General features: G+C 41.9%; 1 protein-coding gene across 2 annotated transcripts; it reads right to left on the reverse strand.

Moving 5' to 3' along the window:
- Nucleotides 1–7736: 7736 nt before the first annotated feature.
- Nucleotides 7737–60121, reverse strand: arap1 (ArfGAP with RhoGAP domain, ankyrin repeat and PH domain 1). Of its 2 annotated transcripts, XM_085795462.1 has the most exons (33): nt 59987–60121; nt 48219–49296; nt 42929–43098; nt 40995–41092; nt 40823–40905; nt 40285–40437; nt 39882–39951; nt 39528–39648; nt 39188–39372; nt 38830–38936; nt 37646–37845; nt 37282–37367; nt 36855–37037; nt 28878–29052; nt 27927–28061; nt 27597–27732; nt 20126–20228; nt 19222–19414; nt 18495–18540; nt 18174–18337; nt 16742–16954; nt 15858–15963; nt 15622–15769; nt 14861–14944; nt 14498–14575; nt 14289–14406; nt 13177–13290; nt 12933–13078; nt 12754–12836; nt 12121–12180; nt 9786–9849; nt 9260–9418; nt 7737–7800 (listed from the first exon to the last, which is right to left on the reverse strand). In XM_085795462.1, the coding sequence occupies exons 2-33, from the start codon at nt 49244–49246 to the stop codon at nt 7780–7782; spliced, it is 4830 nt and encodes a 1609-aa protein (XP_085651588.1). In that variant the 5' UTR covers nt 49247–49296; nt 59987–60121; the 3' UTR covers nt 7737–7779. The 2 variants fall into 2 exon arrangements, with proteins under 2 accessions (XP_085651588.1, XP_085651590.1); XM_085795464.1 differs by lacking the exons at nt 48219–49296; nt 59987–60121 and adding an exon at nt 46661–46929.
- Between the last annotated feature and the right edge of the window lie 827 nt (nt 60122–60948).

Raw genomic sequence — 60948 nt, forward strand, 5'->3', positions numbered from 1 at the left:
TTTGCCTCATGAAGAACATTGTTTTTTCAGCCTTCTTTGTGAGTAGACTATCTAAAGCCGCCTTGACCACCTCTATATCATTCCTCAGCTCTTCAGATGGAGATAAGTTGCATTTAGTCTGAAGCTCATGCAGTTCCAGCTCAAGTTTCCTTTGCTCAGTCCTATTGTTCTTTTTAAGCCTAGCAGTATAAGATATGATCAGTCCACGAACATAAGCTTTCATGGTGTCCCATAGAAGGCCTGGAGAGACATCGGGACTCTTGTTTTCTTTTAAAAAAAAGTCCAATTGCAATTTCAAGAATTTGTCAAAGTTAGGGTCGTGGTTCAAGAATGTGTTGTATCTCCATGGCCGTCTTTGATATATAGGATTTACATTATTTAAACTTATGTAAATGGGAGCGTGGTCTGATATGATTATGTCCCCAACAGAGCAGCTCTTAACGTTACTCAGAGAGATTTTAGGAGTGAGAAAGAAATCAATTCTGCTACTTGATTTATGTACGCCAGAATAATAAGTAAATGCTTTATCATTGGGATGCAAAACCCGCCAGGTGTCTACCAGATCCAGTTCACTGCAGGTATCCAATATAGCCTTAGCTCTACTAGACATTGGATTCTGTACAGAAGGCGATTTGTCACTCGCTGGGGAGAAGTAGCAGTTAAAATCTCCAGCTATGACAGAATTCTCCCCAATCCAATCAGCGAACATAGAAAACACTTGTGGGATGAAGTCGTTCGACTGTACCGGGGGAAAATAAATATTCAAAAATGAGATCAGTTGGCCATGGAGCTGCCCCTTTAACATAACATATCGACCAGACTTATCAGAGATGGTTTGGATGTCAGATATAGGTAGATGTTTATTTATTAAAATGGCAACACCTCTGCTCTTGCTGGTAAAAGATGAGCTATACACCTGCCCGACCCAGTCCCGTTTTAACTTCAAGTGCTCACTCGGGGTAAGGTGTGTTTCTTGCAGGAGGGCTATATGAACATGTTCCTTTTTCAGGAAACTTAATATCTTTTTACGCTTGATAGGATTATGTATGCCTCTCACATTCCAACTGCACATTTTAAGTGTGGGTTTATCACTGGCCATCTTGTAGATTAGAGACAATCCTGATGAGATATAAATGAAAATACCACAAACACCTAGGGTACCCTGAAAAAAGACTGAAAAACAAAACAGAAAAATAATGAAATAATGAAGAGATTGCTTTGCTAACATTTAAAACGTAACTATTTACAAAGAAAATAGAGCAGACAGACATTGGGGTCAGACTTTGGTCTGTTACACCCATTGAGGGTGTGAGCTAATCTCCCTACTCAAACTGAGGAAGATGCTGGACCGGGTTTTAAACTCTTTCCAAACCTAAAAATGTTTAAGCACCTCAACCCTTGGCCCGCAGCTCTAATCAAAACAAATTGTGAATTTTCTTTTTCTTTTTTCTCTTTTTTTTCCGCGGTTAGCGTGTGAGCAACGATCAATACATAGGCCGGAGTAAAACAACAAGGGGAGTCCCCTGACTATGTCACTATAACATCAAGGCTATTTAGCACACTTAGTGGTTCATAACATGTCAATCACCACCAAAAGGGATGAAAAACAAGTAGCATGTCTAACAAATGCCACACAGTCAACAAAGAAAAGAGGGAGAAACGGACATAGTCAAGTCAAGACCGGCGTTGGCAGAACAATTGAATTACATGCTCACCCGCTCCTCAGTCAAATCTGGAGTTCAGTTTAGTTCAGAACCACACCTGCATGTGACGGTGTAGAAAACAAACGCTCTCAGGCATCAGCGGAGGAAGATTCTCCGTGAGCTCCAGCCGACACCTCATCCAAAAAAGCAGCCACCTCTTGGGGATGTTTAAAGACCTTCTCTTGGCCGTTGTGTTTAATCCGGAGGACGGCTGGGTACAGCATGGCGAAGGCGATCCCTTTATCTTTTAGCCGTTGTTTGACCACGGAGAATTCCTGCCGCTTCTTTAGTACAGCTGCGGAGAAATCCTCGAATATCATGATCGGGGCGCCGTTGTACGTCAGGGTCTGTGCTTTCCTTGCCGCCTGCATGATCCGGACTTTGTCCTGGAAGTTGTGGAGCTTTATGATAACAGCCCGGGGCCGCTGGTTAGCTGTTGGGCGGCGGGTGAGAGCGCGATGGCAGCGGTCCAGTTTCACAGAACCCCCTTTGAAGCTTGTTGTCAGAAGCATCGGCAGCCAGGTTTTGAAGAAAGCAGGAGGGTCAGTGCCCTCGCTGCCTTCAGGAAGCCCGAGGATACGTATGTTGCACCGCCGGCTCCTGTTTTCTAAGTCGTCGATCTTTTCCATGGCCTCCTCCAGTTTGCTCTCGACGTCGGCGAGTTTTGAAATGTGAATGGCTGTGGCGTCCTCGGAGTTTGAAATGCGGTCTTCAGCCTCTGTGACCCGGGCATCCAGCGCGGTGATTTTGGACGAACATGCGTCGAGTTTTTTCAGAACCGGGTCGATCTTCTTGTCAAAGGAAGCCTCCACACCTTTGAGTACTTCAGCGGTGATTCTTTCCACCAAGTTGTCGGCGTCAACTTGACCCAGAAGCGGCCGCGTGTTGTCCGCCATATTAGCTTGGCTGCTAGATGGCGAATTCGGCAACTGAACTCCTTGTACGGGGGATTTCGCGAGCAGATCAAGTATATTTTGCCGGGAAGGCTTTCTCCTATTTCCAGGCATCGACGATTGCTTCACGATATCACCGCTTTCTGTCGAAAAATAGTCTGTAGGATGCCGAGCTGCGGGAGCACAAACAATGAGCTGCTTACTCCGCCATTTGCGTCACGTGACCCCCAAGATGAGTGTTTTAAACACATTAAGCAAGGAATTAAAAAAGGGACTATGATGCCATTCTGCCATGTTGGACTCTCCCATACAAATACTTTTGGTACAAATGGTCTGAACAATTTGATCAGATGTGGAAACATAGCATAGTGAGGTTATTTAACCATATTTATGCCTATATTTAGATAGAGCAGTAAAAGGGAGACAGGAGGCCAGGGAAAAGGAGATAATGACATGCTGCAGAGGAGCATGGGTTCGAGTCTGACCCACGGCCCTTTGCTGCAGTCATGGCTAGGTCCATATGGTACACGTTACCTGGGGAGCGCCCATGTTTCTACATCTTAAATGTCTCATTATCAAATATTGTGAAGGGACTTAGCCCTAAGTGTGAGCTACATGTGTGGTGGTGTTTCTAAGTCACAGGTTTATCCTCTGCATTGCTTAATTCAGGACTATGTGACTATACCATGTGAGCAAACAGTGACTCTCTGTCATTATGGACTCTCACTATGGACTTTCTATTGCTGGCTGGGTTGAGGCTGAACTTGTACATCAGCTGATGCAGAACAGCCTGCAGTGAACGCCAGTTTAAGAGCCACTCACTCACGCTGCTCTCTGAGTGGAAACAGAGAAAACAGCTAGGTTCACGCAGGTGGATGCGCAGATTTCAGTGGGAGGCCGGCGGCTGCTGTTGTCCCTCCTATTGTTTGCCTGCTCTAGGTCTCGGGGCACACTGTGCTCAAGTGGAAATGTGAAGGTAATTTTTTGGGGCGCTGGCAGGTGGGCTGGCAGGTCCTGGCAGTTGATGCGGCCTGCCACCCTCCAAGTCCAAGGCCCTGAAGCTCATTTACTCAAGTTTTGACTTTATCTCCGTCTTCCATGTGCGGCCCCCCTCTCTACACCACACTCATCTGTCTTCATCCCTCTCTGCTTTATGCAACTGCTGCTTTGACCTATATAGTAAAGGCCATTTTAGAGTGTGTGGCTATGTTTAAGCATCCTCCCGCATGTGCGTGTTCCACCCCGGTGGGTCTCCTGTGCGTGTGTGTGTGTGTGAACAGTATAGTGAAGGTCTCCTGTGTGCGAGTCCCTTGCGGGGCTCTCCGGTGTGTGTCTCGAGGTACAGAGTGACCCTGATGTGTCAGCTCTGCTTAGAAGAACGAACGTAGAGCTGGTGGACCACCGTGACTCACACACACACACACACACAGAGGAAACCTCCTCAGGGCTCTCCCTATGATCACTGTAACCCACCCACACACTCTTGACATTTTTCCTTGAAGCACGTCCTATAGGCTTCTGTAGTGCAGCGTGACATTGTCATGAAACCCGCCGGCCCTGCAAAACTTTCTGTCCTTATGTATTTGCAGTATATCTACATATGTATAATGAGTGTGTGTTTTTGTAGCCCAGGCTATCTTGTCTCAGTTACCCTGTGGGGGCAGATTAGACTTTGACTGTGTATGTGCTTGTATGTGTTTGGTGCTTTTATTGAAGTGAATGTACAAACAAGTGGATTTCCATGAGGTCAAGGCAGAGCTGTGGGGCATCAACCTTTTGGAAAACCGCATTTTTGAGATTTAAATGGAAACATGTGCACTATAATTATATGCATGTTCACAAAGACACAACACACGCACACAAGTGCGCACACACACACACACACACACACACACACACACACACACACACACACACACACACACACACACACAAGCTAAGTAGCTGAATGTGTTTATTAGAGTTTCAGAGATGCAAAATCAGTAAAATGCAGAGTAACAGATTTAGAAAAGAGACACACAGAGAGAATATACACCACATATATAAGTATTCACCACCTCCTTTACATTTTATTGTTTTAAAACACTGAAACACTGCGTAGCACTAAGGATGGTTTGACTGATTGAGCTGAAAAGAAATTAAACCTCAACAGGTTATTGCATTAGTTGAGCTATACCATTCAGAGGGGAGACACATTAAAATTAACGCTTAATTACCCCTAAAGATGCAGTGAGATCCATCCCATCACTAAAGAAATGAAGAGAAGATGGCATAGATGTGGGGATTCCACACATTGCATGATGGGAAAACAACTAAACAACTGCTGCACTGGCACCTCGTTCTGGTGCTGTTAAACCACCGTTTGACTCCAAAACATTTCCTAGAAATCACACGGGTGACCAAGAGTTAAAGTAAACCAAGATGGGGAGTTGAACTTTTTGATTATTCTATATTGAATTCTGTGATTGTCACAAGACACCATCTGCACATCAGAACGGACGCTGGTGGTGACAGCGCCACGTTACGTGACAGCTGACGGGGGTGAATACTTTTTTTTGTTGATTAATTTAAAGATATTCACATTTTCTGATGATCAATGTCACTGAAGTCTCACCAGTGTTATAAAACAACAAAACACAAAGCACACGGCAGGATTTGACTTTATGTAGGCACTATAATAACATCACTGGAGTGCTGAGGTCTGAGCTGGATGGCTTCTATTAACACACTCTCTCATACACACATACACTGTACTGTACTGTATATACACATTTTCACAGGTGCTGTGATTAAAAGGTGTTTTAATACTAACATTTAGCTGAACATCATGATGCCTCACTGGTAGAAGTTGAGCGAACACACTCTACAGCGCAGCATCCAGTGTCCTCTGCTGTCCCAATAAATAACAGTCTTTACAAGGAAAACCTACAGGTGGCACAGAGGATGGTCAAAGGCAACTGTTGACAGGTTAAATCCCTCAGGAAAAGTATATACAAATGTGGACGAAAGTACAAAGAATGATAGAAGATGATGTTGAACATAGTTCATTGGATGAACTACAAAAATATACCGCATAAAATATTCTATATTGTGCACGACGACCAATGCAAGTAATTAATCATCTAAACCTTCATAAATACTGCTGGTTAATAACAACAATGCCCAGGTACTGTGTTTTACCTCTAAGCGACGCTTTAGGACAGGCAGCAGTGCTGAGAACTGTGTGAGGACAGGAGGAAAAGAGCGAGAGACCATTGGGACAGATAACACTAATGATCAGGTTCAAGCAAAAAGAAGATCAGCTTTGAAATGCATCCTAGAAAAAGGAGCACTGAGTTTAACTGAATACAGAATAAAGGACGATAATAATAAATCAAGTATTTCTCTCATTTTATCTCATATTCCGACATGTTTTGCCCTCACCTGTGACTTTCTTTGTTTTTTCTCCAGCACTTGCCTCTCCTTCCATGATTTCATACCTGGTAAAACTTGTCCCACAAACACGTACGTATACTCACGCATAGTGCACATTGACATCACTGACACAAGCACATATACAGGTACACCACCGACCGAGGTTTTGCACAGCGCAGGCAAAAGTCCCTGTGGTGTAACAGACACTGGTCCATCACCTGTCATTTCTCAGGTTTCTCTCAGGCCCACTATTGGTCCCAGTGGAACAAACTCCAAGTGTGACCAATCAGAAATCAGGTCCCAGTCTCTTATGACATCGGCTTTGCTTACAATAGCAATTATTCAGTTCTGAACTGCAGGATTATCCCAAAAATGTGATGAGGAATAGAACGGAAAGAGAGCTTAAAACATCACAACATTAGACATCTGATTCAGCTACAACTGCACAAGTAAATGTATACTGTCTTTTAAAAACAAAGATTTTCTAAGCCTAGTGCCTAGAATAAACTGACTGTTTTTTTTGTTTTTTTTTTATAGCATGTCTGACATGCTTCTGTCCCATAATACAATTGAGCCAAATGCCACTGATAGGAAACAGTGCTAGACACAGACTTGCCCAACGTTGAGCTGGGAGTGATTCAGGAAATCTTCAGGGTGATTGGCGTCCTTCTCTGTGTCGTTGTGATGCCACAGCTCCCAGATGCTGCTGCTGTTCGTCAAGTCAGATTCTCTTGTGCAGGGAAACCAGTGTCGCTTAGAATTTACATGCGATCCTGTTGTCTGAATAGTTTTTGGTCCAGTTCATATTCAGTAGAGCAGATGGCAGTGTAAGGCCACGATCCAGATGGAGCACGAGTGTCCGTCACTCTGGTCGACACAGTCACAGAATGATGATGTAATTGGGACGTTCTACTGATGAGGTCAACCGTCCACTGTTTAAAAAAAAAAAATACAGTCAGGCGGTGATTTAAGACAGAGTTGTCAACTTCCTCTTCAGAAACATATTTTTAATCTATTGCCACAGACTGTAACTAACGTGCAGCTTTTATCCTTTAACCCCAAAATCAGTTTCACAGCATTTTCAAAGTCCCCTGAGACATCAAGCTTAAAAATTTCATCCTGTCTGCAACTGCCTCGCTACTATGGCAACCAGATATGAGGCTGCTGTCATGATGCAGACTCAATAAGCAGCGGTCAAGAGCAAGCAAACAGCAAATACAAACATGGACTAATGAACTCACAGCTCAGCTTAAATTTAGTAGTAAATAATGTTTTATCTTTCACTCAAACAATCCAGTTATTTAGTTTGAACTCTTATACTATATAATAGTCTTATTTGCTCTCTAATGTTTGGCACATTACTGATCAATCTTTCTATTTAAATCTTCCTTTAATTCATTAATGAGTTTGTAAATGATGGAAATTAGTGAAAAATGGAAATTTAAATCACAGAGGCAAAACAAACATTAAAAACTGTATTTTTTTTGTAAAATCCACATACTGTAACAAAACTTCATTCATTGACAAATAATCAAATATGACTAATAAGCTCTTGATCGACTAATTCAATCATAGTAATTAGCTACAGCCTGAGCTGTTTGTCCAAGTCATGAGCTACAATAGAGTTCACTGTGATTCACTGTACTGTAACATACTAAAATCCTATTAAGTGCTGTCATATGAAACTAATTCTATATAAAAAAAATTGTCCAGAATTTATGATTTATCTAAAGTTGTGTGAAAGTGTCTTACCTATCATACTGTGACCATTATCGAACATCCCTAAGGAGCTGTAAGATAAACCACAGAGACGTTACTCCACAGCTAGAGACTGACAGATGGGGAAATTGGGAGTTGAAGACAGAGAAATACAAGGAGGTGAAGACAGTGATGGACTGAAGTCAGAGGGAAAATGGAGAAGATGAGTGCGAGACTAAGAAAAAAAAGTGTAAATTCAGTGGTAGGAAAATCCAAATGTCATAGCAATATAATTGGATTCACTTGAAGAGTTTATGAGGAGGACCACCTTGTGTGAGCCGAGTGTTTTGCTCCAACACTTCTCACGGGGTATCTCCCTCCTCCACCCCAACATACACAAACATCCTGCCTAAATCCTGCGTCTGCTGCCGCCACGTCCCCAAAGCAATCACACCACCTCTCACACTTTCAACAAAAATGTATCTAGTCAATGCAGTGGATAGATGAAAATCAATAGAAGATTTCAGGAAGGCACAGCAAACCTGGAATCGTGTTATTGCCAATGGGAGCAACAGCAGACTGAGTATATTTTCTTTGTGCTGCTGCAGTCTGCAGAGACCTAATGAGAGGTATGTGATGGCTACGAACATCAGGAGGGCACAACTGCATCATCAGATTGCGGACATTTGGTCCCACAGCACTAAGAGCGAGCACGGAGGATTATTTTTGGATGGGTGCACTCAATGCCTCTATGAAAATAAGGGGAACAGATGGAGAGAGGGTGATACTGATGTTGTTGAACAGGTCTGGTCTAACGTCAGTGTGTTTCAAATATAGTCCAATGAACTAACAGTGATGATGTTTGTCAAATTCTTGCCAAGGCTACAACTCTGTGAGCTGATATGGCAACAGTCCTGTGAAACAGTGTAAACCATAGTCTGCCTGCAGGCCTGAGTTCACCTCAAATGTGTTATTCTTTGTTCCTGTTGTTCCCTTGGTGTTTTGAGCGTCAGCTTTGGTAAACAGAATAATGCTTGTTGAAATTCTGTTTTTGTTAGTTCTCAGTCCAAACCTCCTGCAATATGATGCTGCTGCTGTCTACTCCTCTTTACATCATCTGGATTCTTAAACATTTTTAGACCCCGACACAAATTAGTCATTTCGTGGGACCGTTTAAGAACCCAGATCTTGTCATGATGACTAAATCACAGAAGAATCATGAAACAGAGATTATCGTCCTGCACAGCCATGACCCCAAACCGCTGTCCTCTTTTTTGACACGATTGAATAACAAAAAGAAAACACCGTAGATGACGGATGTTGAGCTTCTCGTGCACCATCTTACGTCATACAGCTGTCTGAATAGAAATTCAATGTAAAATACATTATGCAACTTGTAAGAGATGAGTGCAAATTGTTCTGCTCTTTGGTGAGGACCAAGGTTTAGGGTCTGGACCTGTTCAGCATGAATGTCTCTGATTAGCCCCCAGCTCCAGAGTGAGCTGCCTGGTTTGTCCTAGATTAGTCCCAGTGATTGGTAGGTTGACTCACAGCAAGTGCGTCTTGGCTGAAAGCTGCTACGCTGTTCCGCATCTCATTCTCACTGCCACGCAGAGGTATCAGGGACACGTTACCGTGACGCGCATCCGGCACCGCACGGTTCACCCGTGACTGTTGGAGTCCGTCCTGAGGCCACACGTTGCCGTCGTACTTTAATGAGGAATGGACATGGCCCAGAGGGAAAAATGGAGAGACAGGGAGCCAGATGAGATTTTAAAGAACTGTCACAGACAAGAAGCATTTAACAAATATCAGCAGGTTTAGGAATACTCAGATTCTCCCTGGTGATAAATGATACAATGGCATTAAAACTGTCTGACTGGGGAAAACTATTGAGAGTGCTGTGTTATCACTCACTAGTACTGAATTGTTGTTATTGTGGTTTATACAAGTCTGACAGACTTTAGCCAAATTCATTAATTCAGAACCACTTCAGAGTTACAGCATGTTTATATATTATGTGTATTAAACCTCATCAACTCATTGTTTTTATGTGTGTGAGTGTGTGTGATCGCACCTGGATACTGAGAAAAGTAGCGTACCACTCCCTCATTTCTGACACAGTGTCACAGCAGAGATACCTGGAAATAAATAGAGGGTGATAAAGTAAGGGAGACAGTGTGATAAAAATCAGGAGTGTGTGTGCGTGTGTGTGTGTGGTGTCTTGAGGGAAAACAAGTTGGAGAGGCACAGATGTGCTGACAAAACAAAGGGAAATTTGGAAAAAGATTCACCACAATGACAAAGTCAAAGACATTTAATAAACCTTGGCATACTCTCTCCAGTGGCAGCGCCAGAACATAAACACTGGCTGTGATTTCAGATTTAACCACCCAGCAAAGAGAAACATTGATTAGGAGCTCCAGCATTCAACTTGTGTCGCTGACTGTGAAAAGTGTGTTTATGTCTCTGTAATGTCTCTGTGTGTGATGGTGCATATTTAATAGCACTCAGGTTCCTGTCGCATAGCCCCCTGAGTCATCAACCACACTGTGGTGCTGAATAAATAAGTTTTATTTATAATTGTTATCAGCACCGATTTAGACTGCAACGATTATTCAAGGGCTCTCTACTGAGACACAACAAAACACTAAAACAGACTCAAAAACAAAATAGCATACACTATCCAGTGTGCAACACACATATATTTAGCTACAGTTAGGAAAGTTGACACACACGCAGACACACACGCAGACACACACGCAGAGAGAGCTCCTCCCTCTCCCTAGTTCATCATTGTGCATCATTAGGGCTCAACAGAGCTCATTAGTGCTTGTTGGGATTTAAAAGAGGACAGTCACTCTGTTCTCGTTTGCATACCTCCAGCACATGCTCATCTCCTACAACTCATTTTAGCCTCAATGCCATTAACCGCTCCTTTAATCTGCACTATCATCTACAGAGGAGTAAATGCTAATCATTCATCATCGCAGGTTTCCATGAAGCTGAGTAACAGAGTTAAAATTTACATAATATTCTGAAAATTTATCAGTGTCCCTGTAAGATTAAGAACAGAGCCGGCAAGAGTGTGCTGATAAAACGGTGAAACAAAAAAGGGAAATTAATGAGTGTTTTGATGGAATAGAGGTAATAACAAGATAAAGCTATAAGCAACACTAAAGAGCAGGTGTGTGAGCAAGATCGGGAGGGAAGTTCAGCACTCAGCACCTCCTCGTACATTCATTTTTCTTATCTTTAACCACTCGCCCCCTCACTACGTTTTCTTTTACTGGCAGTAAATACAAAATATCTGACTTTGTACACAGTGTCTCACCTTTAGTGTGGCATTTTGTTTTTATACCCTCTTCTTCTTTCTCCACCTTCCTATTTTATCTGTCTTCCACACTCCCTCCCCTCCTCTCTGCTTCTCCCTCTCTCAGGTGTGTTTTTTGCTGTTCGGGACATGACAATGAAGCGTAACCAAGAGATGATGCTGCCTACAGCGTGACGAGAACTGCACTCCCATTACAATGGTGCTGTCTACTGCTGCTGACAGTGTAGAGCCCACCGTAACAAGAACACACTGTCACACGTGAAGCACGCACATACTAACCTGATGCATACACAGACACAGACACACACACACAGACACACACACACACACACACACACACACACACACACACACACACACACACACACACAGGGATGTATACGTGAACAGACCTGGATTAGAACAGAGGCAAGGCTACAGGAGTACTTGTGTGTTTCTCTCATGGGTGGAGCCGACCTTTCGTATGCCTCTCACGCAGGGATCTGACCTGTTTTCTTCTACCTACAGAGAAGCTGCCAGCTTCCTCTAACATTTGAAATGTTTACATGTGTATGAAAAATGTGATTATATGTCAGAACAACTGACTGAATGTGCATTGAAGGATGCACACTGTGTAGAGAGGCACATGAAAAAACTACAGCGGTGACAGTGTCGCACTGTGGCTCTAAAAGACATTTCAAAAGGGACTGAAATATTGGACAAATGCATATGAAGGACGAAAAGATAGATAAGGAGGAGGAGCTAATGGACAAACACACGCATACATAGAAGAAGTATGCCTTTGGGCTGTTTCTCAAAGTGAGCTGCAAATTAGTCCAAACTAATAAAGTTATGTGAAATGATTTCTAAGAAGTTAAACAACTTTGATTTGAATTTACATAATAATGAAGTTGAGAAAGCAGCCCATGGAACCAAAGTTGAGGTTTAGCGTGGAGAGATGAAAGAAGAAAAAAAGATTAGAATAAACCATGTATGCTTGTTAAAAATGACAAGATGAGCAGGACAAGCTGGAGCTGTGAGCGCTCTGGGCTGACAGCCATGTATTGTGTATAAAAGATAAACATGGACAGCTACTCACCACTGCTGCCTCTCTGGTCGCTCTTGTTTCTTACTCTCAAACACCACTGTCAGTCCCCAACTAGACACAGACAGAGAAGCAGATAGAACGATTAAATTAGTTAAGCAGCAGTACTGCACAATCATCGGCAATGGATGGTATAGTTAGGATACTTGGGCTCAGTCTGCCCCCTAGGGGTCACTGTCATTGACATTCAAAATTAAAGGGCCTAAGTTTAGTCATCAATGTTTCACAAAGGTGGCTCTGAACCTGTGTATACACATATACAGTATATGTATAATAGATGTATGTTATATGTATAATAGACATCATGTTTCTTAAAGTTTGTCCATACAGTATGTATATAGCTTGCCATTACAAGTGGTTTTAACCAGTACGCTCACAGACAGAATCAGCCACATTGTTTAAACATTAAGAAGCGCTCAGATCAGTGGATCAAGATTAGAAACTGATTATTCAAAATTTTCACTGACATTAAGAAGAAAGAAAGACTAATCGACAGATCATTGATGTTTTATTTTTTTCTTTCTTCTTCCTTCTGGTAAACTGTCAAGCTATCGCTAGTCAGATCAGCCACCTGTTGCTATGACACACAACTGTCATCATCAGGAGGAGTGCATGTACAGTACTCACCAAGTGGGAGCACGGAGCTTCTTCTTCACACCTAGGTAAACCTTTAGATTTTTCACTGGCCATTCACGCTCTGCACGGTTACTCTGACAGAGAGAGAGACATGGACAAAGTGATTATGTCTGTGACAGGCTACAAAACCAAAAACAGAGATTGTGCAAGAGTTTGTTTGTCTATCTTACTCTGACTTCCTTGTACATTCTCAGTGAGTTTGTGTTGAGGATGAAATATCTGTCATGGAAACTTCCAGTGGTCAGTCCCAAACCGAGGATGCTTCGCTCCTCTCTGAATTTCATCATCCCGTGTTTGGATGCATCCACTCTGCTGGCTGCAGGGCAGAGTGAGACACTGATGAGAATAAATTCACGTGCAACACTAACAACAACGGACATCAGGGAGGCACGCTCTGTTGGTTTGTGCGCTTACTCAGGTAGGTGATCATCGCATCCATGGCAAGATATTTCTTAATGAGTAGATGGGAATCAGTGCCAAAGGAGTGAAGGATGGGTAAGACTCGCTCCTGATAGTGCAGAGGACGTTCTGAAGGAGGCGCAGAGACACACAGTGGACACAATGACAGAATCAGAGGCAAGGTCACATCATATCCTTACATTATCTAGAAGACTTTCGTTTTTATTTATGATGAAGTTTCATTCTAACCCATAGTTTCATTTTTAATTCCGGCATCTACATCTGTCAGTAACATTCCTTCTTTATTCCTCTTCCCACCTTTCATTACTTTCCGAGAAATGACTGGAAATCGGCCAATTGAGTTGAGTGTCACTGGCATTTGACAAGCAGCGGGGAACCAGATGGCTCACATACCAGGCTCATAACAAACCACAACACACCGAGACCGAGTATCATTTAGCCTCTGGAGTTTATGTGTCACTTTGTGGCCACGGGTGAAATGGAGAGCACTTTAGAGTCTTTGTGTCATTGTTTGTGTTTTGCTGTGGGTCTTTTCATCTTTCATGTTAACCTGACAAAGCTTGTGTTCAGTCATACAGGTTGTTTCCAAACCAAAAGACTAAACTAAAGAAATGGTGATGGGGAGACACAACGAAACAATTAAAGGGACAACGAGGAGTTTCTATTTGGTTATAAAAAAGTCTTGCGTTAATGTGGATGAATCTACGCTACCCACACTTGTTAATGGGCCCATTTTGGATAAATATATCGTTTTGTCTCTATCGTTATTTTGTTATTATTAGTGGTGGCAGAAATGTTGGGCGAGCCAACCAGCGTTTCTTTACTTTCGGTTTCATGGCGAGTCATGAGAATAACGCCGCTGAATCGCCGTTTATGGTCAGAACTACGACGGTATGTGATCGTCTTTGAACCTCTGACTTTAATTCTTGATGAATGAAAACATGAGTCTGTCTTGCGCCGGTCAAAGAATTTCACGGTGCACGCGGAGGCTCATAAATGTAGTGTGAAAACGCTTCGCTTTTCCAAAACTCCTCGTTGTCCCTTTAAAATCTATTTACGGTAAAACTTATCAATTTTATCAGTTTTATTTACTCTCTCTGTCTCACCCATTTCCTCCTTGTCGCTGACCTCCCAGCAGCTCCAATACTCCTTGTCTTTGACTGTGATTTTGCGCCGGTCAAGAACTTCACACGTCAGCTCTGCTGCCGTCATAGAACCAGGAATCTGAGCCGATAAGAAACACAGTTACTACAGAGTTGTTCTTTACAGTTTCACTGTAAAGAAATATTATCTACTTTGATTAAGTCCAGCTCACCTTAACGTGTTGTTCTGCTGTTTCCTTCTTTTCCTCCAAGTACACAGTACAGATGAAATGCCCTCCGGGTTCAGTGCTCTGAAGTGACCAGTGAACACAACACACACATACACAACACACATGCACACATACACAAGAAGTCAGGCATCACTTTAACAGTTTTAGGACAACAAATACCAGGACAGATAGACACACAACTTCAGCACACATGAGACACACTGCAGTTGACAAATGACAAAGTGTACAGCAACTTAGTTTATTAAAATCTGCTGCATGCACGTGTACTGTATGTATGTGTGTGTGTGTGTGTGTGTGTGTGTGTGTGTGTGTGTGTGTGTGTGTGTGTGTGTGTGTGTGACTCACAGGAAACTTTGTGTTGAGTTTCTCTCGCACTTGGATGATAACAGTAATCTCTTCTAGCTGCTTCTTTAGCTGCTGCTCATCCACCTGCAAACAAGTATGCACATTTTCAATAATTACACAATGCAAACAATGAATCAGTCAACAGCCGCCATGACACTATAATTAAAGCATCATGCCAATCTTAAGATCTCAATCTGAAATCCCCACCGGCATTTCATATCTCTTTCTCAGGAAATTAGTGCCTCATGTTGAGCTAATGCCAGTTAAGATAAAATCGTTTGGAGGTTGTCCTCCATGAAGTACATATTGACAATGACTGCAGGGACTCTACTCTAAGCTCATGAGAGGAAATCCCATCACCACAAATTTCCTTCCTCTCTCCCTAACCTCCTCCTTATTTTCCCCATCTCTCTTTCCATTGAAATTTCCGGAAACAAACAAATAGTACTTTAAGAACATAATCTTATTAGCACACAATCTACGGCCTCGATCAGAGCATGACAATGATGTACATTTAAATGCTACTGGAAATATTAGGAGTGACTGGAATCTGTTCCTGAAAGTAGTATTTTTTGGAGCTCGATCTGGCAGCCAATATAAGATGCCATTTTATCTGACATCTCAACCTTTTAGAGCTGTGCTCTCAGCACTGTGTTCGCCATTTTCTGATGTCACCACTTAAGATAAGTGAATCATCTTACAGAACAAAATGCTGTGCACTCCCATTATCCCCCCTGTCTAGAGTGAGCAATGAGTGTGACCTCAAAGATGAGTGTGTAGTGCTCTATGAGGTCCTCCACAGCACGGCCAGCAGTGTAGTCCTTCCCATCAGTCTGGAACAGAGTGGGACCGAACACTATGGCCAGGTTATGGAGGTTCATCTGGTTCAGCTCAGAAAAACGCTGCACACTGAAACACATGCAGGAAAACACACATGGGTATGTGCATACAGGAGAAATACAGGAGGATTTCAGTGCTTGTCTGGGCTGTTTCTCACCAGTAGAGGTGGTTGATAAGAGCTTGTAGTGTAGCCTTGTTGACACGAGGCAGTCTGTCGAGTAGCTGCTGGTACTGGGAGATTTTCTTACTTTCATCCTGAATGGCTGTAGTGTGAGACAGACAGATGGAGGAAAGGGGGGAGATTTTGAATACATGGTAAATACAAAGAGAAAGAACATCAGAGTGGCAGGAAGTGCAGGAGAGAAAAATGTAAAGCACAGAATGAGAGTGTAAGGGACAGAAAAGAGAACATGATGGAGGAGAAGTTATCAGTAAAAAGAGACAGAGAAAGAAGAAAAAAAAAACAGACAGCGATAGAAAGTGAGTGTAAAGCTCCCGATACAATTTCACTGTGGTGCTCAGACATAGAGACACAATTTTGCCTGTAAAAAACAAGCTACCTGACATGCAGCTATAGCATCGCAGGCAAACTGAATGCATTCAAGGATTCAATCATATTTTTAGTGTAGTTTTCCAAACTTTCTTAAAGTGAAAAAAACACTCCACAGTTTCCCCATTTAACTGCCCTAAGTGGTTTTGAGATGTCAGTCCCTAAGACATCTTCTGCCAAACATTTAGAACAAATGTTTTAGGGACTGATAAACCAAGTTAAATCAAGTCCACAGTTTGTTTTGTGGATCCTACTGATAATCCAGGGCTATTTCTATTTTATTTACCTTAAACGTCTTGGTAGCAAGTACAGTACGTCCAAATGTCATAAAATAATAATCATTACTGTCTGCAACTATCTGCATAGCTAAACCCCACAAGATCTAAGTGGAAAAATGTTTTTTGTTTTTTTTTGTGGTTCAGGGGAAATCAGAGAGCTTTTAATTACTCTCATAGCAGAGCACAGTGACAGTGTAGTCTTGTGAGTGTTACCAGCTGTGCTAAGCCAGGTGCTGCCATCCTCTGATGTGAACAGTCCTTCTTCTAACTCCCTGAAGAAGCGCTTGAGTGTGTTGGAGACATCGTCCACCTGGTGTTCTCCCTCTTTCAGACGGAGACTGCGAGCATCACGACGAAATCTCTCGCAGAGTCCTGCCACACGCGAGTTCACACCGCTCTTCCGATAGATCCCCTCAGATGTTAAGCCTAGATAAAACCCACACAACATAATGTTACAATAACAGGAAACACACACACACACACACACACACACACACACACACACACACACAGGTACACACTGTGACTCTGTGAAAAGGACATACTGTAGCAACAAAAATGATTTTGTTCTAATACATTCAGTGTAGACTCCTAAATGTGAAATGAATTCGTAAGACATCAGCGTGTCCTAGGTGCAAACCACTGCTGAAATGACTCAGTGAAAGATAATTGACCAGTGGAGGGCTTCTGGTTATTAAAAAGTCCTTCGTGATGTTGGCAAATCAGCCGTGTTTGGTGGCAGTGACTCATAATTTAAAACCTGTTTGAACCAGATGTGTGTTATATGTGAGAGCTATGATCTGATTATAATGTAGTTTCATTATGACAGACTTTGGGGTTGAATGTGCTTTTCTGTGGCAAAAAAAAAACAATAAAAAGATTTTAAAAAACAAAACAAACAAACACATAATACACTCAACACAACATGAAGGATAATTATGCTAATAGTTGTTTAACAATGAACAACCGCTACCAGTAAATGGAGGCGAGAACAAGGACAGTTCTAGTTTCCCGGAAAGATGACCACAGAGATTAACATTCCTGACTGGGTAGTAGAGGATATCATCATAATGAAGACACCCACACACGGACACACACATACAGCTCTATACAGCCTTGTTCACACAAGAAGATACAATAAAGGGATGGAAATAAGAGCCGAGTGGAAAGGAGAGAGAGAAGGAGAAAGAAAAGGAACGATCAAAGAGAAGAGGATGGGGGCTGACAAAAAGGAGACAGAAAACTAGCCAGAGTGAAAATGGCAGGTCAGCTGGTGGACGGTGGGTGGAGGACAAGGAATGAAGAGTCATGGATTAAAAGGAGAATACAAAAACACCACGGAGGGGAGACATGGAGGTGGAACAGAGTTGTTTTGTTGACTTGGTCTCACTCAGAGCCAGAACTCCTGCTATTATAGTCACATGAGGACACACACACACACACACGGACACACACACACACGGACACACACACACACACACACACACACACAGAAAGTGCCAAGTGTCCACACACCGTGAAGAGAATAAAGGGCAGACGTAAATACAGCAGTGTAAGACTTTAAAGGTGCTTCTATGATTTAAGTATTATGATTATGCTGTGGCCCGCCGCATCACTCCTCTGTACACCTCTGCGTGGCGCTCACCGCACTGAGTGATGTAGCCGATGCAGCTGTGGACGATGACGGGTATGTCTGTCTCTGTGAGCTGCTGCTGGCTCAGTGTGTCTCCTCCGCTCCCTGCCGCCGTCTGGATCGCCGCGCACCACCCTGCAAAATCCAGCTTCCTCTCTCCCTCTATGTACAGAGTCCTGAGAAGACGGAGATAGAAGAGTTAAAGAGAGACAGTTAACAGTGAACAAGTGGAGAGGGGGACACCTGAGACAGTTTTACTGGAATTGATAAAAGTGTGTCTCCTTTTAACATTACAACTATAACTCGAAATGTAATGTAATTCTGTCCTCTCACCTGCCTCTCTCCACCAGAACCAGCACCTCATTGTCTTGTTGGATGGCTGTAAAACACACATACATTATAACATTAGCAAGCAAGCAAGCAAACTTTATTTATATAGCACATTTCATTCCATGTGGAAGTGCAATGTGCTTTACAGAGCATTCCACAGGGCAATTAAACCAACAAAAACAATAACAATACTAATAATAATGGGCCACCAAAAATTAAAAATTAATTAAAATAAAATAAAAACTGTAAAAAGCAATAAAAATCAATACATAATTAAGTAAATAAAAAGTAAAAAGTAAAAATAGTATAAAATAGAATAAAAACACAGTTAAAGCAATAAAAGCATAATACTAGACTACTGGAAGGCACAGCTAAAAAGGAATGTTTTCAGGGTTTTCTTAAAAGATATTAATGTTGGGGCGCATCTGATGTGCAAGGGGAGGCTGTTCCATAATCTTGGAGCACGATAACTAAAGGCAGCCTCACCAATTTTTGTGCTGACCCTGGGAACAGTCAGAAGGCCTGCTGCTGATGACCTAAGGGGTCTACCTGGCTCGTAATATAACATTAACATTATAACATTACTCCTGAGAGCCACGCTTTAAGTAAATGGCTGTTGTTCAAAATCACTGTATTCCTTATACAGGATGTGCACGGATAATAGGATATGTGCAGTTAAAAGTGCTGTTTGTGTTGTATTCATGCATTTGTGTTTCCATGTTTCACTCACAGAGTTCATTCAGTTTGCGGAGGTGGATCTCCTCCCCCTCGCTGTCCTCCAGGTAGGCGTGAAGTGTGGAGCCGACCAGAGCAAACCATCCAACCTTCGATGTTTGAAGGTTCAAGCCGTCTTTGCACTTGAGCCGCCCAATCCGTTCAAAACTGAGCCTCAGTAAAGGCTCTGCGGAGGCTGGGATCAAGCACTGCAAACACAAGGCTCACGTTGTAGCTTTGTAATACAGTACATGGCACATTTTTAATTATTTGCATTCTCTTTTAATGATGATTGAAGCACTTCCCTGTTTATTACAGAAACCCTCCTCAGTAACTAATACTAATTAAATCCTTAGAAGAAAGGTTCTGCACAAAGCTCATGTAAACACTTCACTGAGAGTAGAATTACTAGAAAGAGAGTGGTGTGATCAGTAACCGAAACAATCCTTATTTGGGTCACGTCATATTGTCTTTGTGGCTGGATTTCCAGGAGCCATGGATGTGCTGTTCCTCTACCATCTTGAACAAGGGGATGTCGTGAATGGTATCTTGTGCAAAACTCTGACACATCCAGTGTTTTTTTGTTGATAATAATACCAGAATTTTGAGAATGGCACACTTTGCTGCATCTATTTCAGCATTTAGCACAGACTGCATTTGACAGCAGAAGGTCAAACTCATTCTCGTTTCATTTACCATGATGCAACACAATTATCTGTAGTGAGTGCTGTCCTGATGGAAAATAACTGACACAGGAAACAGGTCAGCATTAGTTACTCCTGTTCTTACTACTACACAGCATTTCCCAGTTTAGCATAGCAGGAACTGCAAATCTTACATGTACAGTAAAAGTTCTCTCTATTTTCAACACAAAAATAAAGGATTATTTTATCAAGTCTTTCAAGAACCAGCATCTTTACCTTGGTGATAGACTTGACCCATTCTTTGTGGCTCTCTGGATCATCAGTGCCAAACAAATAGAGACGCTCTGACTCAGAGTAGAGTTCAAAGGTATTTTCATACCTATAGAAAGAAAGGTGAGGAGTGAAATAAGTCATTTTGTGATGTTCACACATGCATTTGGCATCTGAATAATAATGTGGATACTTAATTTTAGACATGTATAGGTTAGGTTAGTTTATTGGTCTCCACCAGGGAGAAATTTGTTGCGGAGACAGGGAACATGTTGCATACATAAAAAACACATACAGCACAAAAAGAACATCAAGTTAAAAGACTGGTGGAGTTAAAGAGACCACTGGACAATCCTGCACATGCAGCAAGCTGATTTGAACGTCATTCACATGCATCCACACCGCTACTCTAACTGTAATCATAAATATACATTCATATCAGCATCACATAACCTCAAGCATACATTAATCCATTCACTCACATATGTCCATAGTTTGACTCATAATACATTCATTTCCATATACACATATGTGCTGAGCCCCTGACCTTGTGGCCACCTAGTGGTGACTTTTGGTATTAGTCATTTCCTTAAGTTTCTTTTTTCCCTTCTCCATGTGCTACAGTCAAAAAGCTAGAAGCTAGCAGCTAGTAGCCTAGCAGCCTGCAGTGAGCAGTGTTTTCCTTTACGTTCAGCCTTGGAGTAGATTTGTCCGTAAGTATTGTTTGTAAAAAGTGATTCTGCACATGTTTACAGTGTCAGTATTTTATGTATATTTATGTATTGCATGTAAGTAAATTCTGTTCTGTACTGTTCAGATTTACAGAAACAGCATCAGTAAAAAACCACACAACTGAAGACGGTTTGGCTGAGTTTTTGTACGCTATCTGTCTAGCCTTGTACAGATACACAAGAGTGAGGACAGAACAGTAAATGGACATCCACACAGCGGGCTAAGACACAGGAATCAAACACTGAGCAGCTACGCCATGGAGCAACAAGATGAAGCTGATCAGACACAGCAACACTTGGAGGTCAGGTCAGAAGTCTCTGGCTCTAAGTTATCGACCAGATCAAGCAGGTCTTCGGCCAGCGCAGCGGCGACCAAGGCAAGGGCCAAAGCCGAAGCGGCTCGTGTACAGGTCTCATACGCCGAAAAGGAGGCTGCTATGATGAGGGAAAAAGCCAGAGTGGAAGCAGAGCAACAAAAAATGTTGGCTGAGGCAGCACAACGCAAAGCAGACTTAGAAGCCAGTCTGTATGTGCTGCAGACAGAGAAGAGTGCCACCGTAGCCTCAGCTGAAGCAGCGGTCTACGAAGCAGCAGCAGAGATCCAAGTCGATCCTCTTGAAGATCTAGCCCAGGTTGCTATTGAACGCACAAGTGAGTATGTTCAGGCTCACTCCATAACACCAAGCATTCAACGTGAGCCAGTCTTGCAGCAAACACCTGTCACACCCTACCATGTTGAACAAAAGGCAGATTACGCTGTTCCACCTGTTAAGTCAGAGAATCCTCTCTCCAAGATGAGAATCAAAGACGAAGCTGTCGATGACGAACATAGGAGACATTTTTCACAACAGTCGCCTCCCTCCAAGTCTCCTGCAGCTAGCCCACACAATCATCCAGGTGAAGCTCCACTGATGACAGATTTAGCCAAATACCTAGTCAGGAGAGAAATGGTGAGTTCTGGGCTGTTAAAGTTTGATGACCGTCCAGAAAACTACTGGGCTTGGAAATCTTCCTTCCAAGATGTTATGATAGGTCTTGACCTATCAGCTAGAGAAGAGCTTGACCTATTGATCAAGTGGCTTGGTCCACAGTCCGCTGTACAAGCAACGAGGATCAGATCTGCTCATGTCCACAATCCTGCAGAAGGTGTTCGGACGATTTGGCGGCGATTAGAGGACACGTATGGCTCTCCTGAGGTCATTGAGCATGCCCTTTTACAAAAACTGGAGAATTTTCCAAGAATCACTAACAAAGACAGCCAACACCTCAGAGAATTAGGAGACTTACTTGTAGAGGTAGAGTCAGCAAAGGCAGGTGGCCACTTACCTGGTTTAGCTTATCTTGACACTTCACGAGGAGTCAATCCTATCATAGAAAAGCTTCCATATGGCCTGCAAGAACGCTGGGTTGTGCAAGGCTCCAAATACAAAGAAGAATATGGTGTTTCCTTTCCACCCTTCGGTTTCTTTGTAGATTTCATCTGCAACCAAGCAAAGATCAGGAATGATCCAAGTTTCGCCTTTTCTACACCCAGTAGCTTCAGCTATTCTAAGACAGAGAAACCTGTGAGGTACAACAGCCAGAGAGCTGTCTCAGTGAGGAAAACTGAAGTGTCTTACCTTCCCTCAGCTTGCCAGGAAAACACATCTGGGAAAACAACAGATGAACCTCATGATCGGTGTCCATTACACAACAAGCCGCATCCTTTAGCAAAGTGTCGTGGATTTCGAGGCAAACATCTAGATGAAAGGAGAGCTTACCTTAAGGAAAACTCCATTTGTTTCCGGTGCTGCGCATCCACAAGACACATGGCTAAGGACTGCAAGATTGCTGTGAAGTGCAGGGAATGCAACAGTGACAGACACATTTCTGCATTGCACCCAGGTCCGGCTCCTTGGTCACAGGAGGCTCAAGAGAGGGAGCAAGAGCATGGCGGGGAGCGAGAAAATGATTCACTTCTTGAAGTCACGTCAAAGTGCACAGAGATCTGTGGCAATACTCCTGGTCCAAAATCATGTTCCAAAATCTGTTTAGTCCACGTGTATCCTGCTAATCATCCAGACAAGGCTCAGAGAATGTATGCAGTCTTGGATGACCAAAGTAATCGGTCGCTAGTCAAATCTGACTTCTTCAACCTCTTTGGTATCAATGGAGTTCCATCCTGCTACACCCTGAAGACCTGCTCAGGTATAATGGAGACAGCAGGGAGAAAGGCTAGCAATTTTGTTGTTGCATCACTTGATGGAAAAATCCAGGTAGCACTCCCTTCTCTCCTTGAGTGTAATATGATCCCGGACGATAGATCCGAAATTCCTACCCCTGACATTGCTCAGTACTTTCCACATCTTGCACCTGTTGCTGACAAAATCCCACCAGCCGATTCCAGTGCTCCCATTCTACTGTTGCTAGGACGGGATGTTCTGAGTGTTCATAAAGTGCGAGAGCAGTGCAATGGGCCACATGATACTCCATATGCACAGCGCCTGGATCTAGGGTGGGTGATTGTTGGCGAAGTGTGCTTGGGAGGAGCTCACAAGCAAACCAACGTGAACGTCTACAGAACAAATGTGTTACAGAATGGACGCACCTCATTTCTAGTGCCATGTACAGGATCGATCCGTGTGAAGGAGAAATACAGCAGTCCCACACAGCAACTTCATCTCAGCTCAGCTGAAGCAGATAAAGTTACCAAAACAGATAATCTGGGAGACACTGTTTTTCAAAAAAGTCCACATGATGATAAACCTGCACTATCAGTTGAAGATACAATCTTCCTTCAAATCATGGACAGAGAGGTCTACATCGATGAAGATAACCACTGGGTGGCACCACTGCCTTTCCGAACGCCACGGCGGTTTCTTCCTAAAAACAGAGGCCAAGCCCTGAAGCGTCTCACCACCCTGCGGCACACGTTTCAGAGGAAGACAGAAATGAGAGACCAGTTCATTGACTTCATGAAAAAAATGTTTGAAAACGATCAAGCAGAAGCAGCCCCACCTCTAACACCTGGCGAGGAGGCCTGGTATCTCCCCATTTTTGGAGTTTATCACCCCCAGAAACCGGGCAAGATTCGGGTTGTCTTCGACTCAAGTGCTCAATGTGAGGGGATTTCCCTGAACGATGCACTTCTGAGCGGACCAGATCTCAATAACATGCTGATTGGTGTTTTGCTGCGCTTTCGTCGGGAGCAGGTAGCTATCACCGTCGATGTTGAGCAAATGTTTTACTGTTTTCGGGTCAGGGAGGACCACAGAAATTATCTCAGGTTCCTTTGGTTCCAAGATAATGACATCAGTAAAGATGTTGCTGAGTTCCGCATGAAGGTGCACGTTTTTGGTAATAGCCCTTCACCAGCCGTAGCCATTTATGGGCTGAGACGAGCAGCTGAACTAGGCGAAGAGGAGCACGGCTCAGACGCGAAGCAGTTCATCTTTCGACATTTTTATGTGGACGACGGACTCGCTTCTGTGCCGAGTGAAGAGGAAGCCATCGACCTCTTGAAAAACACAAGAAGCATGATGGCGGAGTCAAATATCAGGCTTCATAAAATAGCCTCCAACCGTCCACAGGTCATGGATGCATTCCCATCAGAGGAGAGAGCCAATGACCTCAAGAACTTAGACCTGAGTGCTGATCCTCTGCCTCTTCAGAGAAGCCTTGGAGTAAGTTGGAACTTACAGACTGACAGCTTCATGTTTCAAGTGGCACCAGATGGCAAGCCCTTCACAAGGAGAGGAATTCTTTCTGTTGTCAACAGTCTGTACGATCCCCTTGGGTTTGTTGCCCCTGTGGTGATTCAGGGGAAATCATTATACAGGGAACTTACCTTGGAGCAGCAAGCATGGGACGAACCTCTACCGGCAGACAGGGAAGTGCAGTGGAGGAAGTGGACTGACTCACTCAGCGAACTTGAACATCTCCAGATACTCAGAAGCTATGTTCCAGTGTCATTGTCTTGCACGCAGAGGAGAGAGATATGTATCTTTTCAGATGCATCTACTATGGCTATAGCAGCGGTCGCATACCTCAGGGTCATAGACACTGATGGCCAGTGCCATGTCGGCTTCATCATGGGCAAGGCTAAGCTAGCACCATCTTCTGCTCATACAGTTCCACGCTTGGAACTATGTGCAGCCGTCTTAGCTGTCGAACTGGCTGAACTGATTACAGAGGAGAGCGACATGGATCTACACAAAGTCACATTCTACACGGATAGTAGAATCGTCCTAGGATACATTCACAACATCACTCGCCGATTCTATGTGTATGTGGCGAATAGAGTGACCAGGATAAGAAAGTCTTCAACACCAGACCAGTGGCATCATGTCAGTACTGATCAAAATCCAGCGGATCAAGGAACAAGGTGCATTCCGGCAGCTCACCTACAGCACAGCATTTGGCTCTCAGGCCCTGACTTTCTAAAACAGGCTGATTTGGAGGTGTGCGAGCCAACAGAATCCTTTGACCTCGTGGAGCCATCGTTGGATACAGAGATTCGCCCTCAGGTCATATCTCTTGTCACCAATGTTGCAGAACGGATGTTGGGGTCACATAGGTTTGAACGTTTCTCAAGTTGGAAATCCCTTCTAAGAGCAATGAAAATGCTCATCCACATTGCAAAGTCATTCTCTAAGACTTGTCACACAGGAAAGTGCGCAGGCTGGCACTGCTGCAACAGTCTGCACTCCACAGACCTCTCACAAGCAAAAACAGTGATCATTCAGTGTGTACAGCGCGAAGTCTATAAAGCAGAGTTTGAAAGTCTCTCAAAGGAGAAAGAGGTTCATTCACAAAGTCCTCTTAACAAACTAGACCCCTTTATTGACCAGGAGGGGTTGCTGAGAGTCGGGGGTCGTTTGCAGTCAGCTGATCTCTCAGAAGCAGAGAAACATCCCCTGATAATCCCAGCGGGTCACCATGCTGCTGTACTGCTAGTCAGGCATTACCATGACCAGGTAGCTCACCAAGGCCGTCAGTTCACCGAAGGGGCCCTACGCACGGCAGGACTGTGGATTGTTGGAGCTAAGAGGCTCATTGCCAGCGTGGTGCATAAGTGTGTCACCTGTAGGAAGCTGAGAGGGCGGCTGGAGGTACAAAAAATGGCTAGCTTGCCTGCAGACAGAGTCGTCGTAGACCCACCTTTTACACACGTTGGCCTGGATGTGTTTGGGCCGTGGAACATCACATTCCGTCGCACAAGAGGCCACAGTCCAGAAAGTAAAAGATGGGCCGTAATGTTTACTTGCCTGAGCACCAGAGCAGTGCATCTGGAAGTTGTGGAGTCAATGTCGACCTCCAGTTTTATCAATGCCTTGCGTCGGTTCTTGTCAATCAGAGGACCAGTGAAACACCTCCGGTCAGACCAAGGCACAAATTTCGTTGGGGCCTGCAAGGAGCTAAAGATTAATGTCAATGACCCAGAGGTCAAAGAGTACTTTCAGGATCAAGGCTGTACATGGACGTTCAACACACCGCATTCATCTCACATGGGCGGTGTGTGGGAACGTATGATTGGTGTTGTGCGACGCATACTTGATGGTCTGCTGTTGAAATCCTCAGCTACTCGCCTCACACATGAGGTGTTGACCACTCTAATGGCTGAAGTCATGGCTATAATGAATGCCAGACCATTGGTTCCTGTCTCGACCGACCCTGAAACGCCTGAAGTTCTCTCACCTGCAATGCTTCTGACCCAGAAGGCCAGTGTTGTGTCAGTGCCACCTGGAGACTTTGAACTCAAAGACCTCTATAAAAGTCAGTGGAGACAGGTTCAAGGTCTTGCAGATTGTTTCTGGAAAAAATGGAAGCAAGAGTACCTTGCAACATTGCAAACCAGAAGAAAATGGCAGGGCGAGAAGCGAAATGTACAGGAAGGCGATGTTGTCTTGCTTAAAGATGGTCAAGTCAAACGCAACGAGTGGCCCATTGGGCTTATAGTGAAAACTCTACCAAGTGCTGACAACCGAGTACGGAAAGTTGAAGTCAAGATCAGGAAGCAAGGAGTTGCTAAAACATATCTCAGGCCTGTTACGGAGGTGATTGTACTCCTACCTGAAAATGGACAGAAGAACTAATTTATAGTGGTATATTTGTAAATATACCAGGCGGGGAGTGTGCTGAGCCCCTGACCTTGTGGCCACCTAGTGGTGACTTTTGGTATTAGTCATTTCCTTAAGTTTCTTTTTTCCCTTCTCCATGTGCTACAGTCAAAAAGCTAGAAGCTAGCAGCTAGTAGCCTAGCAGCCTGCAGTGAGCAGTGTTTTCCTTTACGTTCAGCCTTGGAGTAGATTTGTCCGTAAGTATTGTTTGTAAAAAGTGATTCTGCACATGTTTACAGTGTCAGTATTTTATGTATATTTATGTATTGCATGTAAGTAAATTCTGTTCTGTACTGTTCAGATTTACAGAAACAGCATCAGTAAAAAACCACACAACTGAAGACGGTTTGGCTGAGTTTTTGTACGCTATCTGTCTAGCCTTGTACAGATACACAAGAGTGAGGACAGAACAACATAGCCTATGTTCGTATACATATACAGAAACATCGCAATCATTTCCTGCTGTTGAGAAGCTTGGTTGATACAGGCACAAAGGAATGTTTGTATCGATTGTGCCTGCACAAAGGAAGCCTATATCTCTTTCCAGAACTCAATGTATCAACTCATTTTGTCACTAGTAGATCCTGTATTTCAAACAGGCAGTTGGGGAAAGTGAGACTGCTGCTGTATGAGTGTGTTTATATTTACCCATGTCTTTCAGGTGCGTCAACAGCCAGACAGACAATCTCTGAAGCCTTCAGAGCTCCATTAGGATTTGCGTTCTTGTCACTTTCATAGTAGCTGAAAGTGCCATCATTCAGCATGCACCACCGACGACTGAATTCTACATGGAAAAACATAACAGGAAAGTTTAGGCAAGCATAATGTTACCATAATGAATTTCTTGCAGGATGTCATAAAGTTCTTCCTATAAAGCTGATGAGCCTTTTACTGTGTTGTTCTACATAACTTTGTTTAGAAAATGGCTGTGGGTCTATGTGGAAAGTGTTAGTGTTGCATCGTCTGTACTGTACGTACCCTCTTTGGCTTTGCGCTCTGTGATAGCACGAGCCATGGATGCAGTTTTGTAGAGGAAGCCATTGTGAGACACACTAGTTGGTGCTGAGTAAGGTACCGCATCCATGTCCCCGCCGATCTCTGATCGTGGCAACTCTGCAGGAAGAAAAACCACGGGAAACAATTATACAACCTACCATACAGGGTTTAATCGTCTGGGAGTCTGAAATAGTGCATCTGGTAAAGCTAGCACTCAAAACACTCCTGGGTATGGCAGGAATGTGTGTTGGTTAAGTAACATTTTGAAAAGTCATCATTACTCATAAACCTACGTGAATGGTACAAGAACAAAACATCAGAGAAAATTTAAGGAATGCTTTTTCAATTCTTCACACAATAATATCAACAGTATAAGACAACATACGGTAGAGACAATCAACTTCACAGTACATATAAAACAACTATCATAGTGCACGTAACAGTTCAACTAGTAGGGCTGGGACGATATGCTTTTCTCCCGATTTGATTCTTCTACGATTTTTTGGATGGCGATTCGATTTAAATTGCGATTCTACGATATTGCCGATTCTTTCGATTTACAGTCTGCATTTTTAACATTTATCTGCACACAAATACTGTAGGAGCCTATAAATTAACATACTCCATTATAAAGTGAAATTAAACCATTTTCAAAACCTGTACTCTCTGTATGTAAAAAAAGGCTAACAAATGCACATTGCACAATATAAAAAAAAAAATTAAAAAAAATCCCCCCCCCCCCCCACAAAAAAAAAAAAAAAAATAGATTTTTGAAGTTTCAACAAATAACTCACAATGTATGACTTATGGTATAAACTTGTTACTGTCACATGTCAGTGATGAACAATTTCATGAAAACCCAGCTCAACCTTCATGTAAGAGTAATTAAAAGGATCTTTTATGTGACTATGTGTGTGCACAGTTATACTGTACCTGTGTTGAGATTGTGGCTAATTAACTCAGCCTGTAAAGGTTGTGAGTGTGCGTTGGCCAGGGAGGCAGGGGTAGGCCAACTTGCCATACCAGTTGAACAATTCACATCTGCCCCGCAGAAGATCAAACTCAATGTCTCCAGCACATCACTGCACTGCACATTTATACACAGAGCCTAAGAGGGAGGAGAGAGGAAGACACAATCAATACATAAAGAAATGCATGAGTAAACGTCCACAAAAATAAGGAAATTAGTATGTGTTATGTGCGGTGGGAATACACATGCATCAGCAAAATAAAATAAGAACCAGATTATTACAACACATGCAAAACCACTGACAGTCTATTACGACATGAAATGAACTGGCCAAAACTTAACTGGTCTGGAAAAATTCAACAGATCAAAAAATGTTATGGACTTTTCAAGAAGTTTGCTTTTTTTGACATTTACTGTATAGTACTGTTGCAATACAATTAGGACCAGGATGAGGAAGTGAGATATGAAAGAAGTGACAGTAAACAGCAACAGAAAGAAGGAAAAAGAAAGAATCATTCAAGAGGAAATAGGACAGGAATCCAGTTACAGTGATACAGAGAAAGGAAGAGATTACAAATATGTGCCACAGTGACAGTGATACTGAACTGCAGGTGAACTGATAACCTTTGCACTGTGTCGTGGAGCAGCTGGTCAGGTTTTAATTATGTCATCATGTGATTCTGTCATCTCTGTTTCAAAGGAAACAGCTGAGGTCAAACTAAACTGTAACAATCCAGTGACGTGGTTGTGTGTGTTGGTGTGTCTGTGTTGACAGCTTAGGTGTCAGACGGTTATCAGTCCACCCACTGCTCTGTTCAGAGTTGCCAAATTGAGGACAGATTTGATGTCTGATGATGAACTGTCATGTCATTCAGGGACAATGACGTGTCAAATGTATCATTTTTGTTCTCTATTGCACTGCAGAGTCAATGTTTCTGTCACATCCCAGTGAACTTGTTACAGCAATTGAAGGTGTAACGTGAGCAAAAACAATGGTTATGATGAAAATGTACACAACTTTGGTGGGACAATATACAAAACAGAAAAACGATCAGAAAAGAAATCCGTCAGAACAACAATAAGAGATAAATCTTCACCACCCAACTGGATCCAACAGCATTTAGACAAAAATAGTTTTTTAACAATATGAAGACAAATAAAGATTTCATGAACCTGAAAACAGTCTCAAGGATTACATGTATTATTTTACACTATCTTACACGCTTTACAGTAAAGCAATAACTCCATGTACTGTAAACCTAAATTAAAACTAGAAAAACCCTTACACTTTGCATATACTGTAGGGAATATTCCAGACCCTCTGCTGTTGTTATTAGTTTTTATTTATTATTATTATTATTATTTTACTTATTTGCATGTATTTTTACCTCTCTTTTGCCCTTGTGATGGGGTTAGGGGCTGATGGGGTATGGTGGGGTGGGCGGGAGGGATTCGGGAGCTGTTGTGCACACTTTAAGTGTATGTTTTGTGTTGTGTGTATGTGATTGTACTGTATTGTCTGATTGTTTTGATGTATAAGACCCCCTGGAAGACAAGATGATGCATCTCAAGGGGTTATCCCTTAATAAATTTGAAATTTGAGATATTGCTGATTATCATTTTATTACCCAACACTGAAACATGCCTCATGACGGCAGGCAGCCATCATGGCCACCACTCCCCGTCAGGTGACATGATCAGATGATGTGAATAAGGACATCTATACTGTTCCATACCAGACGGTTGGTGTGTAGGGTATGCAACTATTTATATGATCTGGCTATGACTGAGTGAAACTTGGAACGGTTCACTTCACAGACCTGCTCCACCACCCTGAGCAGATCTGTTCCATGAGTCTAATAATCAGCATCATCTCCTACAGTACTAAACATGCTACACCAGTGCACACCGTATACTTCACCTTTTTGCAGGTGGGACATAATAACAATATACTATAATAATAATTTTAGTTAAATAGCACGTTTCAAAACAGAGGACTACATAAAGGCATACATTTCAGATGAGTATCAGATCCTCTCTAGCATTTGCTCGTTAACCGCAATACACACCCATCATGAACTCAAAAATACTCTAAAAAAGCATAAAACTTAAACAGTGATAAACATTACAAAATATTAAAAAGTTCAATAGAAGTTTTATAGCTGAAAGTCTTGTGAACAGTTTAAAGGTTGAATGAAATTTGTAGCTTTAAGTGTGCATGTATGAAATGGCTGAAGTTAGGAGAGCAGAAAGATTTCAGTGATTTGAAGATCATCTTCATTCATTTGAATGAGACCAGAAGGTAAGGTAAGATATTTTAAAAAGTATAAATATCAAAAAGTTGTATAAGTCCGATGAGCTTCAGAAAAAGCTAAGAGGTTTGATAGCTTTTGTAGCACAAAGCATGAAGGAGGAGTTAGAGTCTGCAAAAGAAGTTGGATTTATTTGAAAATGTTTTAGTTTGCCTTCAGCGTTGTGTGTGATGCCTTCAGCAATCACACTAAAACGAGGAGAAAGAGAGAGGGTGAGCAGGAGAGATGTTATGTCTGAGAAAAGGAGGATGCAGTGTTTTTACAGCTGAGGAACTAAAAACTCACATAACCACACACACAGAGAGAAACACACACAGAGAAACACACACACAGACACACACACACACACACACACACACACACACAGACGAGTCTGTCTTCTGTTAAAACCAATAAGCCCTTTTGGATCTGATTGAGAAATTCCACAGTGCTCCATCACACACACAGACAGAGCCCCGCCTCTATTTACACACCACTGACTCTCAACACACACATACTAACAAAACAAACCAATTAACAAAGATTTGAATTGCACAAGACACATTTGTAAACAAAGAAGACACCGAGACAAATTTCTCTGTTTCGCTCAATATGACTTTATGGTCAGCCACCTGGAGTGGGACACATCCACACACAGCACCATTAATGATGTCATATGGACCATGAAGTGCAACAAATATTTTATATTTCTCTGTACTAGAGCTGAAAATGTTGTCAGTTAAGATGTCATCAAAATGAATGAAGCTTGGCCTTTTTTCTTGCAATAAACCATACATCATACATCACTGACATCAAAACAGATGTACATCAGATAATGGAGATTGTTTATGGACACAGCTGAAAGGAAATCTGCTTTATCTTAAGAAGCCAGCTTTTGTTTTTGTTTTTCTCTCTATACTTGTTTTGTGTTGCATTATAGCATATCAAACTTAACAGAAAGCTTTGAAAACCTTTTAAGCTTGGTAGATGCAGTAAATGAGAGACATCTGTGACCCTGGTAGAAACAAGCCCAAGTAGAGTGAAAGGTAAAGACACAGAGGGTGAGAGAGTTCAAAAGAATTAATTCAGAGTCTGGAAATGAACAGTGTTAAAGATGTCCTTTGTTAACATTATTCTCTTCTTGTGGTGTATTGCATTTGTCAGAACCTAAACCTCATGTTTCCAAGCTGACCCAAGCCAACTGTCACTTAGATGGATTTTTCTTTTTCACACAATGAGAGCAAACTAACGTTTACTGAGATGTTTGCAATGATTTCAAGTCAGGAGGATATACTGTGGGCTTGAACTGAGGAAAACAACTTACACTGAAACACATTTTTTAACCATCACACAAAAACTGACCAGCATGTTGAGCTTCAGTGGCTGAGGCCACAAACCAAAGAAGTCAATATTTCAGTGCCTCTGTGTCCTACATTATCCACCATGTTACATGCCAAGCAATAACAGTGAATTTAGAAAAAAGCACAAAGCAGTGAGTTTACAATATCTTGCTGCCGATATGGATCAATGCAAAATTATGTAATGTGGTGACTGATGACTGCATATAGTATGTTTTTTTTTTTTGTTAAATAATAACAATATGAAGCTCTCTTGTCTCAGTGGATATACACGTGAGCGCTTATAATGTATGTAGGTCATTGTAGTGCAATGTATCAATGCACCAAAGTAGTGAACCAATCAGAACAATGTACAATGAGGAAATGGGTTGTTTGAGTGTTTCAGGACCTCACGCCCTCCAACATCTGCTGCCTATGAAACTGGGAGTAATGTAATAACAGAGAGAGGGAGAAAGAGTGAGGGAAGAGAAGGGAATTCAAGAATCTTACCCAATTTCCCCAGAGAGAGGGAAAAAGGGAAAGAGACAGAGACAGAAAGAGATTTTATCTGGGTGTGTCTAAAATCACAGGCCTGCATCTGGCCTCAGCAGCTCCATAGGACAGAATTGGAGGAAAAGAAAGAGATGAGGAAAAATAGGAGAAAGAAAAATATTGTGGTAGTGAGATGAAAGGATTTCGGCAAAGCACAATAATCAGAGACTGATTACACTTGGCTACAAACTCTCCATGATACATTCAGACCCCCTACAGACACACAGACCTGAACAACCAGTTCTGCTTTGTTCACTTTTGCATATAGTCAAAGTCTGGCCAAAACCTACACCCACATTTACATGTGCACATTCATATATATATAATCCAGATGGTTAAGAGCAGTTATCCACATATGTTCCATCATTACCTCACCAGGGTCAGTTTCCAGAGTGAGGGAGATGGAGAAGGCAGAGGTGAAAATCCAGACACATGAAGGAGGGGAAAGGAGCTGGAGCATAAATAGGACATGGAGGGAAAACAGAGAGACAGGCCAAAAAAATGGGGGTGAAAGACACTGGGAAATAAACAAGGGAGCAAACCCCACCTCAAGCAGATCTCCCTGAGCACGTGAATCCTACGATGTGAATGAGGAAATGAGAGGAAGAAAAACGAGACAGCAGGGAATGGGCAGAAAGAGGAGTGAGAGAGATGGATTTTTCCTATGGAAAACCACTTTCCAAAACCATAAAAGCATAAAAACAAGCCCATAAAAACAAGAGTTTTCTTTTTTTATTACTGCCTCTCAGCTATGTCACTTTGCTATAATAAGCACCATAACAAACTGATTGTCACCAGCAGTCAACACAGACACAACAAACTAGCAGACTGGTAGTAGTTAGTAAAAAAGGACTAAGGACACATGCTAAAATTAATTTCTTAATGTATATAAACACAAATGAATGGGTTTTCCTTTTCTTTCTTTTTTTTTTTTTTACGTCCTATAAAAATATAGCTCTTATTTTAACAAATGCAACAAATATGATGAGACATAAACTGTCCATAATTCACCCTTGGTGTTCATACTCTCAAACTTTTACCACTTCCCTGTTTTAAACAATTCAATAAATTTCTCTGTCAGACATATTTAATGCTCCACCCAGAATACTCTTGTTTCTTCACTTGCTCATATCAATCAACAAAACATGTCAAGCTTGTTGATACGCCTCCCAAAAGGCTGTGAAAGGACGGTTCAGGTATCAGTGTAATACGGTAAGACAGACACCGAAGAGGAAGACAGGCTCTTTATTCTCAACACATTAATGGCAAACATGCTGCGTGGTAAGAAAGGTAAGAAAACTAAGTTCAGTTTGCACATTTGTACTCATCAAAATGAAAATTCTTCATAGAAATACACACTGTACTCCTTAGTGAGAATATAAAACCCATTTAATGAATCAAAGCATCAATAGTTTCAAAAGAGAAAAGAGAGGCAAAGAGCAGAGGGAAACAAAGCAGGAGGGGATGGAGTGAGAGAGGGAGAGAGACAATGATGTCCATTGACAGAGGTGAGCCTACCGTCTACTGAGTGCACAGAGAACACATGGATGGACACACATACACACACACGCCTACACACGCACATTAATATGTATGTTAACGTATCTCAGCCCACACACTGCAGTGCAGCAGCCCTCATGGTCTCCACACAAAACTGTGCCAAACGAGCACATTTAGATATGGATTTGTTCAACTACACTGAGATCACAGACTGTCAGAGATCCAAAGTCCATTGACACACATTCCTGTGCTCACACTAAACATGCCCCATTTAACACACACTGACATCCACATTCTTTACAGAGCTAATCACCATGAACACACAATCGTACACACACTTTCAGTACCTGGTCCGATAGCTCAGCCCATACCAGACCTTACCTGATAGTTTTCAGTTCCTTTTAATCTGTATTCCTCCGTTTGAAAATCAGTTGATGTAGATAAACACACACTAACACACACACACACACACACATACAAACACACAAAAGTCGCAAGTGCAAAAAAAGTCCTAGTTTGTGATGCTGTGACAGAAAGTAAAGTGAGTAACAGTCACTTACAAATGAGAAAAAGCCAGAAGTGAAGAGATCAACTTTCTTCGGCAGTCCTAGCCAAACAATGTGGAGGACAGAAGGAGGAGGAGGAGGACAAGAGTAGGGGGAGGAGGAGAGGCGGAGTTACAGCACATTCCAGTTAAAGCAGTGAGTAATGATGTCACATTTAGAGAAAAAAAAAGGGAAAAACAAAGAAGAAAGGAAACAGAGAAGTAGGGATGAAAAGCTAGGACTTGATCAACAAACCTGAGTGTAGCTCAAAGACGCTCTCAGGCAATGTGTGAGTGTGAGTGTGAATGGAGAACAATAATGTGAGTGGCTGTTCACCCTGAATACTTGACACAACAGCATAAATGACACAAGTACATTTTATTTCTCAAGACACACCCAAGGGGAAAAAAGGAAGAACCCAGATGTGAAGAACCTCAAGTGTTTTTACGAAAGAAAGGAGAAAAATAGGTAGAGCAGCTATCAGATTATTGTCTTCAGTGAAATCCTTCATTCAAAAAACAGGCAAAGAGAAATTTAGAAAAGCCCAACAGATGGTATCTCCCAGAGTAGTAACGGGAAAAAGAGATAGCTATCACTGTGGGCTGAATGAAGAAGGGTTAAACAGTTTTAACCAAAACAAACAATAATTGTTGTGCATGTGTGTGTATGTTAGTGTGCCAAACACAGTGACTCACTTACACACACACACACACACACACACACACACATACACACACTTGAAGCGGGTAAAACAGAACCCACAGTCAGGTGCTAAATGTGACTCACTGACACACTCAGTGTGTCTGTGAACAGTCCGCATTGTTTGTGGTAAGTGGGTTAAGCGGCTAATGGGTGACCCAGCTCCGTCCGAAACACACAGACATAAGACATTTATCACACACGGTGGAGTAACTTTTTGGAGCACTTAGGTTTTGGCCGAGAATTCACAGACATTTGTTTGAAAACCTGCATTAATGATATTCTGTCTGTGTTTGGCTTACTTTGACTGTGAATGTCAGTTATTCAGCTTACTGCAGTTGGCAGGGATTTAGCCAGCTCTTGTAATCTAGAAACCTGCCTTTTTTGCTCATATACAGTATAATAGTGTTTTACACTAAGAAGCTAACTCTCTTTCTCTCAGAAGATTAAGAACAAGTTTTGTTCTGTCAGTCAATGAATCTACTAAGAGGTTACATGATTGATCACTGAAAGGACTAAAATACACAGAAGAATGTAAAGTGATGTTTATTCTTGGAATCTCATTCATAGTCTGGGGAGGGAGGGTGGTAGATTTACAGTGTGTAGTGTTTCCCAGACTGTGCACATCAAACCCAGTCAAAACGAAGCCTATGACCCTCTATGAGACATGCAGCTCTTAAGGGAGGCACTGTATTGTTAGGCAATAGGAAGCATCAATACTACATTAAGCAGCAATAAGTGTCACCAAGTTAATAAATGAAGTCAACATCATGGGTTAAAAAGACAATTTAGTCACAGTGGATTGCTTAACCAACCATCCCAACCGCCTCTAAATCCTCCCAGTGCACCAAAGCCTTTCTTTCCCAACATATGTTGACTAACTCTTAACTCTGACAGAGGACCCAATATAATCTTATTCAATCTCTGCAGCCACAGAAATTAGCGCGAGAAGCTTTAAATCTGAACAGAAGGATGAGACGGACCAAGACAAAAGAGCAGAACTGAGTTTTACTCACGTTGTTGAGCTCTCTCTGGTTCCCGTACAGAGGGTGGTACTTTCTGTATTTTCCCTGGCGGTACTTGTTGGTGATGAAGCGTCGCCTCTCTTCGCTGCAGCTAGAGGGCGTCAAGGCCTCACTCGGAGGAATGTTAGCCGCCCAGAAACTGTTTACCTTTTCGTTGCCTAGCAACAGGAACACCTGCATCACAGGTAGAGTAGAGTAGTAGGTTCATAAAATACACACCGTCAAGCTTATTAACTATAACAATACACTGTATGGTTATTTAGCTCATGCTCCTGTAGGACCACAAGTGTGATTGAATCATGTTATAATTTGTTGCTAATTTTTGTATTATCTTTTATTCCAAATTAAAAACTGCAACCATCAGGTCTCAAGAAATGTTTCATTATGTATTTATGTAATTTTTTGTGTGTACATGTACCTGTATAAGCTCCTCCGTCCAGACTTTCCTGTCCATCTTTAGACTCCGAACCTTTGAGATGCTAGGACCCAGTCCTCTGTGCTCTCCTGGAAACACACACACAAACTACGCATTACATCCTTACTGTGTAACACGACTGTGAAATTCTACAACAAGTTGGCTTCAGCTACTCTAATGAGAGTCAAATTATATTCGGCTTAGGTCTGAGATCCATACATCGCCATTGTCACTGCAACTCACAGAAGTGATAGTTAAAGAATAAGAATAAGCGAACTCATGCTGAACTCATGCTGATTGTAATGTAAACAATCTTTTATGCCAAAACATTTTTAAAGAACTTTTAAACGTAGATGCAGACACCAACCTGCACACCGCTTGCAGACCACCACGCACAAGTTGATGGCTGCCCATTCCGGCTTGGGAGCCCCGCAGTCGGCGCAGAAACTGTTGCTAGGCTCCGCCCAGATCCGGTCCGCCACCTCACTATTGGATAATGCCTCACCTATGGCGTTCCTCATGGCGTCCACCCACTGCTCCCTTAGCTGCTCTGACTCAGCTATAAAACTACGGACAGAGACAAACATGCGGCCCAGAGTTAACGCCGACATGACAGCGTCACAGCCAGATACCAAGTGACAGAGATGAGAAAGCTGGTGCTGGTCCTGTATGTGTGTGTGTGTGTGTGTGTGTGTGTGTGTGTGTGTTCTTCTGTTCATGAGCCCGCCGAGGACTCACTCCTCCTCTGCTCTTCTGTAGCTAAATATTCTTGAGTCAAGACTGGAAACTACACAATCATATACACACACGCAGACAGATTTGTGGCTTGACACAGACTCTCGTGTTTGAATCCTTCCTCTTCTCCTCAACATGTTGCTTCTCTATGTCCTTTAAATACACATACACACACTTTTCAAATGACTAGAGCCACAAAACTGACCACTTAGGATGCTTGCCAAAAACACTCCGTCTTCCTACAGAAAAGTTTCATGATGATTCACTGCGCACAAAAACTGCACATGCAAAGGGACACATATAGAGTCAATGCACACTTTGACCAACACAGACACTGACACACAGTCCGACTTTATACAAATACACAAGCCTTTTCAGTTTCCCCCATCCTGTCAAGCTGAGCCCTTGCACTGCAGGCTGTGCACTGTCAGCCAAAAGACCACACACACCACACCAACACATAGACTTCGTACACACATAGCCCTCACTCTTCTTCAAACACAAAAACACACACATACACACTTGTACAAAGGGCTTTTCACATTCTCAAAAGATGTCCAGCTGAGGACTCTGAGGATAGACGAACGGTGGGAGTTCTCAGTAAAACCACAAGATCTCATTTCCACCAAGTATCCTAGCAGCAAGACTAACTTCAACCCCAATTTGCAATGAGGATTGGTAATCTTTACACATAAATCCTTCTCAGAAAACAAAATGCTATGTCTGAGATGAGAAAATTAATAATAAGTATTTGTGTACACATGTTAATTTGAGTAAATGTGTGTATTTTTTTGCTTTTATGTGTAGATGCAGTACCTGAATATGCGGTAGGGTGTGGTGAGATCAAAGCTACGACGGTCTGTCTCTTTAATATTTCCTACATTCATCTCAATGGATGTGATACCAACTCCAATACGGAAGTCCTGCCGGAAACAACAAAAAAAAGAAGTTCATAATTTTTATAATATTTTTTCCAATTAAGGATCAACAGAAACATTTTAAAGAATAATATTCTTGTTTTTACACTATGAAAAAGGATAGTACTTTCATCATTAATCATTTTTTCGAGATTTTGTAATATTAAGGCAAACAGTACACAATAAACTATAACTGATTTGAAGTTATGTGACACAAGGCTTATTTCTACATACATCACGCACAAGAGAGTACTTACATCTACAGTTTTGTAGAGAAAGACCTTATCTGAGACGACGACAGTGTAAAGTTTGGAGCGTAACCCTTTGAGCTCCAGATAGCCCTGAAAGTCCGGGGTCGAGGGTGAACCGGGGTTCACAGTGCTGCGCCGTTGACGCCCCTTGGTGCAGTCCTGCAGTACAGTCACCCAGTCGTTCCTCTCAGCTGGACGGATTTATTAACAATATGTGATTTATAAAATATGAATGCACAAATGTATATGAACCTACACAGATGCATAATAAATGCATGCAAAAGACACGCACATGATACATTTCAATTTGAGCACACAGACAGATGACCAGAGGAAATGGACAGACCTTCATTTTCAGCCCTGAAGATAAATGTTCTGTTGTTTGTGGCAACATCAAACTTGAGCTCTCCGACACTGGAAACATTAGTGATGAAGGCTGTAGAGATGATTCCTTTGGAATAAACCTCCTGCAAAACAACACACACACACAGCAGCACCTGCTCGTTTAAACAGATGCATATCTGTCATACAACATGCAGACTGTGTGGTGTGTATGTGCATAGGACTGCATGTAGACAAAGTGTGTGTGTGTGTGTGTGTGAGGGTTCCTGTTTTGAGCGAGAAAGTATGTCTCAATGAATCTGTGTATGTAGAAATTACCTATGTAACGATGATTTATTCTGTATGTGTGTATTGTTACCTTATCGTTGTCAAAATATCTCAGGTAGTCAACATCCAGCTTCACCCATCGTCTCTGGTAATAAAGGGCCCTGTGTATGAAGACACAATGACATTAAAAAGTGCATTATCATTTTACCCATTTAGCACATAATCCTTATTTATGCCATGTCTTCATCTCATTGTAGAGCAATAAGTATTTGTTGCTTTTAAATGTGCTTTACAAATAATCTAACTATGCTTGTACTGGCATAGCAGCATTGCATAATTAACTAAGAAATACTTGGACGTTTGTCAGCAAATTCTTTTATCACAGTAAATTTTTTGCTTGGAGGTTCTTTGCTCTGTGAAAATTGTATTTAGCACTGGATCCCATTTTTAGAAGACCCTCAGTTTGTATATTTATGTGCTGCTGTTGTTCATACCCCTGAGGTGGATTCTTGTCCAGCCACCCCCTCTTGATGACTGCAGCGAGCTGAGAGCTGTCCTCTTTGGTGGCTGAAGCCAGTCTGCCAGTGTTTGGCAGGTAGACGCTGGCTTGCAAGTTACTGATGCCCACATCCTGCCAGGGGGGAGAACTATGGATGCACAGAAATAAGCACATGTAATCACACGGTAAAAATCGATTAACAGATGAAAAATGTATCATTGTTCTCAATGGATGAATGTAAGGAAATCCAATGTGGTTTAGTTTAGAAGTCAGTAAACTATTCTCAAGTACACAGATATCTTACAGCACTGATAAAAGAAATTCAGATTAACACATAACTTGCAATGAATTTAAAACTCAGTAAATACAATGGCTTGCGAGAAATCTAATTAAGCAATATGTATAATTACTGGTAATTACTCAAAAAGCAGCTAAATGCTGATTACCAAGCTCAGCGATGTACTGACAACAGAAGTCAAATCTGCTTCTGTGTTTGTGTAAACGCTTTGTTTATGTGTTCAGGCATGACTCACTCATCATCATCCAAAAGCTCATCATCACTGCACAAAGAACTGTAGCGCCCCTTTGGCTGGCCGGGAACCTGCAGGGTCATATCCTGTTGGAGGAGGAGATGTGGTTCACAATGCGCAGGGGGACACGAGAAGGAGTGTAAAAGAAGGCAACTGTTTTTACTCAATATATTACCCTGTCTGTTGTGTTCAAGCGATGAACACTGGGAGTAAACAAATCTGGATCTTCGTAATCATCAGAATTATCATCGGGTTCATCGGCTGAGCTGAGCTCTGAGGGAAGTAACACAGGATGAGAACACTGTTGGCTAGAAAAGTTCCCAGCACAGAAAGACTTCACTGAAGAGCATAGACAATGTGCTTGACTGGCAATGGCTTCAATTAACTATAACACATAATGCAAACACAGCACAGGAGTACAGGAAACATATTGCTTTTTGTGTAAGGGACTTAGTTTCCTTTTTTTATTTGGAACAACGGAAACAATACACAACAGAGTAAAGATTTGATTTGTGGGGTTTTATGGATGGCAGCGTGTATGCATGTACACGGATGACAGAATGTGACAGGATGTGTAACACTGAACAACTATCTTGCTTACTTCACATATAAGCCACAGATAAACTCAACACATTAGCATTGTCTCTCTCTGGGTTACTTGAGGGTATTTAGGGGAATGCAGTTGAAATACTTGGTCCAATTCTTGGACAAGAGGCCATAATCCCAGTTACTCCAGTTACCTGTGCCAGGTTTTAGCTGCGTTAATCTAGTGTGTTTGTGAGCAGAAACTAACAGGTCAGAGTGGGACAACCGAGAGTGTTACTGAAATACAAAGTGTACAAAGTATCTGTTTCCTCAGTGTGGTAAGTCTGAGTTCCTTCAGAACCAGTTTTTCAGGCTTGGCGCCTTCAGTAAATACATTCAGTAATATTAAGCCGTCATATGCCCTCTGGCATGTGGGAACTTTTCTTTTTTTTTTTCGGAGGGGGGGAGTTAACAGACACTATCTGTGTCTAACAGTTTAACAAATGCAATGGTCCATGATGGCATGAACAACAACAAGAAAGAATAAGTGTTTGAACTGAGGAAACTAAGGGCTCAGCTATGCACTATGCATCTTTTGGTCATTTAGTTTAACTTTGATTTCAGACTAAAGAGACAATACATCGATAAAACACACATTTTGGGATTTTCATCTTATAAATGAGATACAAGGTGGCTTTTTTAAATCATTTTGAACAGTTTTACTCAAGTACATGTGATAACTGGTCTATCAACTTGTGCAGCTCTGACTTTGACTCTGACTTTTGTCCTTTTGCCAACTAGTTATTACAAAAGCATTTTAAAGTAATTACCATGTGGCTAGTGGAAACAGGTTAGTACGTTTTAACTTGCGTTTAGACTTATCAAATCAAAGTAGTTGTTATATTGTACAAGATAAGAGTCATATATGTCACAGATTCTTTTCAAGCTTATTCAAACATGAAAACACAGGAGACTGTAAACACAAGGACATGGGTGGATGATGATAAAATCATTCAAAACACTAACATCAGTCAGAGCTAGGTTTTATGTTTTCACAAGGTGTTGTAAGCATAATTTTGGGAGTGAGCCAGCTTTTGGAGTAGTACATGTACACGCTTTCATCTGCTTGAAATTGAAGATAGCAAGACTTTTGATCTGGTTGGCAGACTGTAAGTCCATATAAACTGCTTTACAGAATTCAATTTCTGTGAAATGAAGCCTAATTTACTTGAATAAACCTGCATTTTCTGGTAATCTCCATTGGGAGATCAAAGTTAAGTTATTTATTGTGTTTATATTTTGGTTATCATAGTTTGACATTAAATAAGTAGATTTGGCTCTTTTTTTTGTGTGTCAGCAGAGATTTCCGCTACATCCCTTATGACTCTCGAGGGATTAGGGCTAAAGCTACTGGATGAATGGAACCCCCCCCAATTCATAGTTCCATGACCTGAAGTGTCTCAGATCCAGCTGCAGAACTTTGTTGTATGTTGTTGTCCATTTCTTCTCCACATTTTCTGTTTGCTACCACTGTACAATAAAATATTACAAAGAAAAAGTTTATATTCTGGTTATACTACTTACTGAACTCGCATGGAGGCTGAGAAACCCTCCTGGCAGGCAGAGGAGGCTGCGTGTCAGCGTGAGTCGACTGTTGCCCGTTCTCTTGACTATGGGGTATCCTGATCCGTGGTGGAACCTGTGGAGTTTGGTCCTGCTGCATCTCATCAGCTAACGTCTTGGTGGGAGAAGGGCTGCAGGGTGCAGAGGTACAAGACAGGTAAGCACAGGGTTGGCAATCGGGAGATGAGACCTCGGACATGTTAATCTGAGATCGGGTGAAAATCCCACGTAGCCGGGTGATTTTATTCATCCTCTGTTGAGAAAGTAGCTCTGCTCACATCCCCCCGGTCTTCTCTTTTCTCACTCCATAGTAAAGACTACAAAAATAACTTTGTTCATTCTGGCACCTTACTCCAAGCACCTACAAGAACAATATCCACTCGCAGGCAGAAGAAATAACTCTGATGTGAAGTGAGGAGTCCACACATTACTGTCTGCTGCTGGCATCCCTCTGCTCTCCTCCTGCCTGACCAGTTTTCTCTCCCTACTTTTGGTTTTAGCAGCAAGTCTGAACCTGCACTAACTTGAAGATACAGTCATGTAAACAGAGAATACCTCTGGACCCCCCCCCCCACACACACACACACACACAAAACACAGCATGTGACTATGTGTGCACTACAGATGTGTTATGACCATGTAAGTGTACATGCCAGTGTGTCAGCATTACATTTTCATCCTTTGAATATCACAATCTGTAGTCAATAATACCTCGCCCTAACAAACCGGCTTTTTTATGGGGTTGTTGTTTTCGAAAGCTGCAAGGCGAGCAAGGTGTTACTGCATGGTGAATACTAACAGTGGGATTTCAGCAGAAAGTCTCATCAATATTGTAATAATACCATTAATTCTGATATAAAACATCCGCAATAACTGTAGAACAAACATTTAATACAGTACTAGCATAGCGCAAAATGAATTTTGATGGTACCCAGAGTGACCCCTTCAGCCTGCAGCCTTACTAAATAAGTGTTGCCTAATAATAATAAAACATAATTTGGGAAATATTGGCAAGAGGTATCCATTATGACTTCCCTCTGACAGTTTTTGACAGGATTCACACACACAACTGTCAGATAATCCACAAATCGAGGTATGCAAAGCTTGTCATATCATACACAAGAAGACTTGAGACTGTTGTACATAAAATCCAAGGAGCTCTTATTTTTGGCCCAACTCCTTCTAACTGTATGCTGAACTACTATAATATTACCTGAAATACTGACAGTATGGTTTTGTTTCAGCCCAATGCAACACATACTGATTCAGCAAACATTACCTCAACTCAGTTCCACTCATTTAGTTCTCTGTCCATGCAAATAAAAAAGGCACCCTAAAAAAAGTGCATATAAGCATAGTGCTAAACAGCCTATAAACTGTACACTATTTTCTTGCTGACAGGAAAGCCAAAAATATGCCCACACGCCTGCTTCGATCTATCCAGAGTTGTGAAAGTTCCTCTTTATTCCTCCGTCATTTGTGAATTTTCATCTCCTTGCAGCCATTTAAAGGGATAGTTCAACATTTTGGCAAATTGGCCCATTGCCATAATCGCTATAGTCATAGCAGTAGGTTCGTTACCTTTAATTGTAGGTGTAAGCTATTTTCAGTATGGCGGAGCGCAGCAGCTGGCTGCTCAGAGCTACGCTATGGAGGCTAAGGGAATTTCTTGGTTTCCCTCATCAAACTCATCAAATACAAAATCCCAAAACTCCACAGCGCTTTTGTAGACAAGTTGTGACCTGCACAACCACCACGCTATGAGATAATGACGGAACGATACGAAACGGAGCCGTTTTAGAGGTAAATTCATACAAAACCGCTGATGTGCGTTGCGTTCAGGGACAGTTTTTCAGCAAGCAGTCTCCGTATTTACCCTGTATTTACCTCGAAAACGGCTCCGTTTCGTATCGTTCCGTCATTATCTCATAGCGTGGTGGTTGTGCAGCTCACAACTTGTCTACAAAAGCGCTGTGGAGTTTTGGGATGTTGAATTTGATGAGTTTAATGAGGGAAACCAAGAAATTCCCTTAGCCTCCATAGCGTAGCTCTGAGCAGCCAGCTGCTGCGCTCCGCCGTACTGAAAATAGCTTACACCTACAATTAAAGGTAATGAACCTACTGCTATGACTATAGCGATTATGGCAATGGGCCAATTTGCCAAAATGTTGAACTATCCCTTTAAGGACATGAAAAACAGCGGTGACACAAGATGGCAAAATAAAGTTTTTAGCTTAAGAATATGTCACATTGTGTACAAGCACATACTTAGTTTAACAATTCATAAATGACTGCCCGGTTCTTTTAGCTTGCAGCAGTAAAAGTGGGATGATGCTGGGACAAAAAGACGTGTCACAATAACAGAAAAGTACTTTCGGTTTAAGGTATTTTACTTTTTCACTTTGACAATCTACTCCGTTTCTTGTTGTAACAGACAGCAGGCCAGTCATCACTCCACTTATACATGTCAGGTGTTACAGTAGGCAGCATTCAACAAGCCAAAAAAACTTGCCAAACGGTCTCTGGGCTGCTTCTAACACAGAAATACTGCTCAGTTTGCTCTGCTGCTCTCTGGTCTAATTTAAGACGGGCCTACCAAGATGCTCATGTCATGTCCATTTCAAGACCACATCTACCTTAATTCATACACAATATTCACTTAAAATTAGCGGAACAGGGTCCACACCTGGTCTGTTAAATAATAAAAGCACAAAATGATATAGAAGACCCACAATGACGGGAAACTGACCTGATGACACAGTTCCTCCTTCACAGAGGAAGAGTGCTAGCGAGATGCTATATTTAGCTTGCTCTCTGTTACTTGTAACAGATGACAATATGCTGAAGAGACTATGACCATTCCTTCTCCCCCCCAAGGTTGCCTGTGTGCGAACTCAGAAATATGGGAAAATATTTTATATTTTAACTTGAATCACCTAAAAACAGATAGACCTGGGCCCTTTTAGCTACAATATGGTGTTAACAAATGGGGGATTTTTTTTGCTTGTTGCACTGCTTTCCTATCTGTTTTGTCTAAATTACAGGTAAAAAGTAGCAGTTTGACACACCAGAGCAGCACCTACCTAGTCCACACATAGTCTGTGTTCATGGTTAACATGTTTCCTAAACAAATACAGCCAGTATGTTACTGCAGATAGAGTATATTGGTGGGAAAGCTGAGAGCACCGTTTCTCTCCAAGAAAACACCTAATCTCCTTGACGCTTAAACACACTAGTTTTTTTTTCTTTTTTCTTTTTACAAAATCTAATTTAATAGGTATTATGTTCTTTATAGACTTATAGGTAGCACAACAATACCAATGTTCTCTAAATGTGTAGTGTCCTAAAACAGGGCAGAATATCTGATCTCATCAAGTCTCGTTAAAAAGTTTAAGTCTGGTAAAGATAAAACTAAACTACATTGTTTTTGTGAAGCACACTGAGTTTGTGCTTCTCACATGAAATGTACTATATAAATAAAATATAAAACTGTTGTTGTTTTATAGGTCTAACTAACAGCACCTAGCACTAACAGCACAACATAGCAGAAAACATGAAGACAGCAACACAGCAAAGCTTCCTTGTTTGAAACACTGACATGGAACAGAGTGAGGGGAGAGAGGACACCACATGCTAACAACAAGTAGAGACACAGCAGAGAGACATGCAGAGATATGATTATATCAATGTTACCCGTATGGACATGTTCAAATGGAGTCCTCTTCATTGATGAAACAACAATCTTAAAAACACTCACACATCGGAGGAAAGGGGGGGAGGAAAAAAAAAAAGAGTAGGAGGAAACAAGCAGCCAACTACTAGATGGGAGGAGGCAACGAGAGGTAACGAGAAGCAACAAAGCACACTCATAAGGAAACAAGAGAGCTATGAGAGAAAGTCAGTGTGTTGTTAGAAGGGGCAACAAAAAGCCAAGTTCCTGGTAACAAATCACTTGTGTCTTTATCTTTACGTCTCACTCTCTCTTCTTCTGTCACTCACAGGCGCTATAAGGGAAGGAGAAATTTAAAACTGCTCTATGTTGTTCTCCATTGTAACTTCCTCCCTCTCTCTATACAGCTAGCTTCCCTTCAAAACACAGGGAGCGTAGGCACATGTTTCTCAATAGCCGTACTCCACAGCCTGAGGCAAGGTTTAAGGTTATTTTCCTTAAACTGGTGATGAAAGACATAAAATTGACTACACTGAGAACTAAGCACATGTTAAAGGACTGCTCATGTCTCATCAGTGGGACTAGTGAAGGACAATAGTCTGCTGTTACAGGGTAAATGTGAAGCCTCTTAAATGTGAACAAATGACATTTGCAAGACATTTAAACCCTGAAAATAGGATGTTCAATTCAACATAGAGAATGATTGTCAAGAAAAGGTCTCAGGCACAGAACCTTTGATAAAAAAAAGCAGACACACGCATGCACAGACTCATGTGGTCAGATATAAACAACCACAACACGAATGCAGCTTGACAGAAAAGCGCGTTTCGCTCACAGATGAGAACTCAACAGGTCTTGTATATGTCTGTATCCGACAGGCCGATGAGCTTTATGTCCACTGTATGTTAATGCTCAGGCTTTTCAGTTTCAGGAGGCGCATCTAATTTTAATTTCAGGAAGTTTATACAGTCACCAATATGTTTTTTTGTGTGTGCCTACAGTGCTAATCTCTACTGTAGTTGAGAAAATGTATATTACCATTTTGTCCAACAGATGGTAGCACTGTCTTCCGAGAAAGACACTACAAAACATCTGCAGTGCTGACAGTTTGCAGTAAGGGTTGGTCTCTTTCTTAAACAGAAGACTAAAACACAGCAAAACAACAAACACTCAATTATTAAAGCAGAAGTAAGCGATCCGGTCGTTTTGGCTAACTTCCTGTCAGCGGATGGAGTTAGCAGTCCCCGCCCTCGTCCCTACGTCGCCACATTCACGCGCATCCCTTGGCTGCACACACAGAGAGGACCGCCCCTTCATGCCGTTCTCTCTCCTCATTGGATAAAGGTTGTAGGATACAAGGGAAGTTTTCTCCTCGGCTTACAGCAGAGCAGAGTGACTGACAGACCCGTGTTTCAGACCAAACACTCTATGTAAGTGATTGCTGTCGGAAGATATAACTATTTAAGACTTATATTAACACAAACATTCCGCTGACTTCTGCTTTAATCTCTTTTCTAAACAGAAGACTAAAATATAGCAAAACAACAAACACTCAATTATTAATTTAAAAAATTGTCTTACCAGTGGGCCCTCGGAGACTGTGCAGGAACACGCTGCGGGATTGGTGGAGCGCCTTTAGGTCCTCCTTTTGGTGGCAGAGGTGGAGCGTTTCTGTCGTCACTAAGGGAAGCTGGAGAGGAGACCGGGGACATTTTTCTTCCTTCGTCAGAAACCACATGTTGGGCAGACGGCAGGATGGCTAAAGTGTTTGGCCGAGTTGGTGCAGAGGTGCGGGTAGGGGTGCTGGTGGGGACCAAACTGTGGGGCTCACTCTGTACAGGGGGGGCTTTCATCTCACGCCTGTCTAGTCTAGGGGAGCCAGGGGTTCTAGGAGGAGGTGAGGGGCTCAGGGCGGAGGTGAAGGGCTGCGGAGGGCAGTTTGGTGTGCTTCGCGGGGGCACAGGGGGTAAAGAGGTTTCAGAAGTTTGAGGGACGTTGGGGGCAGGGGGACAATCCACCGGAGGACTCGAGCGAAACTTTGTCCTCTCTTTAGGCACAGGTTTCTCCCTCTCTCCATCTATACCTCCATCCCTGTGTCCGTCTTTCCTTTGTCTGGGTGCAGCTTGTCTTTTCTCAGGAACAGACTTCTCCCTCCCATTTTCCTCTTTCATCCTGGGTCCGTGTCTGTCCTTAGGGACTGGTTTCTCTCTCTCTCTGGGTGTGGGTCTTGGTGTTTCTCCATCTCTCGTTTCCCTTTGCACAAGGGCAGGTTTTTCTTGCACTGGGACGGGCACAGGTCTCTCTCTCAGCGGCACTTGAGTATGTCCTGTTTCCTGTGCAGAGTGAGCGTGTGTGTCCGACTGCGTGTCACGATTATTGTCACGATGTGTTTTGCTAAGGCTAGCCAAGATGCGTCTCTGGTGACCCGGCAGGCTGATGCCCATCCGCTCCAACTGATCTTGCGTGAGGTTGCGACATTGCCGTAACGTTGTCAGCCCGGCGCTCTGAAAAGCCTCTGAATACTGCTCCAGACGAAGTACACATAACCACTCCAACACATCTGGACAGGGCTCAGATTGAGACATGACTGATGTGTGGGATTGCGGCATGCATCCACATCCACAGACTTTAAAGCGACTCAGATCATGGCCCGCACAACCTGTAGAAGTGAAAAAATATTTCAGGTATTACAAAAGGCAGAACATTATTTCACAGAAATGAAAACAAGACAGAAAGCACAAGATCGAAATATAGATTATTCCCTTATTGCAAGCAACAGAATTTTTCTTTTGGTCCAAAAATGGATCATTATATGTCAAATTAGTGCGATTACAGACCAGATGATTAATAACACTTCAACACACAGTGGACTCTGGGGGTCGGCCAATTAATCAATGCAAAGTTTGGCTCTTAGAGATAATCAGCATGGGTCTGTAACTAAGCTCACAAGGCCAAATTTACAAAAAAAAAAAGTCTGCAGTCACCCACAGACAACCTCATTGGCTGCTACAGAAAGGCGTTAGCTCCCCCTTGTGTCAGTTTCACAAATGTACTATCAAGAGTACAGTGTGGTAGGAAATGTGACAATGTGTTGAATGTAACATTACTTCAAGGACTACTGTAAGATTTAAATTCCTAGCTTTCAAAGCTCAGTAAATGCAAGTGGTCACTATTTAGAACATATACAATTTAAATGACGATATGGTGATAAAGTACACCTATGGTTAGTTGTTGGGAATTAAAATAGCAGAAGGCCTCAACCTACTATACTTACGTAGTTTCAAGAAAACACTGTATTACATTTATGATTTGGAATGGTTGAAAGTCAGCGTGCAACAGTGAAGCCTCGTACTATTACTGAGCCTGTCTGTCTTTGATCATATGTTTTGTAACATAAACATATTTTATTCATCAGCAGTGTTCATATACTGTACATGATCAAACCTGTGCAGTTTCCCAGGACCAGAGAAACAATGATAAGTAGCCAAGGTAAGGTAAGGTAAACATATTTTAGTTAATAATTTAGAGATTACAACAGCATGCTAGTGTTATATAGCTGCCATCAATCACTGAAAAGCCCTTATTTGTCAACAATGGTCACACTCTTGAGAAATATGTGACAACACAGAAGCAGAAATACCTTTGCTTCCTAGAAGACAGACAAAAATTATGACTAGCAAGACTGCAATGGTATACATCCATGATAGGGGCATTTTTATAGACTACAAACAGAAGTGTCAACGTTGTTGTCAGGGTAGATGATTCTCACCTCAGCCAAAAGAGGAAGTTGATTTGATGCCTTGACGCAAAGATCCTCTAGCAGTTTGGCCATTTTGATAAGCGCTGTGCGAGTCAACAGAACTTCAGCTCACATTAATTTCAGTCTTCATTTGCGTTTTGTGTATTTAGAAACTGAGCAGGGCTTAGGAAGAACTCCATCCACTCAGTTACGTTGTGTAACTGCATGAATTCTTCTGATTATAAAAACACATGTGACTTCAATGTCAGGGCTGGACATACAGACAGCGCTGTATGTTTCTAACTGAACTTAAGGTGGATTGCTGTTGAGCTGCTGACTTCAAGTTAGCACTGTAGTACTACTACACCAACTATGGGAGGAAGTGTTATTGACACATCAAGTGTTGACACATAGCATTTCACATCGCCTCACTAATTTCTCACTACATCTCAGACATGAGACTTGAATGCTGCAGAAGTGTATTGGAGAAGCCCCTCCCGTTCTCTAAGCACTCTCTTAACTCACCGTCCACTCTTGTTCTTCTGATGCAGCGCATTTTGAGATCAGTTATGTATATCGTGACGCCTGCTGACTAACAAACAGCAATGAAAATCCAACTCTCAGCATTCACACGCGTCTAACCTGCCGACAGCAAGCAGTAGCTCAGGGCAGACTGTTGTGATGCATCACAAAAATTAATTTTAGCAGTGATATAACTAAACCATACAGTACCTACAAAGGCTTTAGTGTTGCTGTCAAAAATATTTATCAACACCTTTCACATTCACTTGCGATTCATCTCTCTGCCTCGTACCTCTGACCACAAGGGAAGCTGCTGGTTTCCCAGACAGAGCCACAAGATAAAAGTCTCTCCTCAACACACACGAGTGTCTTTGTGGAACCTTCTATACTGAATATTTTTTTGTTTCAAAACACCCGACATGTCCTTGGGTGAAAATTGTAAATTAAAATACAAATAGGTGGATTTGCAATTCTTTTCAGTTCCGCTTAATGCAAGGTCTATTAGTTTGCTTCATAGGACTGCACCAGATTTTTTTTCTGTTGCTGATACAGTTTACACTTGTATTCAAGTATACCAGGGTGAATAGCCAGCAAGTAAAAGGTAATCAAAATAACCATGGTCTCATTAATCAAAAAAAGGGGTGGGCTATCCCTTTGTGAATAGCACGTCCCAGCCTATCTTGCTATATCTTTAAGAAGCATTGTCACAGTTAAATTTAAATTCGACATGGAAATATCACTGACAATCACATATTTGGGTGTTTGTCTTGCCTTCCGGCCTCCAAAATGTGAGAATTGACAAATAAATCTGTAATGTTCAGGCTCCCTAGGTTGAAATCCATGTGGTTTTACGAGCTGTTCCCTCAGTTGTTTTCCAGTGATGTAACTAGGACTCAAATTTGCATAATACCACCACTACCTGGTACCAGTAGAAGGGGCGGGGCAAGCAGTGGCTCATTTGCATTTAAAGGGACAGGCACTGAAAGCAGCCGTTCTGAACAGGGCTGTTTAGAGAGGATGAAAAGAGCTGTGATGTTTGACCCTAGGGGTATTTTGACGAAAGCATGTCACAGACATGTCTTTAAGAGACCTGGGAACTATTTTCATTTGTGGAAAGGGGGCAGAATATGTCTCCTTTAAATTTAGTTAAAGCAGAAGTAAGCGATCCGGTCGTTTTGGCTAACTTCTTGTCAGCCGATGGAGTTAGCAGTCCCCGCCCTCGTCCCTACGTCACCACATTCACGCGCATCCCTTGGCTGCACACACAGAGAGGACCGCCCCTTTATGCCGTTCTCTCTCCTCATTGGATAAAGGTTGTAGGATACAAGGAAAGTTTTCTCCTCGGCTTACAGCAGAGCAAAGTGACTGGCAGACCCGTGTTTCAGACCAAACACTCTATATAAGTGATTGCTGTTGGAAGATATAACTATTTAAGACTTATATTAACACAAATATTCTGCTTACTTCTGCTTTAACAGAAGCTGACAGGCTCACAGTGCATCCCATAAAAACAAGACACATATTAGATGCCTGGTTAGTAGCAGATTAAACAAAACTGAAAATACAGAAAATGAAAATTCAATTGATTCTATTGGCTGGACGTGGGTGTAGAGGAGGGTGAGTGAGCAAACACCTCAAGCCACACTATCCAGTCCAAGCAACACTTATCACCAGTGTGTGAGCATGTTGAAATGAGCGCATTTCATTTCCTGTCAAGTGTTTCCTCTAACAGGGCCACAGAGCCATGAGGGCAGTGTGAATCTTGCACTAGTCTTTTAGATCAAACACAGTTCCTATTTTTCGAATTGAGGAACTAAGTAACATTTCATGCGATGAATTACAGTGCGGATGGCCTTCAGCTGTCACTGGGGTGTTAGTCATAAACTAAATACGCAGACAACGTCTAAAAATTACATTTGAACATAAACACACCTACGCAAACGCACGCACACACACAAGTTTAAGTAGCTGGTCTCAGCATCTTCGACCAGATGCAAGTTTTGCTATCAGCACTTTGGAAGAGAGAAACCCCTTAATCAGCTCTGTGCGTGTTTGTGTGTGTGTGTGTGTGTGTGTGTGTGTGTGTGTGTGTGTGTGTGTGTGTGTGTGTGTGTGTGTGTGTGTGTGTGTGTGTGTGTGTGTGTGTGCGTGAATCGGACATTAAGGGACACTAGTGTTAAAGACTATATAGGTGTGAAAAAACAAAAGGTTGTTGGGAAGCTGTTTCAATAATGCGCCCATGACAAGACACAACAATACAATAGATAATCTCTGTGTATCTACAACTGAATTATTGCTTAAGAGACAAAAACAAAGTGTTCAGATTTTATTGTAACAGAAAGTCCTGATTTTGATTTTTCCACTGAAGAATGCAGCAAACTAATGGCTAATGGTCTTAAATGGCCTTAACTGTGACATCAGCAGTAACAGTTCAGAGCAAACACACAACATGTCAGGTATGAGGAAGACTAGCCGAGGACACAATGTGAGTTCATGGGGGAACAGTGGCTCAAAGTAGCACAGTGTGGGTGGTGCACTGCACAGAATGTAGAAGTGAGGAGTCTTGACTCCACCTTATCTGAAAATAAGCACAGTCAGCATCACTTTCTGCAGAGGAGGAGTTACCACTTAACCCATGGCCCAAAAAACCTGCCATTAAACTCAAATACAGTCTCTGGTGCTGGAGTCTTGTTCACCTCCAGAGTTCAGGATAGGAAGTTTAAGCCAACTTCAGAGAAAAGGTTCACTTTGGAAACCAGAATTCCTGTCTGCCATCATGATCCAAAATCAGATGAGAGTGTTGATATCAACTCTACCCCTAAACTCGCCTACGTAGATACTGTAATATGAAAGACTTGAAGCAGGAGGAACCAGAGATAATTTACTGTCCGCTTATTTAATTGTTTTTCCACAGTAGCACAGTAAAAATTTACACTCTGTCATTTTCAAACTTTATGATCAAACAGCCAACATACGCACCTGGTTTTAGTCTCGGTGAAGTTTGACCATCTCATTTTGAAAGAACTTGCATACTCAACCTGGCACTAAAGTCCTCACAGAGGCCTAGTTTCACTGTCTGGCCCCCTCTGTTCGTTCAGCACCTTCTCCATCCTACAATTACCAGCTTTGCATTGTCCACTTCTCTATCTGTGAACAAGACTCTTGGATGCACTAACGGTTAGTTTGCTTTCTACCAGGTGGAGCTAGATTTTACATTTTTGGGGTTATTACATGGAAGATTTTTCCAGTTTAGAAGCGGGCTACTTGCCTCCTGTGTTTATTCAAGATTCAATCAAGGCACTTTATTGTCATTGCACTCGTGAAACAACACAACGAAATGTAGTTTTTTTCGCAACAATCGATCCATGTAGCAGCATTTCATTTATGCCTCTATAGACACATCGGTATCTCATCACATCATTACTGGTGACTTCCTTTTTCCGAGGCCTTTATTCCATTTTCTGCACTTACCTCAATTCATTTATCTCTCCACTCTTTCCTTCTCTGTTAATCCGTCTCACCCTTCATCCCTCTCTCTGCTTCCGCCCTCCCACTCAGAGAGCTGCCAATAACAGGCTCTCTGTGCTGCCCTCACAATGGGGCATTCTGTTGCCCAGGCTCACACACACACTGACAAGAGGGAAGGAAACTCGTGGTGGGGGCCCAACCCAAGTAAAGGAACCAGTGTACACCTAATAAAATTACGTGTAAAATTGGTTGGGGCAAGTGTATAAATTGGGGGGGAGGGGGGGGTCTCAGAAATTATGTTAAACGCCTCATATCCCATTTTAATTTAGCCAGGATGTTCCTGTTTTTCTGTGCTTGCAGGGATCAGTGCTGCTGGCTGATCTCAGGTGCAACATACAGATTTGAAATACATTATGTATCACTTTAGCTGTAGTTATTTCACAATGTCCAGTAAGGACATGTCTAACAAACCTGATACTTGAGACACAGAGTACTTGATTAAACATAGAAACATAAACCAGCTGTGGCATGAACTGAAGTTTGGACATCTATCTGCTTGTAAAACAATTAGGGCTTCATGAATTTATTCGGCGTTAATTAACACATCCAAACTTGTAACACAGGGCAAGAATTGTCAAATTAAAATTCAGTCTCCTCAAAGCTTGTGCTCGCAAGAAACAGCCACGGGCTCCTCTGAACAAGCCTACTAAACGAGGATGCGAAAATGAAACTAACTGATAAGTAAGAAGAGGCTATAAAAAGCCATCAAAGTATTTCTGGCTTGAATTTTCCACTGTCTGATCTTTCATTAAAAATAATTATAGTTAAGGTGGAGGCCCTAGAATATTTTCAGATAAACACATTTAAACCAGCCAGTGGTGCAGGGACAGTTGTTTGAGTAGAAGAAAGAATAGATGCGAGTAAATATCAGCTAATTTTGGATCCCCATGTCCTGCAGTCAGTAAAAAAGATTAAACTGAAGAGAGGCTGGCTTCACAACAGGGCGATGACTCAGGGCGACAACAAACCCTAAACTACTTCAGGAAACAGAAGCTGAGGCTTTGACAGGCCTGCAGAAGCCCCTGACTGTCTGTCACACGTCTGCGGGTAGCTCGCCAGCAAGATGCACTAAATATATCGTAGTACCTGAAGTCATCTACCTGGTAGAGTGGGTGAGAAAACTCAGAAAACGTGAGAAGAAACGTTTAGCCTACCACCGCGGAGCAAATGTTTCTGCTCCAGGGTGAAAAACTGTTGCATGAAACTGCACATAAGATGAAAATGGAAATTGCAATGACTAGTAGTATTTTGGTTAAAAATGCTCAAATGGCACTGAATTGCAATAATTTCACAGTTATTCCTCACAACTGTGTGTGAGACTAACACACTGACCGCACACTGTAAATTGTAAACTGTTACATCATCACAGTTGTCAAATGTGCTTTGTCTGTCTGGTTTATCATGACATGCAATTCCTTTAACAACATTTTTATGAGGGTCAAGTGAAGGTGTGTGTGTGAATGTTTTTCTGATTATCTGCCATTATAAAGTCGAACGCCTACTGACAGAATAGGAAACGTCAGCTAACAGATCATTGAAAAATATGCACACAGAGTCCATCCTTGAGACATTATGATTTGTGTTGTTTGATTTTTTCTCTCTATGTAAATATTATAAAAGAGTAGGCTAAATTGTGTTTTATTGTGTTAAGTGTGGAACATTTAAGGCTGGAGCCAATGTATCTGTTTATGGGCCAAAACCACATGTAGGGGTAGGACAAACAATCAATAAAGCATTATATTGTTATTGATACACTGGCACTATTACTGTGGTGATGGTTTAGTAAAGTACAGGTGTATTTTTATTTGAGTGTTGACATTTAAATTAGGAACTAGTGTCATGGTCTATATACAAGTGTTTTGCCAGGATATATACAGTATATATCTGAATCTATTCATGTGTACATAGCCATGCATCCAGTAATATCTCACCCTGCTGTATTCCACCAATGGTTAAGGCACACGCAGTTAAGGGATAGTTTAACATTTTGGCAAACTGGCCCATTGCCATAATCCCTACAGTCATAGCAGTAGGTTTGTTACCCAAGCTATTTTTAGAACGGTGGAGCAGAGCCGCAAGCTGCTTAGAGCTACGCTGTGGAGGCTCATGGGATTTCTTGGTTTCCCTCATCAAACTCATTGAATACACAATCCAACAACTCCAAAACGCTCTCATGGACAAGTTGTGATCTGCACATTCACCACGCTATGAGATAATAACAGAACGTTACGAGACTGAGTTGTTTTTTGAGGCAAATGCAGAGCCTGCCTGGCAAAAACTTGCCCGCGATGGGAATGTGCATCAGCGGTTTTGCATGAATTTACCTCGAAAACAACTCAGTCTCGTAACGTTCCGTTATCATCTCATAGCGTGGTGAATGTGCAGGTTACAACTTGTCCACCAGAGCGTTTTGAAGTTTTTGGATTGTGTATTTGATGAGTTTGATGAGGGAAACCAAGAAATCCCATTAGTCTCCGTAGCGTAGCTCTGAGCAGCTAGCGGCTCTGCTCCACCATTCTAAAAATAGCTTGCACCGACAATTAAATGTAACAAACCTACTGCTATGACTATAGGGATTATGGCAATGCGCCAATTTGCCAAAATGTTGAACTATCCCTTTAACTGCAACATCCATGGCTCAATTCTTCCTCTCCACATTTGCTGACTCTATATTTTCTGACAAATGGCAGAGGAAATTTGTAAAAAAAAATAAATAAATAAAAAATGAAACGTCATTAATGTCAATGACATATCGAAACTTAGTAATAGTTTGGTGAGAATTCTTTCCCAGACCCCCATATTTCAATGATGATGCTGTCATTGAAAAAATGACACACACACACACACACACACACACACACACACACACACACACACAGAGACAACCAGGGCGTGACTCATGCACCCACCGCCAGACACACTGCTGCTTTCAGCCCACTTTCAATTAAAACTGAATAGTGACTCAGTCCTGCCAGTAACCAAACGCATCCACACAATGTATTCTAGTGAACAAGCCAGTGTGTGTGAGCATACTTGCCCCTTACTCTCTGGGGTGCAACATTTCACTGGAGGATATTTCCCATGGCAACAAATCACCAACTACAGACCACATCTAAGCTAACAGTCAATTAACCCAAATCATCAGCCTGCAATAATAAACAATGTTTGTTTTGACTTTGTTGAGTATGAACTTCTTATACACACACAGTATACATATCCCATCTATGGCAGATGTCAGCTGGTAGTATGAAGTATGGTAACTATAAACTGTACATACCGCAAACTTCCAGACAGAATAGGTTTGAACTATCCATGCTCTTTAATTGACTTCATTATCCCGCCTTTAAAAACAAAACACCACAGTAAATTACACTGAGATAAACTGAGCTGTGCTTCAAAAATGTTGTTTCCTTTCAATGCTGTAAACACAGTGGACAAATTTACCAGAAATGCCTTTCAGGGTAATACAATTCAATACGATTCAATTTCACCACAAACTTCATCACCCAAAATTACCATAAAGTTGAATCAACACCTCTCTAAAGTATTTTCAACAGAAACCGAACATTATACCTGTCATGAAGGGAGGATTTATTGCAGGCCTTCTGTTATTAGACTGCATCACCTTTATCTGGGCATACTACCTAATAAACAGCCAACACACAACAATAATCTCTCACAATATTAATGCACATGCACGTACAATCATTTAGAAAATGTTGATGAAACTCAAGTCTACGTCTGCAGTGGTCTACTCCCTGAAACTATTTTGCTCCTATGTGTCAAGCTCATCTCAGTTCACAAAATGGAAAATCTTTTTGTGAAGATGTGCAGTGTTGAAGCAGAATTCATAACCTCATCTTGATGTTGATTTAGTCACAGTCTCTGGCTACTATACCAGGGCTCTTCATCTAGTCTGTCTAATATTACAGTCAGGTCGCTCCGTGAAATATTTGTTGTCATCCTCCTCTCACCTCATTATGGTATGATTCAGTAGCAAGTGACGGACGGACTGAGAGGGAAGCAAAAACACAAGGTGGGAATGGAAGAGGGATGAAAAACAGATGGGGACAGACAGACAAATAAAATCTGTGTCCTCAGTAGAAGCACTTTCCATGTTATAGAAATTACAAATTGGCTTAGTATAGCATAGTACGACAGGTTAAGAGGTAGAGAGATCCTTACATCTGTTTATAAACAGCGTCCTGAAGCATTAGATTGTGTGGCTCTCAGTCTTGAGTTCTTGAAAGCCAAAAATGGACCATGGTTGCCAGCTTCCTCATTACCAGATTCCACTACTGCACAAAACAAGGTCAGTAAGGCCTCGATGCTGCTTGATAGCTATTTTTACAACCCTCCAAAATAACACTAGGTCATTCATTGTTTTGCCGTCTTAGAATGGTGAATTTGTGGCTTTTTAAAAATGGTACATAAGTTGTTTGATCCTTGTTTTAAATGAATTTGTCGAATCAGTTGCCCTGATGAAGTCCTCATAATGCGGTAGTTATAAAACCACAGAGTTTCATTAACCAAACTGCACAGTACACAGTAACATTTGCTTAACCACAACAGCCAGGGACGTCAATTTCATGGTTCAGGACCTTTACTCATGAAAAAGTTCTACTCACGTACTTTAAAGGTCTACTGAGCAAGCCAGTCATGCAAAGTGTCATCTATTTTAAGGCTTTTCAACCCCCAGGCGAAGGGTCTTCCTCATAGCACATCACTCAGAGAGCGCATCTGTATTTTCAAAAGGAAATCATTGCACAGAAACAGGAAAGCAGAGTATGATTGTTTCCATTGATGTAACCATAATAACTTATCTGATAGCATTTTATACAGTTTCACAATTGATCACATCTCATCACCTTAAAAACACAGGTCAAACTGTATGAACACAAAAACGCCCTCACAAGTCAGTCTTATAGGCCTATAGTCTGTTTGTGTAACATATTGGAGCTGTAGGCTGCAACAATGAGGACTAAGTAGTGTAAAAAACAAACAAACAAACAAACAAACCCTGCACTTGTTCTGAAACTGCTAGGCGGTGACCACCTGTCACAAGTCCACCTGCTAAACAACACATATTTCAGAAATAATGATGTGGGGTATGAATATCTGTCCATCCATCTGTGCCTAGTCGATTTAATAGTCAAATTGTCCACCCAAAAACAGCTTAAAGATAATGAATTCCTCTGGGGATAAACAACACCCCCAGTCAGAGACGGAGAACACAGAGCTGCCTGTGGCAAACTGAGAAAAACATCAAACTCCCACTTCATATTCACCACGGGAAGGTCCAACGTGATTTCCTCCTCTTTATTGAGTGACCGGTGAGAAATGAGTCACTTCATAAGTTGAAGTCTAACGTGAAATGTTTTGTTTTCGCATCAAACAACAACTTCAGGCTACTGGCGTTATTTTCACCGCGACAGGTCAGCGCGTTAACGTAACCGAGACACAACAAACCCAGATTTGTGCTCTTTCTCTCTCTTTTTTTGTTTTTGTGGCAGTTTCTCCCTAACAAAAATAAAGTTTGAAATCCGTGTCTCTCACTCACCTCGGACAGTGTTGGTAAACGTCCGGCTCCGTGGACACAGGCTATCGTTTCGTGTGCGGGGTGGGATCTGTGGCCACAACTGCGACGCCAAGTAGCGGATAACATTTTTCTCACGGGTAAAAAAAAAAAAGAAAAAAAGAAAAAGAAAAAAAAACCAGCAGCAACTCACAAAGCGCCCCAGCGTCAACGTAAAGAAAATGAGTGCGAACACTTCCGGATAGCCCTTTCAAAATAAATACAAACGTTGACGTTCTAATGTATGGCGTTTTATTTTCTCATTCGTTTCCGGTGCTTCTGTTGCTGATTTTGGCTAACTTGATGGCGCGAACTTGCTAAAGCTTCCGCACGGTCGTCATGTGACCTGTGAAAAAGACTGGACAGCGCTGTTTTCACAAAATACTCTCTTAACCCGATTTCAGCCTATTATATCTCCCTGTAACTTAGCCTACTTACAGCTGTCAAAAGGACATAAAAAAGAATAAGCTATAGCTATAGCAAGTTTTCCATAATATTACAAACTTTTAAGGATTAGCCTACCGTGGGAGAGTAAAATTAAATTTGGGCCACAAGGCCTATAGGCTACATTCATGAATTTATTGGGATGTAGGCTAGGGTAGGCTATAATATATTTTTTATTTAGGCCTATATTCTTTTAGATAAATTTAATAACACTTCAGAATGGTAGCCTATCATTGTGAGCTGGATCCAGATCTAGGCTACACCATAATTGAGTTAAGAAGTAGCTAATTAATCTAATAGTAATAAATCAAAGGTTTTTTTTTTTTTTTGTTCAATTGATTATGGCCATTTTGAGTTGACTGCTGACTGTGTTAGTAGCAACAGTGTTTGCATCAGATTTAAACCATGGATTTGAGATTAAATTCTAAATTTTATTGTTTGATGAAATTAAGACCTTTGATTTCTTTTTGTTTTGTTTTTTAAGGCCTTCTCTGCAGATGCCA

This window comes from Trachurus japonicus, chromosome 13, assembly GCF_045865225.1.
Source record: "Trachurus japonicus isolate A0001 chromosome 13, Traja_1.0".
NCBI lineage: Eukaryota > Metazoa > Chordata > Actinopteri > Carangiformes > Carangidae > Trachurus > Trachurus japonicus.

Coding starts and splice junctions, on each gene's coding strand:
- arap1 (XM_085795462.1), bottom strand. CDS start 49,246: ATGCCGCAATCCCACACATCAGTCATGTCTCAATCTGAGCCCTGTCCA. Junction 15,964..16,741: donor CACCTGGCTTAGCACAGCTG/GTAACACTCACA, acceptor CTCACACTACAG/CCATTCAGGATGAAAGTAAG. Junction 12,181..12,753: donor AAGCTCCGTGCTCCCACTTG/GTGAGTACTGTA, acceptor GTCTGTGTCTAG/TTGGGGACTGACAGTGGTGT.